At 36.4% G+C, this 65,407-nt stretch overlaps 5 protein-coding genes and 1 pseudogene across 6 annotated transcripts; 2 read left to right on the top strand and 4 right to left on the bottom strand.

Moving 5' to 3' along the window:
* Nucleotides 1-4,730: 4,730 nt before the first annotated feature.
* Nucleotides 4,731-6,489, bottom strand: LOC103443590 (UDP-glycosyltransferase 92A1-like). Its single transcript, XM_008382465.4, has one exon. The coding sequence runs from the start codon at nt 6,329-6,331 to the stop codon at nt 4,808-4,810; it is 1,524 nt and encodes a 507-aa protein (XP_008380687.1). The 5' UTR covers nt 6,332-6,489; the 3' UTR covers nt 4,731-4,807.
* Nucleotides 6,490-11,289: 4,800 nt separating this feature from the next.
* LOC103443688 (UDP-glycosyltransferase 92A1-like) lies at nt 11,290-14,444 on the bottom strand (annotated as a pseudogene).
* An 8,811-nt stretch (nt 14,445-23,255) lies between these two features.
* LOC103443591 (pirin-like protein) lies at nt 23,256-28,344 on the top strand. Its single transcript, XM_008382466.4, has 6 exons — nt 23,256-23,666; nt 23,838-23,887; nt 23,984-24,051; nt 24,142-24,204; nt 24,423-24,526; nt 27,460-28,344. Exons 1-6 carry the CDS (start codon nt 23,449-23,451, stop codon nt 27,932-27,934), a joined length of 978 nt encoding a protein of 325 aa, XP_008380688.1. The 5' UTR covers nt 23,256-23,448; the 3' UTR covers nt 27,935-28,344.
* Nucleotides 28,345-30,266: 1,922 nt separating this feature from the next.
* On the bottom strand, nt 30,267-34,096 carry LOC103443592 (ras-related protein RABA5e). The gene is made up of 2 exons (XM_008382467.3): nt 33,453-34,096; nt 30,267-30,948 (listed from the first exon to the last, which is right to left on the bottom strand). Exons 1-2 carry the CDS (start codon nt 33,790-33,792, stop codon nt 30,626-30,628), a joined length of 663 nt encoding a protein of 220 aa, XP_008380689.1. The 5' UTR covers nt 33,793-34,096; the 3' UTR covers nt 30,267-30,625.
* Nucleotides 34,097-34,722: 626 nt separating this feature from the next.
* Nucleotides 34,723-36,979, top strand: LOC103443595 (small ribosomal subunit protein uS7-like). 2 transcript variants are annotated; one of them, XM_008382469.4, is made up of 5 exons: nt 34,723-34,863; nt 35,382-35,484; nt 36,010-36,281; nt 36,401-36,604; nt 36,705-36,979. In XM_008382469.4, exons 2-5 carry the CDS (start codon nt 35,386-35,388, stop codon nt 36,757-36,759), a joined length of 630 nt encoding a protein of 209 aa, XP_008380691.1. In that variant the 5' UTR covers nt 34,723-34,863; nt 35,382-35,385; the 3' UTR covers nt 36,760-36,979. The 2 variants fall into 2 exon arrangements, with proteins under 2 accessions (XP_008380691.1, XP_017190075.1); XM_017334586.3 differs by having other exon boundaries at nt 34,743-34,933.
* Nucleotides 36,980-37,243: 264 nt separating this feature from the next.
* LOC103443594 (transcription factor bHLH128) lies at nt 37,244-42,716 on the bottom strand. Its single transcript, XM_008382468.4, has 6 exons — nt 42,070-42,716; nt 39,312-39,637; nt 39,092-39,223; nt 38,935-39,000; nt 38,157-38,225; nt 37,244-37,614 (listed from the first exon to the last, which is right to left on the bottom strand). The coding sequence occupies exons 1-6, from the start codon at nt 42,500-42,502 to the stop codon at nt 37,558-37,560; spliced, it is 1,083 nt and encodes a 360-aa protein (XP_008380690.1). The 5' UTR covers nt 42,503-42,716; the 3' UTR covers nt 37,244-37,557.
* Between the last annotated feature and the right edge of the window lie 22,691 nt (nt 42,717-65,407).

Genomic DNA, 65,407 nt, shown 5'->3' with positions numbered 1-65,407 from the left:
CGTATGCCACTGAAGCTCAAGGGAAAATTTTATAGGACGGCAATAAGGCCGGCGATGCTGTATGGCACAAAATGTTGGGAGGTGAAGCATCAACACATACACAAAATGGGTGTAGCGGAGATGAGGATGCTTCGTTGGATGTGTGGGCACACGAGAAAGGATAAGATTAGGAATGAGGATATCCGGGGTAAAGTAGGAGTAGCCGAAATTGAAGGAAAGATGAGAGAAAATCGGTTACGGTGGTTTGGACATGTGCAAAGAAGGCCTACTGACGCTCCGATTAGAAGATTTGACTATGGGACAGAGGTTCAGGGCCAAATGGGTAGAGGAAGACCTAGGAAAACTTTGGAAGAGACTCTAAGAAAAGACTTGGAGTACTTGGATCTAACGAAGGACATGACACATGACCGAGCACAATGGCGTTCTAAGATTCATATAGCCGATCCCACTCAGTGACTTGGATTTTCCAAGTCTCCAACCGAGAAGTTTTCCTCACTCGGGAAATTAAGGGAACACTACCTCAACCTACATGCTCCACTCATAAAGCTTCAACATACAAGCTTCAACAAAAGAAAATTCAAAGAACTTAGCGAAGAAGACTTTGGTGTATTTAACACAATACGTTGAAATGAAGGAAATCTTATTTATTGATATCCCCGATAAGTTACAAATATGTACATATACATGAGTCAAAATAAACAAACAAGAGGGAGCCTTCACAAAGGTTGCTTAGGAGAAGTCTCAGCAGTCGGTAGAGCCCCAGAAAGAGAAGGCACCGGAGGGGGATCATTCAGAGCCTCAGTACTGGACAGAACCCTAGAAGGAGGAGGCATCAGAGGTTGATCATTTGGAGCTTCATTACGCGGTACAGCCCCAGAAGACGAAGGCAATAAATGTCTTTGGAACAAACCCACAAATCTCTGATGATCAAGTAAAACCTGACCATCAGATTCCTTCATCTGGTCAAGCTTCCTCTTCATGTTTGAAGCATAGTCATGTGCGAGCCGGTGCAACTGTTTATTCTCATGCTTGAGCCCTCTAATCTCCTATTTGAGACTCATCACTTCAGCCGCCAATGATTCAACTTGGCGGGTTCGAGCAAATAGGTGTTGGGCCATATTAGACACAGAAACTGCACACTGAACACTGAGAGCCAGAGAATCCTTAACAGCTAATTCATCAGACCGTTTGGAAAGTAGTCTGTTATCTTTGGGAGTGAGAAGGTTCCTGGCCACCACCGCAGCGGTCATATCATTCTTCATGACGGAATCCCCAACGGTAAGAGGACTAGTAGGGGAGACGAAGGATGGGCACCATATGTTGTCTGGAGAAGGCGGTGCTGCCTTTTCAACAAGGTTCAAGTCAAAACGACGGTCGGAGGGGCCAGACATTTTCAAAGGTGTTGAAGAGAGAAGAGGTCGGACAAATCAAGATCTTAGAAGTGCAAGAATGGAGCTTCTACTGGTGGAGATTTAAGTGTGCTTTGGAACTTAATGCCAACCCCTATAAAAATCTGCACTCGACGGAGCTTCAGAAATCGAAGAGGCGCCTGCTCAGAAATCGAAGAGGCGTTTGCTTTCTCAAAAGCTGGGCTGTTCAGAGACCACGAGGGTCGATCTCAGAAATCGAAGAGGCGTTTGCTTTCTCAAAAGCTGGGCTGCTCAAAGACCATGAAGGCCGATCTCAGAAATCGAAGAGGCGCTTGCTTTCTCAAAAGCTGAGCTGCTCAGAGACCACGAGGCCGATCTCAGAAATCGAAGAGGCACCTACTTTTCCAACCTTGTTAGCACCTGTCACACGCACACTCAGCTTTGCGGAAATTATGGGCATTCTGTCGAAGACTTCTGGTGAAGTAGAAAGCACATGAATCTTACTGTTCAATCATCCACTTCCCACACGCAACAGTAGCTCATGGGTACCACAGATAACTTTGTCAAAGTTCTCTGCCAAAGTTGAGACACGTGAAGCTTGCAGCTCCCACTACATCGCTCTGACCAAGAAGGGTAAAAGAATAGCAAAGAAACAGCACTAACAAAGTTTAGACACATAAATTTTGAAGGTCTAGCTACCATATTATTACCCACAAGGGTAAAGGAACAGTACCACTGCTGGATAATTGGAAAGTCCCTGTGTGTCAACCTCTGTGCTTCGTGGCAAGGTAGACTAGCAAACATGCCCAACCTTTACTCACATTAGAGAAAACACTCCTAACAAGATTGCTTGCTCCAAAATCGAAGAAGCACCGTCCTCTGAATCTCGAGAGCCAGACTCCCAACATGACTACTTTCTCAAAAATCGAAGAGAGGGTAAAGGAACAGTACCATTGCTGGATAATTGGAAAGTCCCTGTGTGTCAACCTCTATGCTTCATGGCAAGGTAGACTAGCAAACATGCCCAACCTTTACTCACATTCAAGAAAACACTCCCAACAAGATTGCTTTCTAAAAAACCGAAGAGGCATCGTTCTCCGAATCTCGAGAGCCAGATCCCCGATAGGATTGCTTGTTCGAAAATCGAAGAGGCACCGTTTTCCCAACTTCAAGAGCCGGATCTCCTTGGATAAAGTTTGTTTGTAATCTTCACACGCAACATCAGCTTTCCAGATACCATAGACCACTTTTTCAAAGTGCTCTGACAGAGTTAAAACATGTGAAGCTGGCAGCTCCCACTACCGTGCTATGACCAAGCAGGGTAAAGGAATAGCATTACTACTTGTTGTTAGGGAGACTCCTATATATGTCGACCTCCATCCCCAACGGACAGGCAGACCTGCAAAAATGCTCAACCCTTCCTCATATCTGAGAGGGCACTCCCAACGAAGCCTTTCGAAATCTTCAGTTTTCTTTCCCCCCGATAATACCTCTGCAAACAAGCTATACTAGAGCAAGAATATTTCATATCATCAGGGTTAAAAGCAAAAGTATCTCATATCATGCTTTTTCCCTGTCTTTTCCTTTGGCCTTGTTCTTACATGCAAGACAAGGAGAAAGAGAGCAATCAGTCAGCACTTGGAATCAAGATTCCAGCCAGGAACTGACTGCCTGGAACCCCTTACCTGATTACTTACCTAGCATTGCTCTCGAGTACTCATCTTCAACATCTTATGCTTCCAGGGAAAATACCGCATCTGCCTGAGGAACATATAGGGCAAGTGAGAAGGATACAAGGAAGCATGTGGAGACAAGCGTAACAGCACACGTGCCGATACATCCACTACTTTGTCAAAAAGCAAAAGTATCCCATATCAGCAGGGTCGAACGTACTCTAGATTTGATGGACTTGTTTTGACCCTCAAATTCTTCAGTTGGCCTTATACTCTGGAGGAAACCAAAAAACCCTCCAGCTCAGTTCAAGAATAAGCCTGTGGAAAGTTATTTCCTCAAAAGCAAAAGTATCCCATATCATCTCTTCTCATTTTTCTTCTCTTTATCCTTCATGCTGCCTGCAAGATAGGGAGAATGTGAACAATCAGCCGGAGCTCTGATTACTTACCTTGTCTGTCACCTCTTTCAGCAGATCCCCTAGCTCGGCGACTTGGGGGACTCCTACTACATGGTTTGTATCGCACTTGACCAAGCCTGAAACTACAAGTAAGCTTCAAGTGAAATTGATACATTACCTTGTGCATCTCCACCAGTTAAAGATACCACCCCTGGATGGAGGAAGAGTACTTCCAGAGAAGATGCCACATCTACCTATGAGACAGATAAGGCAAGTCAAGACGATACCACACTCCGATACTTAGAAGTTTCGTGATTACGAGATCATTCTCCCACAATATTTCCTAATGTCATTTGTACTAAATCATTCACTTGTACTCACTAAAGGAGAGCTTGAACCTATGTAGTTGTGTAAACCCTTCACAATTAATGAGAACTCCTCTATTCCGTAGAGGTAGCCAATCTGGGTGAACCACGTACATCTTGTGTTTGCTTTCCTATCTCTATCCATTTATATACTTATCCACACTAATGACCGGAGCAATCTAGCGAATATCACAAAAAGCGACCGTTTTCGCTACTTAGGATCTATCTTGCAAGAGAACGGAGAATTAGATGGAGATCTCAACCATAGAATACAAGCTGGATGGATGAAGTGTAAGAGTGCATCTGGCGTGTTGTGTGATCGTCGTAGGCCACTGAAGCTCAAGGGAAAATTTTATAGGACGGCAATAAGGCCAGCGATGTTGTATGGCACAAAATGTTGGGCGGTGAAGCATCAACACGTACACAAAATGGGTGTAGCAGAGATGAGGATGCTTCGTGGGATGTGTGGGCACACAAGAAAGGATAAGATTGGGAATAAGGGTATCCGAGGTAAAGTATGAGTAGCCGAAATTGAAGGAAAGATGAGAGAAAATCGGTTCCGGTGATTTGGACATGTACAAAGAAGGCCTACTGACGCTCCGGTTCGAAGATGTGACTACGGGACAGAGGTTCAGGGCCGAAGGGGTAGAGGAAGACCTAGGAAAACTTTGGAAGAGACTCTAAGAAAAAACTTAGAGTACTTGGATCTAACGGAGGACATGACACAAAACCGAGCGCAATGGCGTTCTAGGATTCATATAGCCGACTCCACTTAGTGGGAAAAGACTTTGTTGTTGTTGTTGTTGGTCCTAGATGCTATTAAAGCTTTAAAAATATCATTGGCATTTTATGTATAGTTCATGTCCATATTTTCCCAGATATAACAAAAGCATAATAACTTTTCAAAGTGGCAAACATTGACCATATAGGAAAGTCACAATGTTATTATTTCAATTTCAATACAGAAACTAGTTAATAAATTACTAGTAACACAATCACCACTAATTAATTTTTGACAAATCTTGTTTCTTTGATAAAAGAGCAGCGACGAAATCCTCCATTGCCTTGACAGATGACCCCTTCTCCTTTCCTTGATCACCATCATCATCTCTAATTGATCTTCTTATCTTCACCTTAATCTCACCAGCATTCTTCCTCATCTCCCCTCCCTTCCCACTCTCATCCATCACCAAATCAATCACCTCCTTCACCTCTTTCCATCCAATATTACTCTGCACACCCCTTGTCAGCTCCACGCTCACACCCATCTCCTCCACCAACATCTTCGAATTATAGGCCTGCTCCGCCGCCAACGGCCACCCAACAATCGGCACGCCCTGGCTCAAGCTCTCCATCACTGAATTCCACCCACAATGGCTCACAAAAAGCCCTATGGATTTGTGTGACAAAATCTCCAACTGGGGTGCCCAGTTGTGCACTAGCAACCCCTGTTTTCGTTTACTCATTCTCTCCTCAAATCCATGAGGCAGCCACTCTGCTCTGAACTCTCCCTTCAGATCAAACCCCACCGGAGGCCTTATCACCCAAACGAAAGGTTTTCCGCTTTCTTCCAACCCAACAGCCAATTCCTTCATTTGGGTTGCACTGATTGTGTTCTGAGAACCAAATGAGATGTAAATTACAGAATTCGGACCTTGCAAGTCAAGCCACTCGAGGCATTTCTCGGCCGAAAAGCCCATTTCTTTTCCGGCGCGCTGCCTCGAGACCTTTAAGTCCAATGTGGATGAGTTTTTGAGTGCATCAGTAGGAATTAGAGGACCAATGCACCAAACAGGAAGCTTCAAGTAATCCCTCAAGATATCCAATCCCAACGGCTCAATTTCCTCCACAGTATTACACAGCCAACCAAAAGATTTTGTAGAACCCGAAATCTGAGGCTGGAAAAATCTTGACCAAGAATCTGTGCCGTCTGCAGCTCTTAGAAACGGATGCAGCTGAGAGATGTGGAACCTGCAGCGTTCCGGGAAGCCGGGGAGGGTGAAGTATTCGTTGCTTGCGGAGCGGTGAGGCAGGTTGAGCCATATTGATGTGTAGGCTGCAGAGCCGTAAGCCCCGCCTGTGGTGAAACTCACATTGACAGTGCCTAAGCTGTTTGCAAGATCAGTAGCCCATCCGAAGAAAACATCGGAGATCAAACAGAGCGGCGGGCGGCCTTCTTTTTCGATGATATCGGAGATAAGGCGGCGGGATGGAGGTTCAAGGGCGACTGAAGCGGCGAAAAGGTTGATGATTTTGGGGAAGGGGAGGTTCTCGGTGGTTTCTGTGTTGGGGGGCAGGTCGTGGTCTGAGCTGCAGAAGGGAAGTTCGGCCAAGTGGATGTTGTTGTGATTGGATGAGGCGGTGGAAATGGTGGATTGGAGGGATTTGATGTTGAGAGGGGTGGTGGCGATGGTGATTGTGAAGTTTGTTAACTCCTGGATTTGCTTTGCAAGTGCTAGGAATGGTATGATATGGCCTTGCGCCATGAACGGCAGCATCACAATATGCTCTCTCTCAAACCCCATATTTTTATCCTGAGGATTTTGTGAGTTATCTGTAATGGTGAGGAGGAGGAGGCAGAAAAAGAATGTATGCTATTTTTCAGAGGTCGGTAAGGGTGAGAGGTTTAGCAATGAGCATATATGTATATATATAAGGTATAAAGTATCGATAATATCGGAAATATCGGTAGTTTAAAAACACAGAAATTTTGATGGAAATATCGGGATATTATCGATATCGATAAAAATTAAATAAAAACTACGGAAAATGTAAGAAAAACTTGAAAATTTTTATTGAAACTTTGCAGGATGTTTATTTAGTCAATTATCTATTAGTTTATCACAAAAAAATTGGAAGGAAATGCATTGCATGATAGATATAACTGATTTAAGTTGATTATATAGTAAGCTAGCAAACATTATGAGGGTAGAAAATATGTAGTAACTAATCAAAAAAGTTTAAACACACCATAATCATTTATATATAATGAATTAGTACAATATTTTACACTTTATACATTGTATGGTAAGATACATGAGTAACTTAGTAAGGTCTAAAATATCGATGATATCGGAAATATCGGTAGTCCAAAAACACGGAAATTTCGATGGAAATATCGAGATATTATGGATATTTTAAACCATGTATATATATATATCATATGAATGGAATGGAATTGAATGGCAGAACCGAATGAATTATATGCTCTCAACAAAAATCCCATTTTATTTTGGTTTTTGGGATTTTTGTTGTTTGGATGTATCATTGGAGATATTTTCCAGTATGATAGGAACAATGGTGTTATATTATGTGTTATTATATAAATTGTAGGATATGTGTGTTAAAAAGTTAATAACTTAAAAAATAAAATTAACCACCACTTATATAAAAATATGTGGAATATTACTCGTGTTCCGATCATAATAAAAAAATTATCGTATCATTGATAATATACATTTTTGTTACATTTTAATCTAACGATGTTTTACGTTAGAATAATACTAGAAATATCGACTATTTTAACTAAATTTGGAATTTATATGACGTAGTTGTTAATTTGATTATTACTTAAGTGTTGATTAATGTGTTTATTTCTTATTGATGACACATCACATGATTTACATATTTAGTCTTAAAAATTGATTTATCTAACATTATTGTTTACACTAAATTAATTATATTTTAGTACGAGTGATATTACTATCTTAGAAAAGGAATTTGAATCTGAGACATGATGTTGAACAACTAAAATAATCTACTACTTGCTGCACTAGATTAATTTGAATAACCAAAAATGCCAAAAATATCATGAATAAAAAATAAAAATCTTATACTTGTTCCATCATGGAACAGATATTCTTATTACATTATTAGTTATTTTCTATTTTTAGTATTCTTGATTAGCAGGTAATTTAATACTTTTATCAAGTAAAATGATATTCTTATTACATTATTAGTTATTTTCTGTTTTTAGAATTCTTGATTATCAGGTAATTTAATACTTTTATCAAGTAAAATGTTAAGGAGGTTGATCCGAAAAATGACTCTCTATGAACTATTTGTTAACTTATATTTTGATGCAATGTGTTATAATGTTGATATGAAAATTAACGTTAAACTGTGAGATAATCTATTAAGAGTCTTATTTTAAAAAAAAATTCTTACTATTCTTGAAAAAATATATTTTTCTTTAATTCATTCATTTACCTTATTTTCGAAGGGAATTTTAACAAATCAATATGCGTTGGTGGGGAACTAAAACAAAAGTTGGGTTATGCAAGCAAAAGCAATACAGACTTGGATTTGATTGACATCTAGTTTGTGCAAAAAAACGGACCGACGTGGAGGAAATGGCATCACAAATATCCTGACATATTGTGATACTGACCGACATTGCCACGTTAGAAGTTGGAAGCCAATGCAGTATGCACCCGACCGACCAGATACATTATTTCCCTAAATAGGTCTGCTGTATAAACAAAAAGAGCAAGGTTGTGAGTCACGTTGAAACTAATTATATATTTTGGTTTGTAGTTCAGTTCTGCTTCAATGTGATGCATGCTCTTCCATTTCTAAGATTGCGTTGCGTACGTCGCAGATAATTGTAGACTTTTAAGTGATAACTTTCGAGAATGAATATTTCATCTTCTATCTTCAACGTCGCAATTTGAAATTAGTTTTCTAATGGTATGTTTACCAAACGGGATAAGAGTGGAGTGAAACAAAATTATAGTTTAGAAATTTACGAGTGTATAAGCATTATAATTAGGGGTGTGTGACTCGTAAAAGCATTATTCATTTTACTTTTCACACATTTTTTTATTTTCAACCGTCGAATCGGATGAAATGAAGAAAATCAACGGACAAAAATTATCAAGAGATGTGTGAGAAGTAAAATGGGATGTGTGGATAGCACACCCCTTATAATTACTAAGGTGCCTTAAAGTGAAAGGTCGATTTTTACGTTGAATAAAGTTCCACTTTAATTCATATAGATTCAATTTTCACAAGTTTAGATATGTAGCTTACACATGTGAACATAATGTGAGGGCATTTGTTCCAAGTTTTAACCCTACCCTCTTAATACTGGTTTGGTACTGAGGTGTTTTTATAAAAAATGGATATCAAAAAAAATTGAGCTGAAAAAGATGTTTGATTAACACTTAAAAACAGCTTATTTTCACAATTTTTGGTGAAAAAAGGCTGAAAACGTGAAGCAGCAAAAATGAGCTTATTCTCACAGTACAACAGAAACAGTTTTTTTTCAAAGCACATCAATACCAAACCAACCATTAGCCATGTGCAGGCTTTTCTTTGTACTTTTAACAAAGAAATATTACAGTAAAGAAAGCCCAAATACAAAATTAAACACAAGACATTAGGTTGGACCCTCCATATAAACAAATGTAAGAGCCCAATACAGACATTGGAGCCCACAACAGAAAAAAAACCAAAACACACAAAAACCCTGACAACTTCAGCAACCTTCCTGCCACAGCCGCCGCAAGAAACCCCGAGCATCAAAGAAGAGACCGAAGCCTCGACAATAGATCTGGAAAGGATGGTGTTGTAGCATCCAACATGGGCCAACAACCGGCGTCATCCTCAATCGATCAAAGGATGGGTCAAATGAGACCCTTGACTAAACCCACCACCGAAGATGTGAAATCCACAAATGTGGTAAGGTCGAAGAACGGCACCAACAGTAAACAGAAACAAGAAGGCATCAAAAGCGATAGTCCCAAATGTAAAAACAACCAATAAAATCATCAAATAGAAGGCAACCCAAAAATTTAAGACCTGCTGTTTGGTTAAGGGAAAAGGAAGATGGTAGGGAAGAAAATGATTGAAATGGACGGATATGTAGGTTGGTGGTGGAAATATGGAAGGTCTGGGGTTGAGGGAAAAGGGGTGCAAGATGGGGACTAGGATGATAAATGAACACATAAAGTAAAAAGAAAATGCCCCGGCCGTCGACTCTTAAAACAGCAATCGGAGGGAGAAACTCTTGAAGAGGGTGGAGAAGACTGAAGAGAGGGTGAGAAATTGAAGCAATTACAACTCTCTCACCCCTAACATCTTTTGAAACAAAACCTATCCCTTTGCAAGCCAAAAATGGTTATAAAAAGAGTTCAACCATCAATCGTCACATCATGGGTTTTACAAAAAATGATTTAAAGCATTAGTTTCTCTAGCATCATCCATAATAAAAAGATGTTATCAACAAACAACAATAACAACAAAGTCTTATGCCATTAAGTGGTGTTAGCCACATGAATTCTAAAATGTCACTGCATTCAATTTTGCACCTTGTTTTTCATTAATTTTTCTGTGTGAATCCTAAATGTTATTAACACTTTAAAAATATCATTCGCATTTGGCTTATTAGTTGAAATGCCCCCTAAAACTGCCATTGAGTCTCAGTTTATCCTCTGAAACTGGTTTTGTCTCACTTTGCCCCCTTAAACTGACATTTTCAACTCTTTTATCTCACTTTAGCCACTTCGTTAATGAACTATTAAATTTAAGGGTATTTTAGACATTTTAGTTTTTACACATTTATTTACCTCTAGCCCCCACACTAAAACAAGTCTCAAATTTATTTTTGACAACTCTAAATCAAACGCATCAATTTTGGGCATTTTTGAAAATAAATTATTCAATCAATAAAAAAATTCTGAGCAACAAAATTATTGTATCAACCAAAATAAGGGTTACATTTTGTTCGTATAATCATTTCATTTGCAAGACATCCATGTATTGGCTCGAAACTTTGTAATTGAAAAATATTCATTACAACAAAATCATTATACCATTAAGCTATCCTATCCAAAATACTTCCCAAACCAAAAAAATCATTTAAAGCAAATTTGCACAGTTTAAACAAAAAAATTTCACATTGTTGAGCACTGATTCCACTAGGCATGAGCTTGTTCAAACTGTGCACATTTGCTTGAAATTACTTTTTTGGTTTGAGAAGTATTTTGGATAGGTCAGCTTAAATGCATAATGATTTTGTTGTAATGAATATTTTTCAGTTGCAAAGTTTCGAGCCAATACATGGATGCTTTACAAATGAAATGACTCTACGAACAAGTGTAAACTTTATTTTGGTTGATAGAATGATTTTGTTGATTGAAATTTTTCTCAAGAATAATTTTTTTTTTTAAATGCTCAAAATCTATACGTTTGAATTAGAGTTGTCAAAAATAAAATTGAGACTTGTTTAGTGTGGGGGCTAAAGGTAAATAAATGTGTAAAAATTGAAATGTCTAAAATACCCTTAAATTTAACAGTCCATTAATGAAAGTGGGTAAAGTGAGACAAAAGAGTTGAAAATGTCATTTTCAGGAGGTAAAGTGAGATAAGACCAGTTTTAGCGGGTAAACTAAAACTCAATAGTAATTTTAGGGGCATTTCGACCAATAGGCTTTGGCATTTTATGTATGGTTCTTTTCCGAGTTTTCATAGATAACAAAAGCAAAATAACTTTCTAGAGTATCAAACATTGATTAACGTCTTTTGAATCAAAACCTATCCATTTGCAAACAATAGGAATTTCTCAATTGAGTTGAAATTACCAGTAACCTAATCACCTCTAATTAACTTTTGATCAATCTTGTTTCTTTGATAAAAGAGCAGCCACAAAATCCTCCATGGCCTTGACAGGAGACCCCTTCTCCTTTCCTTGATCACCATCATTATCTCTAATTGATCTTCTTAATTTCTCCTTAATCTCACCGGCATTTTTCCTCATCCCCCTCCCTTCCCACTCTCATCCATCACCAAATCAATCACCTCCTTCACCTCCTTCCATCCAATGTAACTCTGCACACCCCTTGTCAGCTCCACACTCACACCCATCTCCTCCACCAACATCTACGAATTGTAAGCCTGCTCCGCCGCCAACGGCCACCCCACAATCGGCACGCCCTGGCTCAAGCTCTCCATCACTGAATTCCACCCGCAATGGCTCACAAAAAACCCAGTGGATTTGTATGACAAAATCTCCAACTGGGGTGCCCAGTTGTGCACTAGCAACCCCTGTTTTCGTTTACTCATTCTTTCCTCAAACCCGTCAGGCAGCCACTCTGCTTTGAAGTCTCCCTTCACATCAAACCCCACCGGAGGCCTTATGACCCAAACAAAAGGCTTTCCGATTTCTTCCAACCCAACAGTCAATTCCATCATTTGGGTTGCACTGATTGTGTTCTGAGAACCAAATGAGATGTAAATTACAGAATTCAAACCTTGCGAGTCAAGCCACTCGAGGCATTTCTCGGCGGAAAAGCACAGTTCTTTTCCAGCGCGCTACCTCGAGACCTTTAAGTCCAATGTGGATGAATTTTTGAGTGCCTTAGTAGGAATTAGAGGACCAATGCACCAAACAGGAAGCTTTAAGCTATCCCTCAAGATATCCAATCCCAACGGCTCAATTTCCTCCACAGTATAACACAGCCAACCAAAAGATTTTGTGGAACCCGAAATCTGGGGCTGGAAAAATTTTGACCAAGAATCTGGGCCGTCTGCAGCTCTTATAAACGGATGCAGCTGAGAGATGTGGAACCTGCGGTGTAAAGCCTGTCCCGAAATATTTATTTTGAAAAAAATAATATCGGTGATAGACCTAAACTAAACTCTTGTTTATTTAATTACCATTGATTTCGATTCTTTAATTAAATTCCTTAATCACTCACAAAGTCTATAACTAACATTTATTTATCAAAAATATAAGATTTAATTTTCCAAGTTTATCACCTAATTTCTTTTCTTAAAACAAATTCCCAACAAGAGATTAATTCTCGATTATTTAGGTTGCATCTAACCCTGTTAGACTGCCTACATACTCTTGAGAAGGATCAAGCCTTTCGTAGTTCACATTCATTCTATTCTTCATTTTCCATTATATTCTAGTATCGGCCAAATTCCATTTTACCTTCCACAATCGAATCAAATCAAATGGTTATCAATTATGGATTCAAAACATCAAAATTTGCATGAAAAAAGACAGCATCAACCCACTGGCCATGCGCCACTGCGGGTGGCGGTCAACCACCCCAACTCGCCGGAAAATTTCATTATTTTTTAAAATTCCTAAAACAACTCTTGATTTGATTTGGGTGTTCTTGATTTGATTCCAAAATAACTTCGACGCCCCAACCAATGCATGGGCTTTATTCCAGGCCTCAAGGGAAGTCTAATGGTGGTGGTAATTGGAGGAAAACATTTCATAATTTGAGGAATTTACACACGCACCCGCCATACCCACCTTGGGGGTTTCACTATTTTTAAGGCCAAATTCCATCAAACTTGGGTGGAATGGAAAGAGGGAATGTCTTAGAGTGTTTCCCAGGTGGGTAGGTGGTTTGATTTGCTGGAAAATCGACGGAAAAGCCCCAAGAAGGGCCACACGAGTCGGGTATGAAGGTTATGCTAGTCCCCCCCCCCCCCCTTTTTTTCTTTTCCTTGTTCTCTCTTTTCCCCTCCATTTCCTCTTTCAGATTGGTCCTCCCCCGTTTCTCCTTTCTTCCTTCTCTCCTTTTATATTCTTTACTTTCCATCCCAGCCGTCCATCTCTCCTATTGCTTTCATCCCAACCACACACGTGGCACAACTCTTTGCTCCAGATTTTCTGGAACCTTATAAAATAAAGTAAAATTACCAAATTATCTATGACTTTAAATGTTAATAAATTCTTCGTTATAACTCTGTTTCATGAACGGTTTAAGCCGTGAGAGAGTTCTATATAAAAATTTAAATTGTGACCTCAAAAGGTCTACGGATTTTAAATAATTAATCTCCAAACTCCAAACTTCGTAACTAGTTTAATTTAAAACTAAATTCAAATAAATTAATATAAATTCTCGATTCTTTCCACATATTCATAATTATGAATATCCAATTCATATATTTAAATTTTTTTTCCCAGGTTATTACATTCACCCCCTGTTAAAATAAATCTCATCCCCGAGATTTCAACCATCGAGTTACGAAAAGAAATTAGAACTATTTCCACCATTTCTTTTATGGTGAATAAAATTATAACCTCCGTCTACGATTTTATTCAAGTTGAAAATAAATAAATCAACGAAGAATTCATCTTGATTCTCAAACATTTTCTCAGTTTTCCAACCACATTCTTTGGTAAGGAAAAATACCAGAACTTCTAGCCACATACATCGGCAAAATAAATATCCGAAATCCCAGTCACACTAATTGAAATTTTAAATCATAATAATTGGTAATACCACTTACCATTACTTCGGCAGCACCAATATCAGAGATTCTGATCATAACAACATTGGCAAAAACAATATCTAACCTCAAGTCATAATTCTCGATGGCTAAATAAATACCAGAACATCAAACCACCTCTACCATTGGCTAGATAAATACTAGCATAATAACCATAAATATCATAAGTTCGAGCCATAACTATCTTGGGCCAATTAAATATCAGAATTTCAAGCCATGATCATTAATAGTTGAGTACATATTAAAATTTCAAGCCAAACCATTAGAATTGACAAATCAAATACAAAAATTCTAACCAAAATTATTGGAATTTCCAATCACATCACTAGGTAATGGAAAGAAGTTTAAAACCAAATCCGCCATATCATCAACATTGATCATTACGATATATATATATCGTAAGGAAAATATAAATATAGAGGGGTTCATGCATCATGGGGAATGTTTTCATGCTTCGTGGACGTTTCAAATATCTTCTTTTATTTTAAGCGTACCTGATTAACAGAAAACAAATATAAGCCTTTGAACTCCTCCTACAATCCGTCAATTCCTCAGCTTCTGGGAAGAGCGTGCTGATAACGTGTTGTAGGCTTATTTAATTGAACGATCTTAGGGTTTAGAAAGAGAGAGGGCCGACGACAATTAGAGAGAGGAGAGAGTGATTTAATTGTGAGGTGTATTTGATACGCTCTATTGTGTCTTTATTTATAGTAGTATGATAGGTAAGAATTTTTCCCTTTAGGATTACAACATTTAATAGGTAAGCAACTCATATTAGGAATATAAGATACATTCTCATATCTACTATGATTTACACAATCACATTCCGTTTTTAGTAGTCTGAATTATCAGATAATTTAATTTTTATCAATTAAATTGTTTCTTCAATCATTCTTGTTCAATTTTCGTACTATTTATTACGTAACACTATGTTTGGATGAAGAAATTTAAGATTACTAAGGAATTTTAAAATGACGGAAATTGAAATGACAAGATTTTATTTTCTAGAATTTGTAAATTTTCTTGTTTGGTTAATCTAAAAGAACATTGAAATTGAATACTAAATTTGTTATTTTTAAACTCTAAATCATAGAAATTGGGAAATTACACCTATTTACATGGAATTTGAACTTGGGAATTGGAGGTCCAAATCCCAAGTTTTTTTTCCACGCGGAAATTCTAAATTTCTATGTTTATGAATCCAAACAAGGGAATTAGTGCATGTCAATTTATAAATTCTGACTTTTACCAAAATTATAAGTTTATTTCCTTCATCCAAAAATAGTGTAAGGGAAACTCAAAATCATCATTCTATGTTGGGGAATTAAGAGAAATGATAGGAACATTAATTTTAAACAAAATTTACAAATTAAAAAATGTGCTACTAATAAAAAATTAACACGCTTATCAATGTTTAAACAATAATTTAATCATCATGTCATATTAATTAATTTACAAATTTTATACAAAAGTATAACTTGCCTAGCATTACTCGAATTAAAACCAAAATTTGGTTATGCAAGCAATAGCAATACAGACTTGGATTTGATTGGTTTCTAGTTTGTGACATGGAGGAAATGCGGCCACAGATGCCAACTCCGTATTGATTGAGGATACTCTTCGGATCTTCTTTGTGAGGATTACAGGAATCATTAAATCATGCTCATTCATCGTATATCGTACAGTCAGTTTTTATCAGGTACTGTTCATGTTTAATTTTAAATAAAAATATTTAAAATGATTTTTGACCGCACGATGTACGATGAACTAATATAATTTGAGAATCTCCAGAATTCTCACAAAGAGAATCAGGAGAGAGGATCCTCATTCCTCTGTATCCTGACATACATTTTATTTCTTCCTCTTGCTATTTTCCTTATGGTATGTAGTTCAGTTTTGCATCAATGTGATGCATGCTTTTCCATTTCTAAGGTTGCGTTGTAGATGACTGGAATTATAAGTAGTGACTTTCGAAAATGAATACTTCGTCATCTACTTTTAACGTCACGATTTGAAATTAGTTCTTTAATGACATGTTTATTAAACGGGGATAAGAGTAGAGAGAAACAGAATTGCACGTCTACGAAAGCATTTTAACGTTTATAACATTTGAAGTACCAGAAATTTGATGGGGCTCACCTAATGTTTGGAATCGAACTCTAAACTTACATGAAATTGAATTATTTAGATGGAAGTGGTATTTGAATTCTAGATAGCAAAACTCTATACGAAATCAAACATTTTTTTTTTAAGAAAATATCTATGCACCTTTACAATAATCCTAAAGCATCCTTCCACCTTCATTTCTCCCTCTGCCGTGCGATTTCACTGGCAAATACCAACACGGCACCACCCACCTTCATGAAAACATCAAGACACCAAAATCACTTCGACTCATCCACCGACTCGATCTCGTCGGTTGGCGACGACCAAATTAAATATTAATAAAATAAAAGAGAGAGGAATTTATGGGGCTCTGAGAGAAAGAGAGAGAAAAATAAGGAGAAAGATTGGCTGCTGAAAAAATCAGCAGCAACTTCTGCTGCTAGCAAATTATGGATGAACACGTATTCAAGTAATTAATTTTATAATCACAACTTAGACACATGTTTATCCGTGATCCGCTAACAGCAAGAGCTACTGCTGATTTTTCAGCAGCCAAACTCTGTTCGAAAAATATTGCCGCCTAGTGGTGATAGGTGAGGTTGTGGCTATGGGGGAAGGGGTGGGGGGAAGATAGAGAATGGGCCAGGAAAGCGGTGGTCACGGAGTGGATTTTTTATTTTTATATTTTTGTCAAATGTTATATTGGTTCGATAAGGGAGTCGAATCATAGCAGCAGTGCGAAGTCAACATCCCTCTTTATCATTGTAATAAAGAGTCACTTAAAAAGTAGATTAGTACCACTGATTTTATTCTCTTCACAAAAAAAATGAAAAGAACTTGAAGCCTTATCAAAAAATTTTGACAGTTAAAAGAATAAAAAAATTACTAAGGATATAAAAAAAAAAGTTTTAATGAAAAGCCCGCGGTATTGTTCACTTTAACGAAAAATTACATTTTTACACTAAAAAGTCAAACATGGTACTATTCACTTTACACTTTATTTTGTCTTATCGTTAAAACTTAAAGTTTTCAAGTCATTTTCATTAGTTTTCCTTAAAAAAATTAGCACATAAAATATAATACTTAGAACATGAGCATTCTAACAATGACATTAGTTTTCATTCAGATTCATACATGAGCATTCTAACAATGACATTAGTTTTCATTCAGATTCATAACGTAAGCAATTTATATGGATTGATACTATTATACTCCGGTTCCAGACAGTTTTAGTAAACATCTTCAATGGAAATGTGATTCTAACTCTATTTCCTTCCAATTTCTTCTTAATTCAATTCATCTCAATCTGATTACGGATTAGTAAACGAGCCATAAATGTCTTGAATCTAGTAAGTTTCCCCTCAAAAAGCTAGGGTGGTGCTATCCAACACCCATTTTTTCCTCCATACTCCCTCTCAATTTCTTGCCACTAGATCAAATAACTTGAAGAAGATCAATGGATAAAATTTAGCAAGAATGTGTGGAAGGCAAAAAGTGGTGTATGAATAGCCAATGGAGGATCCCGGATTTGAACCTTGGGAGTCTCGATGTTAAAAGTCCAAGTTTTTTAAACAGAAACAGAGCGCAAAGAGCGCAAGAAAAATTTTAGTCACTGAGGTATTTCGTCGAACATTTGGTGTGTTGTCGTCAGTCAAATCATGTTGCGCACATGTCAACATATATTAACATATGTTGAAGCAATATAATGAGTGATATCAAGAGAATTTGTCAATTCTTGTTGATGAAACCTGTCAAGATATGTCTACAATGTATTATATCAAACACTTGATAGATATAAAATGGATCAGTACCAAATATTCGAATGGTCTTTCGAAAGAACTTCACATGTATATTTCCCAAACTCCAAGTAATTTAGAGACCAGCTCGATTCCCCACCTGTAAATAGCACCACCCAAAAACTAATATCTATACCTATAGAAGAAAGAGATGAACTTTCAACCTGTCAGTTGACAAACAAAACGAGTGACGCTCCATGTAAAATAATGATTCCATTGGAAGCTGGGGGTGTTGAATGATATCCGCCATGTCCGGAACGAGGTTTTGTCCAAGCACCCCGAGTTGCATCACTTGAAATGTAATTGGCGGAGCCTTGAATTGAGGATTGTCCATCAACAAATTGAGTAGATTTAGCCCAACCTAATGTACAATGGGCCATCGGACTTCGATAAAGGTGATTGTTTAGACGAGCCTACAAACCCATAAGGTCACATCCTTTTTATTTTTATTTTTTTTCCAAGCTACACCGTCTCATTGTTTAGCATTGAAGGGTATTATGGGACCATGAATTTTAGGACCACCAGATTGAGCTGGTTTGATTGAGCGTGATATCACATAAGCTTCGGAACGAACCTCACGGTCCAGAGCGAATTGACGGCAATGGATTGTCGGAGCAAAGTCATTTTGATATGTCTGAGAATGTGTCAATGGATGGGCATAGTAGTCTTTATCGCTGGCCAGAAAAGAGGTAGCATCGTCATTTTCAAACTATGTCATGTTTTGCTTTATGTTGCTATTAAATTTATACAAAGAGTTAGAACGATTGCTCACGTAATGCTAGTGGATAAACACAAAAAACTCAGTAAAAACTACATTGGGCATCTTGGAAAAAAAAGGGGCAATTTGCTGGAATAGGCACGTTTTGACATATTGTTGCACTTTTGATCACTCTTTCAAAAGGCAAATAGTCTGAATGACCAGTTTTTTACATTTGGTTGTAGAAATGATCAATGTTTATTATCGTCATTTTATCATCATTGCGTGGTTGTTAGGTTATCATTGTGTCATCAATATATGATCAATATTTTTTCGTTACATTGATCATTCCTAAAATCAAATGTTAAAAATAGATCATTGATGCTGATTACCCGTTAAAATTTCTATTTATGTTAGGTTAGCAAGACTTAAGAGTGAGTGTTTAAGGAATGAGCATATACACGAATGGAATGGAATCGAATGGAATTGAATGGCAGAATCGTATGAATTATATGCTCTCAAATCCCATTTTAATTTGGTTTCCTTTTGGGATTTTTGTTGTTTGGGTGTATCATTGGTAATTTAATTTTGAACGTTTTAATTTTGAACGTTGATAATAGACATCTTGTGTTATTTTAATTTGGCAATGTTTTACAGTAAATTAATTATTTTTTTTTAATACAGATGATATTATAATATTACTACGTTAACAGGATAGGGTTTGACCTTAAACGTAGTGAACTAAAAAAATAACTTAATTAATATGACAATCCACTACTTGCTACACTAAATTAATTTAAGTTTGAAAGAAAATGACACATATTAGCGGATTGCAAGTGCAATGGGAACACATTTTAAGAATTCAATGAAAATTGTGATACGTTCCCATTAAATACGTTAAAACTTTCTTAAAAGAATAGGATGAAAATCATGAAGTGATAGACATTTGCTTTGAGTATATAGGAAATTTTTGAAGAAAATTGATGACCAAGTGATTGTGCGTGACGACTGGATGAAATGAATCCCCTTGAAACTACATACTATATAAGAAAATTGTAACAATGGTTTATCAATTTTAATCCAATTGGAGCACTGATTCTTTAACTAAAAGTCTCTGACTGTTAATCTCTGAACTTATCAAAATGTTTACTATGATCATTTTCGTCAACTCCCTCAAAACTTTCGTCAAAATGAGTCATGTGGGAAAAACAACTTACAATTGGTTAAAGTTGAAGAACAATTTCTCCAATTAGGTTAAAATTGAACGAAGATTGTTACAATTTATCTCGTTTGGTTTTCTATATTTGCTCTTTTATTCACCCTCACGTGACTCATTTTGACGGAAGTTCTAACGAAATTGAAAGGAAATGACCATAGCTGCATGTTTTGATAAATTAAGGGACCAATGATCACAAATTTTTAGTTTAGAGACTATTATTTGAAGCCTTTGCTACAATTTCTTCCTTGAGTTTGAGTAGGTCAAGGTCAAACTAAATCCCTACTCACACAATCACTTTCACACACCCTTCCTCCCTCCCTCCCTCCCTCCCTCATGGTGACTAGGGGTTGACTGATATCTTTACCTCTACTGAAGATCAACGAAAAAAGGTTTAACAAAGTATGTAAGAAGTAAAAATAAACGTGTGAATGGTATTACCAAAAAATATTATCTCAACCTTGACAGAAGCAAGAAATAAACTTTTTACATGTCGGTTGACAGACAACGAGTGACGCTTCAGGTAAAATACTAATGTACAATGGGCCATGGGGTTTCGATAAGGGTGACTGTTTAGCTGAGCTTACAAACTCATATGGTAACACCTTTTTTTTTTTTCAAGCTACAGAGACTCATTGTTTAGCATTGAAGGGTATTATGGGACCGTGAATTTCGGACCACCGGGTCGATCTGGTCGGAATGACGGTGATATCGCATAAGCTCCGGAATGAATCTCACGGACTAGAACGAGTTAACGGCAACGGACTGTCGGAGCAAGTCATTTTGATATGTTCAAGATTGTGTCAATGGATGGGCATAGTAATTTTTAAGGAAAACTAATGAAAATGGCTTGAAAACTTTGAGTTTTAATGATAAGGACAAAATAAAAGGTAAAGTGAATAGTACCATGATTGATTTTTTAGTGTAAAAATGTGGTTTTTCGTTAAAATGAACAATACCGGGTGTTTTTCGTTAAAGTTTTCTAATTTTTATTGGCGACTAGAAAAGAGGTAGCATCGTCAATGCCAAACTATGTTATGTTTTACTTTAAGATGCTAGTAAATTTATCTAAAGAGTTAGAATGATTGCTCTCGCAATTCTGATGAATAAAAAAAAGAAAGAATAAAGACTACTTTTCACCCCTAAATTTGAGTACAAAAAACTACACTGGGCATCTTGAGAAAAAATAAGGGCAACTACCTGGAATAGACACGTTTTGTCATATTGTTACATTTTTTTTATCACACTCCATAAAACGGCAAATAACCTGAAGGATCAGTTTTTGATATTTGATTGCAGAAATTATCAGTATTTATTATGTCATTATTATATCATTGTTGTGTGGTTGTTATGTCATCATTGGGTCATCAATGTCTGATCAATATGTCGTCATTACTAAAAACTGATCATTCTTGCTAATTGCCCATTAAGAGCTCGTTTAAATGTGCTTTTAAAATAACTAAAACCACTTTTAAAGAAAAATGTTTTTGGGTTCTAAAAGTACTTAAAGTGCTTCATGCAAGAAGCATTATACTATAAGAAGTACTTTAAATGCTTTTCCAAACATTTTCATAAAAAACACTTCCAGCCATTTAAAAAACATTTCCAAACTCCCTAACATTGCTATTTTTGAGAGGTTGGTAATAGCGAGAGTTTAAGGAATGAGCATATATATGAATGGAATCGAATGGAATTGAGTGGCATATTCATATTATATGCTCCCATTTTTTTATGAAACCATGTTAATTTGTTTTCCTTTTGGAATTTTTTTAGTTTAGATGTATGTACTTTAATTTTGAATGTTGATTATAAACATCTTGTATTATTTTAATTTGGCAATGTTTGACACTAAATTAATTATTTTGTAGTACAGACGATATTACTACGTCAATCCAAACTATAGAAGATGACATCGTTTGAACCCGAATAATGAATTGAAAAAAATGACACATAATAGCAAATGTGAGGGAGTGACAAGTGTGAAACGCATGCATCACACAAACACATCCATAAACCATTGGACAGAAAGGGATCTTTCAACGATCTGAATCTCAAACTAAGTGGATTAGGTGGAAAATGATCCGGAAATGATCCCTTTTCCATTGGACAATGGGATAGCAAATGCAATGGGAACACATTAAAGAATTAATTGAAAGTTGTGATATGTTCCCATTAAATACGTTAAAACTTTCTTAAAAAGTAGGATGAAAATCAAGAATTGATAGAGATTTGCGGTGAGTTCCTTGGAGGGTTTTGAAGAAAATTGATGACCAAACGATTGTGCGGTGATGACGACTGCATGAATCCCTTTGAATTCTACATATTATATAAGATCAGAAAATTATAGCAATGATCTCTCAATTATAATTTACTTCGAACAATATATCTTCAATTAAAAATCTGTAACTATTGGTTCCTTAATTAATCAAAATGAGCAGTTATGGTCATTTTTGTCAATTCCATCAGAACTTTTGGCTAAATGAATGATGTTGGAAGAATCATTATTACAATTGAGTTACAATTAAGGGACCATTACTCCAATTAGGTTAAAGTCGAGTGACTATTGCTACAAAGTTTTCGCATTTGGTTTTTCATATCGGGTTCTTTGTTCAGCCTCAAGTGTGTGGTATGTGAAACATTTTGAAAAAAGTTTAACGAAGTTGACTAAAAGGAATATAATTGCGCGTTTTGATAAATTAAGAGATGAATGGTCACAAATTTTTAATTTCGAGACCACTGCTGAGTTAAAATTGAGAGATATTTTGCTGCAATTTCATCATTGAGATTGAGTAGGTCAAAGTCAAACCAAACCCATACTCACATACACACACACCCCCACCCTCCAAACCTCATGGTGACAAGGGCTTGACATCACCAATCATCAGTGGTCCAAGGAGGCTGAGTGGGTCCAACTCTATGTTTCCCCACGCCTCCTCCAATTTCCTAATGTAAATGTACGGCAGACCCAGTCAGTCACCCACGGCCAACGCAAAAAACTAGAACCCCATTTTTATTCACAGAAAAGTTTTAAAAAAACGTCTTAGAAACTCAATTCCCTAATGTACGCCGTCTTATATAGCTATATACTGTTATTAATTTACGTGTTAAAATAAAATACATTTCTATATCTTATGTAGTTCCATACTGTTATTAATTCAACTATTAAAGTAAAATTGATTGCATAATTGATATTCTTATTTACTTAAAAACTTCGGAAATTATTTATGACAACCTTTTTTGGTGACAAAGAAAAATCATCACGATAACAAAAAAACTTAACACATGAAATATCTCATATAAAATGTGCACGTAACACAATCAACATAACCAACACGGTGGACAACATTCAATTCAATTTCATCGTTTAGATACGAATTCTTACCCGTTGTGCTGGTGTTCCCCAATAAAATTCTCCATTTTTTAATATTTGATTTTTTTCCATTTCCAAATCGGCTGGTTTGTCCGGCCTCCCACCATTCTTAATGCCGTTATATATTAAATCAATCATATCATGGAAGTTAATAAGACACGCATCCAGCTCTCAACTTCTCCATATAAAAAGCAACGCTCATGAAAGCTATTTTCACAGCACCACACACCACCTCACTATTCCGCATAGCCACCAACCGCTTCAAAATCCCAGTCCCTTCCTTCATCCGAAGCACCATGTCTGATTCCGATCACCAATCCCTCCCTCCTTTTTCCTCCCCAAGAATGGTCGTCAAGAAGGTCCTCGCCAAGACCCAGCACGAAGGCGATGGTGCTGTTGCCAGGAGAGCCATTGGAAGGTAACCATCTCAAATTCTACCAGTTTTTCAATTTTTTTATTTTTTTTATCCTTTTTGGCTTTTGAATCTTTGATTTTTACACTTTTTTTTGGGATTTCATTACATGGTTTCTTGTGTTCTTGAGTTTTTGAAAACTGGGTTCTTATTTGTTCGTGGGTTTTGATTTTTTAGCCGCGAGTTGAGGAACCTGGATCCTTTTCTGATGCTGGATCACTTTTCAGGTACTGTTTTTTCATTATTTTAATTCCTTTTTATTTTATTTTATGGATGATATGAATTCTGTGCTGACATTGTTGTTTGCTTTGTGATGTTTGCAGTGTCCCCTCCTGCTGGATTTCCTGACCACCCACACAGAGGTTTCGAGACTGTCACATACATGTTACAGGTCAATCTTTTTCCCTAACGTTTTTGGATTATGGATTTCAGATTGCAGTAAGAACTTGAAGTTACAAGTTTTGGTTTGTTTGGATTTCAGGGAGCAATCACTCACCAAGACTTTGCAGGGCACAGGGGTACAATCCGGACTGGGGATGTGCAGGTATATATTGATTTGTTAATAATATTAGAGTCGTCAAATTTGTTCACGTATATATTCACCGAATTATGTGTCAATATCGTTGTTGTTGTTACTCGGTCAAAATAAATGATCAAGCGTCGAGGCGTTATTTGGTGAATAAATTTGACGACGGTGGTAGAAATGTTTGTGATTGGACATTCATTAAGCATTTTGTTGGATGTGTGAATTTTTGGGGACAGTGGATGACGGCAGGCAGGGGAATAGTTCATTCAGAAATGCCTGAAGGAGAAGGACCCAACACTGGTTTGCAGCTTTGGATCAATTTAGCCCAGAAGGACAAAATGTACGTATTTTTTCTCATTCCACTGCTTAATTTAGGATAATGTTATTTACACACCTCTTTTATCTCCCACACATCCTTAATAATTTATGTTTATTGATCTTCTTCAATTCGATCATAGTTGAAAATTAAAACATGTGTGTGAGAAGTAAAAATAGGTGTGTGAATAGCACCGCCTCATAATTTATTTTTGTGCATCAATCAGTTGTCAATACTTAGTATTTATATCTATGCACTATGTTGTGAGTTGAATCCTCACCGATCTTTACCCCCTACCAACTAACAATTTAACACGACAATTTGTCAAAAAAAAAAAAATTTCAATACTTACATTTTAGTCCCTTTTTGCTGACCCGTAATTGTTTATATAATCATCCAACTACTAAAACTATTTTTGACCGGACCATTTCAAAAAACAAAAACATAAATAGCAGCCATGGCCACCGAGAAGAGGTTGCCAATTTGCCATGCATGACCGTTCTCTTAGAGGCTAGCGCATGGCCGGCGTAAATGCCAACGACAACATTGCGCAAGCATTTCGAGGACAAGTTCATCTCATAAAGAATAGTTTGGAACTGAAATCATAGATATTTAGAGTAATATACATGAATAACTTAGGTTTACAAAATTTGATTTCGACCAATAAATAATTTTACCCTCGTTTAAAAGTGTTTTTAAAATGATTAAAAATATTTTTAATGAAATTGATTGCTTTGTAGAAGAAACATCATGCATTTGCTTCTTGAAAAAAAATGCTTAAAGTACTTTTTTTTAGAATTCACTTAAATTTGTTCGACTGGTTTTAAAAATATTTTTCACTAGAAACGACTTTAGTTATTTTAAAAATACTTTCATTATAGATTAAAAACACAAAAGGTTGATTGACTCAATGTGAATGTTGTAATTTTATTTATTTATTTATTTTTGTGTATAAACGGGATCTATTTGGACTTTTTGTAGTCTGACAAAATCTTCATAGAATATTAGTGACGAAAGTTCCTAAAATTGTTTTATAAATTATTTCACACCGGCATGAGTTGACCATTATTTATATGAAAACTAACCAAAAGTTTTTTTTTAAAGTTGTAGTGCCGAATATGTGTGGCTGACTCACCAAAGCCTTTTTTAATTAACTTTTTACTGAAAAACAGTTGACCCCACAATGCTCAAATACATACACATGTGGTCTCGTTGGAACCCCACCAACAATTTAAAAAAAAAAGTACTAAATAATTAGCAAAGAAATTAGGATTTTTTTTATTCCATGCCATGGGGAACTGATACGAGAATTTAATATTTTATACATTTCTGTTTATTTTTTTACTGTTATTTTTTTTAATCTTTTACACATTCTTATTTATATATTTTTTTATTTTATAGATTCGTGATATATCTATTTGCATGTCATTCTAATGAAAATTAGCCGAATTTATACCACTTATTAATAGAATCTCCTTTGTCAACAAAAAATAAACGAAAATATTATTATACCCTTTCATGCAATTTTTATTTATTTTTGAGGTAACTCTTTCATGCATAATTAAAACAAAATATTAGATAAGAAAAATATGGGCATTAAAGTAATTTTAACAAAAATAATTTTTTTTTCCTTCTCTCATTCACATGTCATTAAAGCATAGCATATCTCTAATTTAAAAAGGCTTTTTTTATTAGCACCCCACATAATGTTGAATACACCCCACATTAAAATTTAATGTTAAATGACTTGTATGCCTTAATATGCAATGACTATTTCGACCTCGTAAAATTATAAAAAATTTAAAATAATTCTAAATACACCCCAAATAACACATCCCAATATTATTTATCTTCTTCAACTCTCAAAACCATTCACTCTCCATTGTACGTAGAACAAAACCCTAATCAATAAAACTACAAAGACGTTTTCACAAAACCCTAATCAATAAAACTACAAAGACGTTTTCTGAAAAAATTATTCATAAGAGAATCTTAATCCAAAACCAAATACACTTACATTGATAATTGATATTCAATCAATTAATCCCAACTTTTGTCCCCATTTTCATATTCCTACTTGGGCAGTTTCCATCTTTCTGAACCTAATTCCTTCAGTCAAATCAATCTTCCATACCAAATCAAGTAGCCCTTTAATTAGTCTTATGAGTTGGTTGTTCGGCTCAGAGAAGCAATACAAAGGCCCTCATTTGCAAGTCTTGTTTTAAGGATATATGGTTTCCACATATTTTCGAGGAGAGCTCGGAAAGGTTGTCCCTTTCTTTTGCATACACATCTTTTAGGTTTCGCAACATTGTCCTGCTTATCCTAGGTTGAAGTCCGAACAAAAAGAAATCGAGGAACTGAAGCATTGGCCTTTCCTTTAAATGTTGTGACCTCAAGTTTTTAATCAAAGCAATGTTACTCTTTAATCAACATTTGGTGTGGCGTGGCGTGGAAGAAAAAGAAGAATAATTGTGGCTGATTCTTGCTGGAGAAGGGGGAGGGCTAATTTTTTCTTTTTCTTTTTTAAGATATGAAGAGTGTGGGGTATATGTAGAAAATGTGGGGTGTATGTTGTGGTGTGGGGTGTGAGGGTATTATGGAAAAGTAAGTGGGGTGTATTAAGATTAATTGTAATTAAAAAAGCAAATGTGGGGAGTATTAAGTTTGTAGGGTGCATTCAACAATATGTAGGGTGTTGATAAAATAAGCCTTTAAAAAAATTAAAAATTAAAAAAAAAAACCGCATTTTCTCACTTCTCTCTCTAACATTTCTTCCCACTTCTCTCTCTTCCATATTATAGTTTTTTTTTTTAATTTTTATATTTACGCATGCATGGTATATGAGCTCCATCTAGTAATTATAATTATTTTGATTTACTGCGAGTAATTACAAAATTATTTTTCAAAAACTTTATAGTTCTCTATATTCACTATGAAAATATTCTTGCTTGCAGGATTGAGCCAAGATACCAAGAACTCCTAAGCAAGGACATAACTAGGGCAGAGAAAGACGGGGTCGACGTCCGAGTTGTCGCCGGAGAAGCATTGGGAGTCAGCTCCCCAGTTTACACCAGAACACCAGCAATGTTTCTAGATTTCGTCTTAAAACCGAGAGCTCAACTTCATCACTGCATACCGGAAGCCTGGACTTCATTTGTGTACGTAATCGAAGGAGAAGGGGTGTTTGGATCAACTCATTCGTCAGCTCATCACGTCTTGGTTTTGGGTCCGGGAGACGGCCTAAGCGTGTGCAACAAGTCATCGGAGCCGTTGCGGTTTTTGTTGGCGGCAGGGCAACCCTTAAATGAACCAGTGGTTTCGCATGGCCCTTTTGTGATGAACACACAGGAGGAAATCTACCAAACTATTCAGGACTATCACCATGGCATGAATGGGTTTGAAATGGCCAAGACTTGGAGATCTCAATGAGTGGGAAGTGACTGATTTTCGCACTCATCTTTCTCCTCCGGTACTCCTCTTTTCTTCTTTTCGTTAGTTAAATTGGATAAATCGACGGAAAAAAAGTAAAAAGAGAAGTGCTGGAGGAGAAACTAAAAATAGAAGAATAAGATAAAGGAGTTGTCCTTATCATCAGTCAATTGTCTCCATATGTATTCCATCCATATTAGCAAATCTAGTAGGAAGTGAAAAGAAAACAAAAGATTTTACAGAAATTGGGCAAAAGCTTCTAGAAGAATCTTGAGTTTATATTGGTTTACCCACTTCTTGTATGATGGGTCTACTTGTCTTTTCATTTACTTTTCTTTCAGTAAGATTTTTCTTTTCCTTTTTCTCTTTTGTAATGAGTTTTTATGGTAATTATGTTTTGAATTTGATTATATTATGTTCGGTAGTGCTATTCATACACCTCTTTTTATTTCTCACAGATCTTCTGTTAATTTATGTCGTTTGATATTCTTCAATTCATATTCCAGCTTACGGTTGGAACTAAAAAGAGTGTCTCCAAAATAAAAAAAAAGTGCATAGATAACACTGCCTTGTATTTTTTCTATTGGGGTTGTATGGTGGTGGGAAATAGTTGTGTGGTAGGGTTGGCTTTTACCTTGTGAGTTGGGTTCTCAACCATATCTCTAACACCCCAAATTGATCCTCCACCAACCATGTGATTGCTAGAACAACCACTTCTCACCCACAATTGAGTTGAATATTTTGTGGCAAAGGTTGATTTTGTTCTAGAACTAAAATCTTTGGGGTGATGCCACCATTGGGATATCAACTTAGTGGCATAGTTGGGAGTTGAGGTTAGGCAAGCACCCAACTCCCATGATCCATCCCATTACTCAATCTAAGGTGTGAATTTGCGGCCATTGATTCCGCAAATAAATAGAAAAGTCTTCTTTTGCACAATTTGGTCTACCATTAGTGTTCGTAAACAGTAACATAAAAATAAAGTAACAAACATTGTTCGCATCCTCACAGATAAGGAGTTTCACCTGATTTTTGAACTGGTCGTATCAGAATCAAAGAGTTCTAATGCCAACAAGAGTGTCTTCCAACTCAACTTGTACCTCTAGTCGATGAAGTCAATCACATATATTGAATTGACTTAGAACTTGTTTGGAAGTGTTTTTAAAATAGCTGAAAGCGATTTTGGTAAAAATATAACCAATGATTAATAAAAATCAAGTGGGTCTTGAAAAAACACTTTTAGTATTTCCTAAAAAAAAGCACATATCTGGTGCTTATTCCAAAAAGCATTTGAAACTCAAAATCAATTTTACCAAAAACATTTTTAATCATTTTAAATGCACTTTCAAACGAACCCATAATAAAAGAAAAAATAAATAAAAATTTTATACGCACACATCAAACTTCAATTAATTAGTAAGAAGGAAATGCTCCATGCATCTAAGGAACTATTTGCAATGAAGTCGACATCAGATGATCAGAATGGTTGCTTACAGACAAGTGCCTGGGTCTACTTAAAAATCACATACAACTGGCAAATAGGGACATTCAAATAATGTAGCTACCAACTGAACCAGCTCACCATGCATCACCACCTCACACAAGAAATTGGCTGGCTACTCTTACGTAGAGGTGAAGTTTTGAGTTTTCTAGGACCATCTCCGAAAGGGCTAAATATAGCCCCATTTAGATTTTTAGTCTCGAAAAAAATTATTTTTAAATAAACAGTGTCAGGTCATACTTATATGTCATTTTCAACCAAATGGGCTAAACATAGTCCCCTCAATAATTTATTAGTTTTAAGTTTATATTTCATATTTATTGGTTAATTTAATTAAACTACCGTTTGATATTTTCAAATTCAGCCATTGAATTTAAATTAATTATTGCATCTGAAGAACTAAGCCAAAAAAAAAAGGTAAGAGAGGAACTACATTTGGCAACCTGGTATCCCTTCAACCAAATAATGGCCTTGTGAACTTCATAGAATTATAACTCAACTATCGGTTGGAGATGAGTTTTTAGAAAAATCAAGCTTTTTTTTTTTTTTTTGAACTTTTGGACCTTTAGTCATCTCCATTGGAGATGACCTACGCCACCGGGTTAGCCCGGTGGTGAAAGTGGGTAGATTAACAGTCAAGATTGTGCTAAGTCCATGATTCGAAATCCTCCAATGTAACCAAAACAAAGGAAAGAAGTTTTGAGTTTCCATTTCTTCAAATGACTACACATTCACATACAAAACTTCTATACCAAATATTCAGGTCCTAGAGACAAACTCACAAAAGAATGTCTGCTCAATTTTTTTCTTTGATAAATGCACACGTCGCGATTCAAAATAACATCGTTCCATGTTTTTCTCCACTGCACTGTAAAATCACATAAAATTCATCGAGTTGCTGAACATAATATACTTACCAGAACAAATTACATCACACCAAAGAAAACGGGTGCCGGTCTTCATTTTATAGAAGTTACATGGCTTCCATCCGGAGTACAAATTCAACTTGTTTACATGAATTAAAAAGATAAGAATTTACTTGTATGATATCGACTTGTTCGGAAACCTTTAAGTAGGTACCAAATACCAAACAAACCAATTAACGAACCAAATTCAATAACCAACCTTGGAAATGCCCTCGAGTGCTCGTCCTATGCATTTTTGTGTTCTTTTTGGAGATATAAACCATATCAACCGGAACAGCAAGAAAAATAGCCCTGGGTTTTCTTTGATCCGTCTGCTCCATTATTAACGAGGCTGACCCTGTTCACAGATAACTCTGCTTTGTACGTATCAGAGTTCAAGACCTTCCGGCTGACATTGTTATATATTTCTTGAATCACAAGCTCAAAAGCCTTTATAACATTTGTTGAGTCCAGGGCAGATGTCTCCATGAAGAATAACCCCTCTGCTTCAGCAAGGCTTCTACCATCCTCAACACTCACAGCCCTGATATCCTCTAAATCACATTTGTTCCCCACTAGCATCATTGCCAGAGTTGTATCGGAATGAGCTGCACCAATGATTAATCAAGCTCAAAAATAAGAACTTAGTAGTAAAGCAAGAAATGGAGGTTACAACGACCAAAAGTAATCAGAGATAAGAGAAGAGTTGTTGTGTCTTAAATTCAAATAATATAACAAGGATACATTCTGTACATACATTCGGTAAGACAAATGAAATAATAATATACAGAATCCATTGCAATCCCAAGCTAGCTTAGTCATGAAAAGGGCCATGAAAGAGAGAGCTAACAAGAAAACTCAGTTTAGAAGTTCATTCGAAGCTAATATGATATAGAGAGATACAAATAAATATATTACACAAAAGCAGGTATTTTCATGAAAAGAATAGACTACTTTCACTATATAGAACTGATGATTGCAAACTTATTAAGCAAGACTCTTCCATAACTTCGTTTTTCAACTTCTCGAGCTTCTTGGAATTTAATTCTTGGAAGAAAATTCAATCCAAGATAGTCCCATAAAGGATATGGATTTGTCCATGCTTCAGAGACATGCCAATGCGTTCTCCTTCTACGATAGAAAATCTTGATGGTCAAGTTTTTAAGCGCTTTTGCTCCTATGTGATTTGTTTGGTTGGTCCATTTAGGATAGAATTAAATTTTTAGGCATTTAGTTTTCTCTAGAAGTTGTTGTCTAAATTTTTTAAGAGACATTCCTTTTAGTGTAATGAAACGTGATTCGGGGAGTATTTTGAGCTGAATGCAATTTTACTTAGGCAAAGTTTTTTGGACACAATGTGCAACGTTATCAACTTTGTAGTCTCAAGGTTAATATACAGAGGAGAAAAAGAAAAAGGCCTACTCACAACTTGTGATGAAGGCTAACTTAAACAAACTTGGTGATCATGGCAAAAAGGAACTTTTATAAATGCAACAAAATAAATAGCATGATCATTACCATCATGAAGATGTAATACCAAGAAAAAACCCATAAGAGGAGTTGCTAACACAAGAAGCCATGAATAGAATCTATCAATATTCATACGGAAAAATGATAAAAAAAATAAAGGATTGGGATTGTGTAAGCTAAACATCTAATGCATTCACTATTAGAAGTAATTAAAAAAATTTCATTGTGTTGTATTTTTTCTTACAAGAACAAAATAATTACAACCACAGTTGACATGCAATCCACAAACACAATAAAATAGTAGTGACTAACTATTGACATTGTATTTCACTATTAGAAAAGGTAAAAATTTTGGTAAATAAACACTAATTGTACATTTTGAATTTTTCAGAGAAAAATTAAGGTACGGATATGGACCTCCTAAAGAATGAATTTTTCGAGAATAGTGTGGAGACTACAAGTGTTGCTAGCCTAATTTCAAACATATAACAAGATAAACTAACAAGGCATAAACTTCATGCGGTACTAAATACCAAGAACACTTGGTTAACTAGATGGTCGGCTAGGAAAGCATGTCCCCCCACATAAAAATTCCAATGAGGAGTTGTAAGGACCCCCTTACACTGATTGATTGCTCTTTCGCAAATAGATTCGGATGGCCAAAGCTCTTAGATTCAGCAAACAAACAAACATGTATCACTTGGGCCCTCATATCTCAGACACTAAAAACAATCAATCATTATCTGTCAAACACCTCCTCAGTAGATTATAGCGGCGATTCATGCATCTTAGATCATAACTTCAACCAATACTTCTTGAATATATATAATTTTTTAGCTGTCTAGAAACTTGAAGATTCCTTTATTACCCCTAATACTCTGTATAGAAGCTAACACGCCATATTACATACATTCGACCACAAAGTGTTTCACGCAAAACAACCAAACCATCAAGTTATCTGAATCTTCTCAACTACCCAATAGACGCACCTCAGGCCTAGATTTGCAATGAGGATCCTCCTTGGATCCTCTTTGTGACGATCCCAGGGATCCTCCAATCACATCCGTTTATCATATATCGTGCAGTCAATTTTTATCAGGTACTGTTTATATTCAATTTTAAATAAAAAAATTTATGATGATTTCTGACTGCATGATGTACGATGAACGGATGTGATTTGAGGATCCTGGGATCCTCACAAAGAGGTTCCGGCAAGGATCCTCATTCCTCGATTTGACACAATAGACTTATATAAATCATTGGCTACCGGAACGTATTCAAAAGTTTACATATATTAGTCAATAACTCAATATAAGCAGAATTTTCTTTCAATTTTATAACAATTTACACATCCACCCCCAAAAAACAAAAGATTTTGAAAAAAATAATTAGCTTTCTTCTGAATGAAGTTTTCAAACAGAGAACTCTTAATCATAATATAAGATCTAAATCCATATCCATCACATCCAGCAAAATCCAACCAAAACTCACATTCACCAAAAACAAATACAACCCACAAATCCAACAACCACAATTATCGCAATTACTTTAGCAATTTCGCTTCAAGATGAAAACACCATAACCAAAAGCAAAAGCAGAAAAGAAGAAAACTTTGTCTGAATAGACAGTGTAAGTAGCTTACTCTTGAGCTCATCGAGCCAGCGGCCAACACTCTCGAAAGTGGTCTTGCGGGTGATATCATAGACAATGAGAGCTCCGACGGCGCCACGGTAGTAAGCAGAGGTGACGGCCCTGAAGCGTTCCTGTCCGGCGGTGTCCCAAATCTGAGCTTTGACCTCTTTGCCGTCGATTTCCATGCTCTGGGTCTGAAACTCCACGCCTATCGTCGCCTTGGAGTGGGCATTGAACTCGTTCCGCGCGTAGCGGGAGAGCAAGTTGGATTTCCCCACCGCCGAGTCGCCGATTATGACGATCTTGAAGAGGTACTCCTCCCCTGACCCCTCCTCGTCTGAAGACGACATCTCGCTCGCCCCTTCTCCCTGGTTCTTGCTTGCTTCTTCTTCTTTCTGTTAATCCAGCACAGAAATTTGAGCACGCAGTTTGAGAATGGAAGGAGTGGGAGGGAGGAAGCGAGTTTTTACAGAAAAATGGCGGTCTGTCGGATTTTGGAGGAGAGAGAGAAAGGGGGAGGAGAAAGAGAGAGAGAGGAGTGATGGTGTTGTAATTGCGCTGGCAGGAGGCAGACGGACATACTGCGCAAGTAGTGCCTTCGTCGTAGGTTTTTGGGCATCTTTTTTTTCTTGTTTTATTTTTTATTTATTATATTTCTAATTCATTCTTTTATTGCGGTTTTACGAATAGACTTGACATCTTCAATTAAATATTTTAAAAAAATAAATTCTGTTTAAGAAATGGGTATTTTTGGAGGGACAATGATTGTATGCCATTCATTTTCGATGCCCTTCTGTTTTGTGTGGTTACGATTAAGTTATATTAACATTTTATATTATTATTTTTATAGATATAATAAGATAAAAATAAATAATAATATAAAATGTTGACGTGACTTAACCGTGACCACATAAACATGAGAGCACTGGGAGGGCACCGAAAGTGAAGGGCAGACAATCCTTGTCCTTTTTTGAGTTGGTCAGGCCTCTACTGGATGAGCTTACCAAAAGTAATATTATTCATACTATGTTTTTATATTGTATTTTTATATTATTTTAGGTGATATTTAATGCAGACAGTCATATCATTTGAATTAATCAAAATTTTCAATTTAGTTTATTATTTAATAAATTAATAATTAAGAAAAATTATTTAATTAAATGATGATTGTGGTATACGAAAAATCTTTCTTCTTCGTTCTCTTGGATTATGCAAATTTTTCAAATAACGTGGTTGTCTACATCAGATGCCTCCTCACTCAAAATTTTGAATCCACACCAAACAGGCCCAAGCCCAACCTAAAACCCAAACCCTAGCTGATTAAAGAAGCTCTTCCTCGCCTTCTCCAAAAGCTCCCTGTCTGCCGTTCCCTCGTCTCCGGTTCAAGCTCTCCCGCTCTCGTCTGAAACTCCATCCTTCGGGTCAGTGTTCACCGCTCTCCGCCGCTTCCCGCCGTTGATTTCCTATCTTTCGCATCTCAGCATTTTACCTGTTGCGTACTGTCGAAAACACATTTTATAGTTTTCTTCTTAATTCTTTGTTTTGTTGTTGTTGTTTTTTATTTATTTATTAAGAATTAAGCTCGATTTTTTCGTTGGGTATGTCAATCGAATTAAGAAATTTAAGAATTTGTATCCTTTTCTCCTTTCATTTCATTTTTTTTTGCTATTTTATTTAATATTTTCCTCAATTTTATAACTTGATTTGTAGGAATATATGGTGTTAGGTCTCAGTCCTTAATTTTAATTTATTTTAATATTACAACATTTGAGCATTGTGAAATAATGTCCAATTTTGATCACCAGAATTTTTTTTATATTTTTGTAGCTTGATTTTTAGTGGCAGTTATTAGGAATTAGTAACATATTTGTGTTGGTTCTTGCAGAACTAAACCCTGTAATGCTCTAAATTTTGTAGCTTTTCTATTGTGTTTATGCAGAATCATGGCTGCCGCTGCCGTAGCTGCTCCTGCTGTGGTCGAACCAACGCAGCCTCACTATGACGTGAAGCTGTTCAACCGCTGGAGCTTCGATGATGTTCAGGTTTATGGATTTTAATCTTTAATTTATTTAATTCTGCTGTTTTGAGTGCGGTAAAATAGTTTGTCTAGACTGTATGCTTCAACGTGTATGCTTAGCGCTGCGATAGGTTTTAGGGTAAACTGATTCTTAATTAGTGGTGACAGACGTGCATTTCTTTGTTGGTTAGTTGTATATAGCGTAATGTATTGCGAATCAACGTCAATATGTGTATTGGGATTTGCCTTTTAATATTTGTAAGTAAGAAGGCTGTTTATAGAACTTTTTTCTAATGTGTTTATCGAAATTATGTAGATAAAATAACTGTTTTCTTCATATTTTTGTTAATTTCATACATCTGTTACATCATTTCCTTGCTATTGAATGCAGTTCTGTCTCAAATTGACTTTAGTTTATTTAGATATGCTGTCTTTTGGTGCGAAAAACTTGATAACATTATTATTTCATGTTTTCAAATGTGTGGACTAATTTGTTAACATCTACGTCCTGTGTATACTTGAAATGTAATGTATAATTTGCAATATATAGGTCAGTGACATTTCACTGGCGGACTATGTTGGAGTGGTACCTGCCAGGCATGCAACTTACGTACCTCACACTGCTGGGAGATACTCAGTGAAGCGATTCAGGAAAGCTCAGTGCCCTATCGTGGAGAGGCTTACAAACTCACTCATGATGCACGGAAGAAACAATGGAAAGAAACTCATGGCTGTCAGGATTATTAGGCATGCAATGGAAATTATCCATTTGCTGACTGATCTGAACCCAGTCCAAGTTATTGTTGATGCTGTTGTTAACAGGTACGTAGACATGAATATGTTTAAATATCGTTTTCCCGGTTAATTCCTTAAATTGATCAAGCAATTTTCGTTTTCTTCTATTGTATGTCTTATTTGTATGTCTTGTTGTTTCTGATCAGTGGTCCACGTGAAGATGCAACCCGTATTGGATCTGCTGGAGTTGTTAGGCGTCAAGCTGTGGATATCTCACCTTTGAGACGTGTGAATCAGGCTATCTATCTCCTCACAACTGGTGCTCGTGAGTCTGCTTTCAGAAACGTCAAAACTATTGCGGAATGTTTGGCTGATGAACTTATCAACGCTGCCAAAGGTTCCTCTAACAGGTACTCGTTTCTTTCCCTCTATGTTATGTAGTCTGTTTCCATTTCTTTCCCGTGATTTTATCGTTTCTATTCTGACAATTGGTGCTGTTTTTCTGCGCAGTTATGCAATCAAGAAGAAGGATGAGATCGAAAGAGTTGCAAAGGCCAACCGTTAAGGGGATGCAAGAAACCGTGATGCAACGGGGAAATTGGTTTCTGGGTTTTGTTTAGAAGATGCCGGATTACTCTTTCTTTTGCCTGTGCCATTTTTGTTTCGAGTATTAGATATGGTTTGAATGTTTCCAGAGGACCGGCTTTTATGTTTAAATTTGGAAAGAGCATTTTTCTCTTGTCAAGCAGGGACATTAACTTATCAAATCTTTCTGTGTGCTTGAATTTCCAGTCTCTCATTAGTGAAAAGGCAAGCGAGGCGTTAAAAACCACTTGAAGTGCTTTTTGCAAGAAGTACTTTAAGTGCTTTGGAACTAAATAACATTTTTTTCTTTCTAAAAGCACTTTTAGTCATTTTAAAACTACTTCCAAACAAGCCTTACTCTATCTGAGCGGTTGCAGCAACAAATCCGCAATTGGAATTGGTTTTCGGCACCCCGCCGATAAAATCAAAACTTTACAGAAAATGAAAACCAAGAAACTGATAAATGAACTGCAAAATAAACAATATTCATTCAACGAAAGAAACAAAGACGATTTCTTGATGAGTTAGGAAACAATGCAGATTCATCGTATATACAAAATATTTCGAAAAACACGTGGAGATTTGAACCACTGCAAAACATGAAAGGACAGTTTCCGTCCCAAACGTTTGAACGATCAAGTTCTCTGCTCATAAATATGAAGTCTAACCTGCAAGTAATACAACAAAGTTAGTCTATCTTCGGTTGGTCCTACCTTCTTTGGACACCCTTAGAGTTTGGACCTCTGCGGTCGCTTGCTTGCTTCATCATCATTCGGGATCATTTCGCAGTTGGTTTGCAGCCGCAAGTGCAATTATCGAGATCATTATGAAGATCCTGTGAATAGCGGAAAATGAAAACAAATCTTGTAAGATGAAATTTGAGGAAGAAGCAGTAAATTGTTATAATCGTATACATTCAGCCGTGAAAGTTAAACAATAAATGGTCATTCATCTTTTTTGCTCAATTTTAGACAAAATCTATCCAGGAAGGTGCAATCTAGCAACTAATTACCCTCATTCGGCAGAGCTTAATAAAACAGTTTTCGGTACAATTTAAAGGGAAAATAAATAAGAAAGAGGGTGTTAAAATTTTCCATAGTTTTACGATTTCTGAACTAAGAGCTGAAAGTATAATCTGAAACATTCTTTTGAAATTCCGGACTCAATAACATCGTTATTCAATGTATGTAAATCACAATCGTAAAACAAAAGGTAAAGAACAATTGCAGTGCATGCGACAGTTCTGGAGTGAGCGTATTGTTGAGATTGACCAATAACCATTTGAAAAACCAAAAGCACATTCATGTCGTGTATGTAAAAAGTTTGCACATGCAATAAGTATTAAGTATTGAAGTTACGGATTCACACTTCACAAACCTGGATTTGATTTTGAAGGCCTTTGATATGTTGCACAGCCAAATCCAACATGTCCGCATAGCTTGTTTGCTGAAATGAAATTGGGAGAAATGTTTATAGCTTGTTCATAGGTTTTGTAATCGCGCATCATAAAAGTTTGTAGTCAATGCTCAGTACAGCAATGTGCGTATGAACATGAAGGCTGGAGAATACACGGGTCTCCTAAACGAAAAGGTTGAATAATAGAGTTACTCGTGCATCAAATGTTAAAGCAAAATGGTTGGCACACATGGCAATTCCGTTGGGAGCTATCTTAGGATTAAACGTCATAGGATGCCTTCATATTCACGTTAAATAAACATTTACAAAACTATGTATCTGAAACGAGCAGATAAAGAAAACTAGTTTACAGTTTTTTCTACTTCTAAGTTTGATGAGGAGCATTTAAAAGGCTTTCCAAGCCTATTTGGGATTATGTTTTATTTGTCCTGTTTGAATGTTATGTTTCATTGAGTTTGTACCTAATCTTTTGTTTAGGTAGTCACCTGACGGCGAGTTTTCAAGGATAGGAGGTCGAAAAGTAAATAGTTTTTTAAGTAATCAAGGGATAGGATGTTATAAATACCATCTTAAAGAGACTTTGTGTACAGTTTTACGTAGGTTTTCCCCCCATTATGCATCTATACAAGTTCTTTAAGGAAAAGATACACTAACTAAAAACGCTTCTGGTTCAAGTCAAAATGCAGATATTTTCAGTAAAATTCAGTAATACAGGTTTAAAAAAGCCATCGATTACTACCTTATCCATGTTAGGAACAAGGTCTTGTAGTTTCTTTAACTTCCCACTTATTCTAGTTCTTCTCTCCTGTATAAACGAAATTTACAAGTCAGGAGGACATATTTAAATAAACATAAACAACATACCCGAACATAATCTTTAGGGATGAGTTGCTAACCCTCTCTGCAATGCTTCTGGGATGAGTTGCACAGCCACGCTTAGCACGGATTTTGCAAGGAACAGAATCTTCAGGGATGTGCAGTAGCTTCTCTACTGTTGCCATTTCTAAAGATGTCTGGGGAAGGCTAAACTGAAATGGACAACGAAACAAGTATTAAACAGAAAAATTGCGACTCTAAGAACCATGCACGTGAAATGGATTTTGAATTTTAAGGTACCTGAGATTCTAAAGCATTGAGGCAGTTAAATATGTCCCCATCCATGTTTTTAGCTCGTTTACTTGGTGGAGCTGAAAAGACAATCGAATTGGTATTATCCCAGGATTCCATCCCAAAGCTAGTGGCGGGATAAGAATGCATGGCACTATGGTGGCCGTTGTCAGAGCTAACACCTTCACCAGCAATTTCACTTACTTCAGAGATTTGAGAAAGAGAATCTTGCCCAGTGAAGCTCAACTGCGACTTTAATCTTGTTACTCCGTGACCACCATTATTGCCCCCTTGTGATCTATAGCTTCCAGTTCCTCTTGTAACTGAGAATCCTCCTGTTCATGTCGCAATGAAAGATGATTTGTAAACCTTTGATGATAATCATCATCTAGGTCATGATCCATGACCATGAAGAATACGACCACGACTTGCGTTGAACTAATATGCTTAGGAAGTTCGATTCTAGACTGGGATGATCACAACGTAATTGAGACTTCAAAGGATATATACGAGGCATATCATTTTTCACTGATATTGGCACTTTGTCGACTAATGCCACACGAATTCACACAAAAGACGTGATAATCCTCGTGCCATTAGTTGACATACGGCCATCCACGGTAACAAAATTCAAATGACTCAACAATATAAATCCATGAATGTGACTAGGTGTAGTGTGGAAACTAGCCTACTAGAATCATGCAACAAAGATTAATGAGTAAAGAACCATGCTAATTCTGCATAATGTCATCACGCCCCTATGTTCCGCTTAGAAAATGCGATTATAAGACAGGATGGGTTGTCCTAGTGGATATATATTAGGGTTTTCCTTTTCAACTCATCGCATTACGAGTTCAAACCCCCCTCCCATTAGTCTAGCACTCTAGCTTAGAGTAGTAATCTCATTTACACCGTTGCCAATTTAAGACATTAGCGTTTCAGTATGATCACGCTTGTCTTTTTTTAGTAACTTTCCTCATGTTGTACTAGATTAGTCACTAAAACCTTGTATTTGTTTGAGTGGCAATTGCTGTAATTAATAGATGGTTTTTAGCTAAACTTTAACCTTAGGTTGCTTAACACTTTAAATTTTGGCCTAACCCACCAAACAAAATGTCAATGGAGTTAAAAACTGTAGGCAAAAATGGTTTTTAGCTAAACTTTAACCCTAGGTTGCTTAACACTTTAAATTTTGGCCTAACCCACCAAACAAAATGTCAATGGAGTTAAAAACTGTAGGCAAAGAGTTACAACTTGCTAGGGGTGAGATGAGATCTAAGGCCATCTCCAATCGTTTAGCTATATTTAGCCACCAATTCTAAATAGCACACTAAAAATATAATTTTTTAAGAAATAGTGCAAAGCTATAACTTTCCATCTCCAATGGTGCGGAGGCTATATTTTATTTCTCTCAATATTTCTTTTACTTTTTAGTATATCGGAAAAATATTATGGTACAACATTACACATCAACTACTATATGTTGTTTAAAGTAATTAAACTACTATTTATACATATTTATATATAATTTTTGGAACACACTGTTTTAAAAGAAGGTGTGTATCGGAAATATCTATCTTTAAAGACAAATATTACGAATATTTTTTGGTTTAAAAATCTGTTTTTTACGTCTCTAAAATAAAAAAAAAAATTGATCTGTGCCTTTGGATTTAAACAACCACGTCATCTTGCTGACAAAGAAGCGGGTGCTTCATAAAAATGCAACCCGCAACACATGATTGTTGCTATGTGTTGTCCTGGACCCCTTTTCGACTTCATGGGGGCCATGAACAGGGGTCGCTCATTCCTACCAAAGGGGCCAAATGTAGCAAGCACGTGGATTGTCTATCCTCTCATTTCCATACTCTTCTTATTTTCTATGATCATGGTTAAGTCACGTCAATATTTTATATTGATTTTTTTATAAAAATAATAAAACAAAAAGTAATAGGAATATAAAATGTTAACGTGGTTTAATCGTGACCACAAACAACAGGAGAGGATGAGAATAGTATGGAAATGAGGAAATGAGGAAATGAGAGGGCAGACAGTCCACCCCCAAAAATTGGCCCTGAATCTTTTTGGCACTCCATTGGAGATGGCCCAGCTAACCCTAAAAAATGAACTTCTAATTAAAACAAATTAAAAAACATTAATTAAATAACTTACATTACGATAGGTTATTCGCCATTGTAAAATATGCATTGTCCTTTTAACGAGATCCAGCTGTAAACATGATTGATTGGAGAAGAGCCAAAGCAAATGCAGAGCGTTTCTAAATATATAAAGTTTAGAGTGCACGATGATTTTTTTAAAGTGTCACGAACATAACTTACGCAAATTAAAATGATAACAAACAAAAACAACACATGCAATGATAACAAACAACCAAAGAAAACAAGAAAAACAATAGCAAGTTGACGAATTATCATCCTAAAATAATAAAAAAGACACGTAACCAACCCATGCTTACACGTGATTGGTCGATTGGTCTTGGTGCGGGTCAATAAAATACCGAAAATCCCCTCCTTTCCCGTTGGTTGATTAATAAGTAATATATTGGATAAGGATTAAGCAATATTATTATCGTAATTTAAACGAACTCCGCGGGCATTTCAGTCTATTAGTTAAATAGTCAACGTCACTTCCCAGGTCCCAGAACCAGTTGAAATCTCAAAAGTACCCTACGCACACGAACACGCCCATCTCAATCACCAAGGATAGTACCGTCATTGTACAAAGGAAAGAAAAAGTGGAAAGGGCGTACCATTATTCTCAGGGGCGGTGAGATGGCTGAAGAAGCCAGCTGGAGAGCTTCGCTGGCGAACCAGAGCCGCCGACGACGTCGAAGAACAAGAAGAAGAGTTGGAAGATCCAATCTCGTTCAGACCGTGCGATTGGAGCAATGGCTTGGTGGTGCTGGTGTCCCTGTGGCTGCCGTTGGATGAGTTGACTTTGAAGCTGGACTCGGAGCCAGTGAGGGAGGGAGAGTCGCCGCCACCGTCTCCGGAGAAGTAGTGGCCTCGTAGGTGCTGCGGTCGGAGGGATGAGAATTCGCGGTCGGCGGCGGCTCCCATGACGGAGTCCACGGCTGAGTTTAGGAGGGATCCCGGGGCGGAGCCGTAGCGGGTCAGGCCCGTTGTGCTTGGTCTCGGGGCCATGGGCTTTTGAGGCGAGGAGGATGAGTTTGTGGGATACATTTATATGTATACGGCGGCGGCGGCGGCGGCGGCGGCGGGGGCAGCAGCAGCAGCAGCAGTTCACTTCTGGTGTCTGAGATTTTAGAGAGAGAAAGAGAAGAGAGAGAGAGAGAGAGAGAGAAGGGAAGTCGGTCTTTTTAGGAAAGGAGTGAGGGGGAGGAAGGATGGCTAGTTGTGGAAAAGTCTAAGAGAGGTGCTTACATCAACCGCAGGTGACAGTAACCGATTAACGTCACCCTTCTAATCTGAAAACAGTGTCAGTGGTAAACTTAAAGTACACGTGCGCCCAACTTTTTTTTTGCCCTATGTTTTTAAGTGGTGACGTAACTTGTACTCGTTAATTATCGTTAAATATGTTTAAATTTTAAAATTTAGGTATTAAATAACTTGTCTCGTTGTAATTATTAAGGTGATAAAATCATTCAGGTACTTAGTATTATGTTTTATTTGTATTTTTTTCACTTGTAAGTGAGATTCGATAGGGTTGGAAAAATTTCCTTGAAATCTCAAACCAAACCAAAAAAATGTCGATCCCATACCAAAAAATTTCCAAAACGATAATACCCCAAAATTTTTGGGATCCATACCAAACAGATCTCTAACCTTTCGGTACAGAAATCGAAATTACATATTCAAAGGTTCAGGATCCCGAACCAAACCATATATATATATATATATGTATGTTTATACATATTTATTTTGGTTGCATACATGTTGGATGTTGAATTTAAGTAGTTTGATAGCAGACTATATTAGAAATAGAAGTATGAAATTAAGTTGTTTGGAACTTTGGAACGTCAATGAAGTGGTACTTCAATTGGTATGAGGTAAAAATCATAAATTTCAATCGATATGAAATTGGGCAACAAAATTTAGGCCAAAAGCCCAAATTTTAGCCCACATCCTAAAAGCCCAAAACTCAATATCCAGTCTCGATCCATCTAGATATATCGAAAATATTTCAGGAATCCCGAAATTCTTCTCTCGAAAATTTTCAATTTGGGATTCAGGATCCCATACCTAACCTCCCCTAGATTTCGATACCAAAGTGTTATGGTTAACACATTGCGGGATTTTGTTCAAATATATACTCTCTTTCACAGTGTGTGAGCGTGATGTCTATATATAAGAATCAAGCACATGGAGTTTGAATCGTATTACAATATTGTCACAGTGGTGTAAGTTTGTTAGGGACGAAGTTTATATGATAATTTTGGGGCTCATCTTATTTCTTTTTTCTTTATTTTATGATTGGTTACCTCTTTTCTCTTTGTTGTCATTTGTTGTATAAATATTACCCTCATAAGTTCAATACACTAAACTGAACAATAAGAATATCACTCTCATAGCACTTTTCCCGCATACTGTAAGAGTTTAAATTTTATTTTACTAGTTTCACATTCAATTTTTGGGCCTACTTTGGAAGGCTAAGGCCTTGGTGTAAATATGAGCTGATCTGATTTGGCCCAAGATTTCGTAGTTGGGCCTGAAATTAGAATCGAAAACATTTGCGACTAAAATTAAATGAAAAATAGAAGATTGGCCCAAATTAGTCCAAGCCCTGATCTTCCAAGGACTTCGGAGTTGAGAAAAGTTTGGAATGATAAGAATCCTGCACTGCAGAAACCAACAATGGCGGAGCTAGGAATTATTTGATGGGTGGGCTAAACTAAAATTATTACTAGGAGATTAAATGGTTAAATTTGTTTTGTTACTTACATAAAGTTACACAATAACAAGCCTGAAAGTAATAATTTAAAGTATGAAATTTAACTATGAATAAAGCAAGTTTCAACTAGATTTAACAACGAAAACATTTGAAGTTGCAACTTATAGTAGAAAGAAACATACATCATCAATCTTATCATAACAACTTCACAAATAAAAGAAAAAGTACATATTCAAGTTGTGCCCCTCGATCCTTAATGGAATTGAAATCCTTTGTTATTTCTTCTAAATCAATCTTTTCGGCAAGCGCTTTTTCAATGTACACAACCATTGAATCTGCTAGAAATTCACTCTCCATCTCCATAATCAAACTATTAGAAAAAATATATTAAACTTGAAATTGAATTTTTAAAGTACGAACTCTTAAAATTAAAGCTATAAACAAATAAAATAATCAAGACATAAGAATAAAGTGATAAAAAAAACTTACCTATTGATGAGAAAAATCAATAAACTTTCTCACTTGTATGTTTGGTTTTTGTGAACTGCAGATGAGACAGGATGAAGGTTTTCTAAAAAGTGAAAAAGAATCACTGTTGTACCACAAAAGTAAAACATAATAATAATAAACTACTCCTAGGAAACCTAAAATAATAAAATATTAAATCTACTTTTTAAAACCGGATGACTACTCATAGGAAACCTAAACTAATCACTATAGACTACTCCCTAAAAACTAATCAAATAAAAATATTTATTGGGACGTGTGTGTCAATGTGTATGATTTGAAATATAATAATAATAAATTTTGATATTGATTAAAGTAAATAATTTATTTAATATTTATTAACTCTTACTTTTTCTAAAAATAGTCATATTTTTCAAAACATTTACTTACTGGGTGGGCTATAACAATTAAAAATAATAAAATAGTCTAAATTATTAGTATTTTTAACCTTAAACAATTAAAACTCTCCCTATGCTAGAGCCCACCCTAGCCTTGTTACTGCCCCCGCCGTAGGAAACCAAAAAGAAAAATAGAAAGAAATGGTTACGCTGGAAAGTCAAAATTCTCACATCGTATTGTGAAGAAAGGTGAAACACATTGAACTGTATATGCACGCTGTATTTTGAAGAAAAGTTTGGCACAAACTTCAGTTTTGTTTTAGAGCATCTTTAATGGAGTAGCAAGCGAATAACCAAATTCTATTTGATCAGCCTTATAGGCAAAATCAAGCTTCAACGGAGGAGTTGAGATCCTCTTCAAATCTCACTGTTCAGAGCTCAAGAACCAAGAAATCCGAAAAGTCAATATGTAACTTGAAACAATTGAGTATATAATTTATCACTTCAGCCATTATAGTACAGTTGTTTGTTTCGTTTGCTACAAAGTTGGAGTTGCTGGTATGATTCACGTTTGGGTTCTGTACGAGATATGGAGAATCGAGTGGCATGATTGACAAACTCGTGCTTAGCCAAGACTGGAATGGACGTGATGGTTTCTGGTGTAAGGAGTAGCCAATCTAAGGGATATTCTCTTGACATGTGTCATAAGATTAGGCAATTAGTTAAGGGTTTGTTATATCTGTTAGCTTAGTCTATAAGCTACCTTAGTTACACATATATATACTACAATGTAAATGTACTGAGTAATGAGTAAAAAGATTAATACAAACAAGATTACTTATCTCTTTCTAAATTCTCTATTTCTCTCTCTCCCTGTCTCTGCATTCATCTTCTCTACTACAACAGATCATTCTTTCTTAACATGGTATCAATCGCCATTTAAGCTTCATCAACTCTCTCACCGGTACAAGCGTATAGACTTGACGGTTCTTCGATCTTGGAATTTTTGCTTCCGCTATTACTTCAATCTTCTCGTGCTATGTTCTTGTTCTTCGATCGCAGGTTCTTTCTTTCTGCTTTAGGGTTCTGCATCTCTAATTTTGGGATACTTTCTTCGTTGCAAGTTGTGCACACCAACTATTTGTGTTTTGTTCTATGTACATCACTTTCTTGAAGATTCAACAATGGTGACCGCCAATCAGTTACAGATATTGCAATCTCCTATTACTTCTCTAATTTCATCGGTCTCAACCTCTGTAACCATGAAATTGGATGATACCAATTACTTGACTTGGCATTTCCAAATGCAACTTTTACTGGAAGGTCATGGAATTATGGGGTTTGTCGATGGTTCAACACCATGTCCATCTCGGTTTCTTACTCTAAATTCTGGTGATACCGAACTCTCTCCTAGACAACAGTCTGATCAGTCTTGTGCTTGCAAGGAATCTGATGAATATATGGTTTGGAGGATGCATGATAGAGCATTGATGCAGCTTATCACAGTTACTCTATCACCACCAGCCATTTCCTGTGCCATTGGAAGCACAAGTGCTCAGGATTTGTGGACTCGTCTCAGGGAGCAATTTTCTACTGTTACTCGGACAAGCATATTTAAGATGAAATCTAAGTTGCAAACTATCAAGAAAGGTACTGATTCCATTAATGTGTATCTTCAACGAATCAAAGAAGCTAGAGATTATTTGTCTGCTGCTGGTGTCTATTTTGAAGATGATGATATTGTGATCCTTACATTTAATGGTCTACCATCCGAGTATAATACAATCAGGTCTGTGATAAGGGGGCGTGAATCTGTTATTTTTTTGAAAGATCTTCGGTCACAATTGCTTGCTGAAGAAGTGATGATTGAGACTCTTCATCCTACTCCAATGCTTAATGCATTAGTGGCTCATTCACCTAATTTTACTCAGAGACCTTCCAATGTTCAGTCTCAGGCGCAATCTGGTCGGCCATACACTTCCCATAACTCCAACTCTGGTTACAAATCTTTCACCAATAAGAACAAGGGCAAATTTAATTCGAATAACAGGTTCAATCACTCAAAGCAAGTTTTCAATAATGGTAATCCTGGTTCTGGAATCCTTGGTGCTGCTCCACAGTTTGGCCATCCTCCTGTCATCCCTTGTCAAATTTGTGGGAAAACAAATCATTTGGCTGATACTTGTCGATTCAGAAATGTATCTCAAATGTGTCAAATTTGTGGCAAGAACAATCACATGGCTGCTACTTGCAGATTCAGAGATGCATCTCAATCTCATGGTTGTCAAATATGTAGGAATCCAAATCATAGTGCTGAGTTCTGTTTTCAGAAAGGATCCTCTCCAATGATTATAATGTATGTCAACAATGCTTCTGGGAATTCAATATCAACTCCATTGCCCTCTGCCCCACCTCCACAAGTTTGGATTACTGATACGGGTGCTACAAATCATATGACCACCGATTTGAATAATCTTTCTCTTACTACATCATATCCATCTCATGAGACTATTCACACAGCCAATGGTGAAGGTTTATCCATCTCTCATGTTGGCTCTTCCACTCTTCAAACTCCACTGCAGTCATTTCAATTAAAATCTGTTCTCTATGTTCCGAAGTTGACACAAAATTTGCTATCTGTCCATCGCATATGTTTGGATAATAATTGCTGATTAATTTTTGATGCTTTTTGTTTTTGGATTCAGGACAAAACCACATGGAAGATTTTGTACAAAGGGCAGTGCCGTAATGGGTTATATCCGATCATTTCTCCAACAGATCCAGTTTCAACACAAAAGGCTTATGTGGCTGCATATCTTGGACATCAAGTTACATCAAGACTTTGGCATCACCGATTAGGTCATCCCTCTAATACCATTGTATCTCAGATTCTTAGAAAATCTAATGTCTCTCATACCCCTGATTCTTTACCTATTGTTTGTTCTCCATGTCTCGAAGGCAAATTTAGTAAACTTCCATTTCCCGTGTCTTCATCCAAATCTGCAAAACCTTTTGAGATAATACATAGTGATGTTTGGGGCCCGACTCCTTGTATTTCTATTGAAGGCTTCAAATACTATGTTACTTTCATAGATGAGTGTACTAGGTTTTGTTGGATTTTCCCAATATGCAATAAAAGTGAAGTTGGCACTACTTTTGTCTCTTTCTATCACTTTGTTGTCAACCAATTTAATGCTTTTATTAAAATGTTTCAGAGTGATGGTGGGGGGGGGAATATATAGGCAAATCCTTTCAATTTTTTTGGTAGACAAAGGCATTATTCACCACATGTCTTGTCCACATACCCCAGAGCAAAACAGGCTTGTCGAGAGGAAACATAAACACATCATTGAGATGTCCATTACCTTATTACGAACAGCTTCTTTACCACCTTCATTTTGGTCTTATGCTTGTCAAGCTTCGGTCTATCTCATTAATAGGATGCTTTCTTCAACTTTGGAAAATAAATCACCTTTTGAGGTCTTGTTTAATTCCATTCCTGAGATTAATCATCTTAGAGTATTTGGTTGTTCATGCTATCTTTTGCTTAGACCTTATAATCATACTAAACTGCAACCTCGAACTTCCAAATGTATTTTCTTGGGGTATGCTTCAAAGTATAAGGGCTATATCTGTTTTGAGGTTCAGAAAATAAGAGTGTTTATATCTCATCATGTTCTATTTGATGAGACAGAATTTCCATACATCACTCTGGTTTCTCAATGCTCCAAAGTATCTACTCCATTGCCCATAGGTTTGACATCCACACCTGTGTTCACCCCAAATCTTAATAATGTTCTTATCACACCTCAGTCTAACTTTGTGCCTACTATACCATCAGTCTCTCATACACCAAGCCTAGCCTCTGTGCCTCTATCAACCGATGTTAGTTCTACAGATTTGCATGCTCACAGTTCTGCAACGTTACATGATTCAAGCTCCAGTTTATCTACGGACACTCCACCCATTACTGGCACTGCACATCAATCTTCTCATTCCCTACCTGTGGTTCCTGAATTTCAGGGAGACCAACTTCAAGTGGTTTTGTCCATACCACCATTAAACAATCATCCTATGCAGACTCGGTCCAAGAATGGTATTTCTAAAAAGATTGCTCTACTAGCTTCTGTTCATGAAAGTAGGGGTACTGATCTTACCCAAGTTGAACCTACCACATATAAATCAGCACTCAAATCTCCAGTATGGTTGGCTGCAATGCAAGATGAGTTGAGTGCTCTTCATACACAAGGAACCTGGTCTCTTGTACCTCTTCCTCCTCACAAAAACTTGGTAGGCTACAAGTGGGTGTTCAAGATTAAAAAGAATGCAGATGGTTCTATAGGGAGGTATAAGGCTCGTTTGGTTACAAAGGGGTTCAATCAAGAGGAAGCTATAGACTATGGCGAGACATTTAGTCCCGTGGTTAAACCAACCACTGTGAGGTTAGTGCTTACTTTGGCTGCTCATTTTAATTGGGGTATTCGACAACTTGATGTGAAAAACGCTTTTCTGCATGGTGTTTTACAAGAGGAAGTCTATATGGCTCAACCTCCTGGTTTTCTTGATTCCACTCATAGTGACTATGTTTGTAAGTTACATAAGTCCCTATATGGTCTCAAGCAAGCCCTAAGGGCTTGGAATGACATATTCACTAGTTTCTTGCCGACTTTGGGTTTTCAATCCACCTATAGTGATTCCTCTTTATTTGTTAAAGCTGTGAATGGTACCATTGTGATTCTCCTCTTATATGTGGATGACATTATCATCACGAGGAATGCATCTCAAGCAATATTAGATGTTATACATGCTCTTACTCAAGAGTTTGATATCAAGGACCTCGGACCATTGCATTACTTCCTTGGTATTTAGGTTTTGCATAAGAAGGATGGTTTATTCCTCTCTCAGGACAAATATGTTACTGATTTGCTTATTAAGTCTGGAATGGAGTTGTCTAAACCGTGTGCTACTCTTTGCCTACCTTACAATAGGTTGTTGAAGGATGATGGGAAGCCTTAGAATAATCCAGCTTTATATAGAAGCCGCGTAAGAGCACTCCAATACCTCACTTTTACTCGACCTGATAATGCATTCGTTGTGTATCAGGTTTGTCAGTTCATGCAGTGTCTTATGGAAGCTCACTTTGTGGCAGTTAAACGAATTCTGAGGTATCTCAAGGCTACTAAAGGGTGCGGCCTTCATTACATCAAAGGAGGATTGGATTTACAAGCATTCAGTGATGCTGATTGGGTAGGAGATCCCAATGACAGGAGATCCACGACAGGGCTAGTTGTTTTTCTTGGCTCAAACCCCATCTCATAGTCCTTCAAGAAACAAAATACTGTCTCTCGCTCTTCTACTGAAGCTGAATATCGCGCACTGTCTACAACGGCTGCTAAGATTGATTAGATTAAACAATTGTTACAGTTTTTGCAAGTTCCTGTTTCTGGACCACCTACTCTCTATACTGTGATAATCTTTCAGCCATTGCTCTTACGTGTAATCCTGTCCAACATCAGCGCACAAAACATATTGAAATTGATGTTCATTTTGTGCGGGAACGGGTGGCAAAACAGGTGTTGTTGGTCCAATTTGTTTCTTCACTTGAGCAGTTTGCTGACATATTCACTTAAGGCTTGTCTGCACCTTTGTTCAAGACTCATTGTGACAATCTCAGACTCAGTTTAACTATCCCTGAGTTTGAGGGGAGATGTAAGGAGTAGTCAATCTAAGGGATATTCTCTTGACATGTATCATAAGATTAGGCAATTAGTTAAGGGTTTGTTATATCTGTTAGCTTAGTCTGTAAGTTACCTTAGTTACACATATATATACTACAATTAAATGTACTGAGTAATGAGTAAAAAGATTAATACAAACAAGATTACTTCTCTCTCTCTAAATTCTCTCTTTCTCTCTCTCCCTGTCTCTGCATTCATCTTCTCTACTACAACAGATCATTCTTGCTTAACATCTGGTTAAGGACAACCGTATGGCAAGGACGATGATGGGACAGTAGGACTGACGTGATGGTCTCACTTTAAAGCGTGTGTCATGTGTAGCCACCTTTAAAATAGTTCAAAGGCTGGCAATCGAGAGAGATACTTGGTTCCACAAAATTGTGGAGGAGTCTTTCTTTAAAATAGTTCGTTGTCGAAGAACATAATTTTGTGGTTATGATTAAAATCGATTATATTATAAATACTATATAAAAATTGTTTTTGTAAAAAAAAAAATTAAAACTGTTATTTAGTGATGCAAGGAAGTAGAAATAGATACGAATATAGAAGAGATCCAAACTCCCTGCGGCCTTTGGTGTCACACCAAGGATGTATTCGAATCACACCAATAGAGAATTTAGGAAATTTCTGCATCACACCGGCCTTCAACCTCTCACCAAGGGTGCCTAGGAATCACTCCGAAATTGTGCTTCACACACAAGCAGGAAAACCAGAATTTATTTTCACTTAACACTTCTTAAAGGCTTACAAAGTATTTTAAAGACTAATTTATGGCCCTGCATTTATATTGTAGCATAGAGAGACTCAAACACAAAGAACTTGCATACTAAACTACATTATTACATAAGAAAGTAAAAAGACAAATTTATCGAATTGTTAACTTGGCTCCTCCGTCATTTAATCAATTAAGTATAACAAATAGATAGACAGTTCGTAATACTTATACCAATTTCGACCATTTGTTTTAAACAGTTCTATAACTAAACGATCTCATGTGTTACTAAGTTTTTGTAGAGATAGTATTCCATAGTAATTTATAATATGAACGGTTTTTATCTTAAGCATGAAGTTCCGTAAATCAGCTACAAACTGTGTTTGTGTATGAATTCTTTCACAATTTTGTGGAGCCAAGTAACTCTAGCCATTTTATAAAAGAAAAAACTGTAAAGGAAAGATTCTTCAAATTGGAAAGCGAAAATAAAATAGTTTATTAATTTGCATGAGTGAGTTTTTCTTCAGTTGTTGAACAATCGATCAATTAAAGTTTTATTCTATGCAAACAATTCAAGGACTATTAGCATTTTGAAACTTCATGATCCAATTCGAAAAGAGTAATGTTAAGGAGATTAAATTTCTAAATTAAATTTTGAAAACCAAATATTGTGAATGATAATTATTAGATTATTACTTAAGTGTTGATTAACGTATTTACTTAATATTGGTAACAAATCATTTGTTTGTAAATTTGATTTAAAAATTTAGTTTTCCTAACATTATCCTTTCAAAAATCACCCCAAGCTAAACGCAATGTAGTTAGCCTTAAATTAAAAAAGTGATATGAAGAATGTTGACATGAGTCAATGTACCACAGAGATAATAAACTTCTATGACAATGATAAATTCCATAAATGCAGAACTTGGGGTAAAACTTGAATCATGCCTTATGCAAGGTTCTAAAAGACGTTAGGCGCTAGTCGGGATGGTGGGCTAGGGCTTAGCGCCTAGGCGGCTAGGTAGGGCTGGCGCCTATGATGGTGTTTAAGCGGACTAGGTGGATTTAAAGTAAATCTATTATATTTCGTGTAAATAAGTGTATGTTTATACTTAAAATATGTATAATTTCATCATTAACTACACAGCAGAATGACATATATATTATGAAGTATTGAAATATAATGAAAACATGAGGAACAAACATATAATGTGTGTTCATTTAAGTATTTAACAAGTCCCTTACAATTTATTAAAAAAATAAAATGCAAAATAAAAGCTATTTGTTTTCTGTTTAAGTGAGTTGCAACCTAGGCGAGCGTTTAGGCGAGTCTTGGCGGGCTAGGGAAGTGCTTAGGCGGTTTAGGCAGACGCCATAGCAGGTTTAAGCCCACTTTCTTAATTTTTAAACACCTAGACATTAATCGAAACAGTAATCAGTCGCCTAACGCCTAGACGGAGATTTTTAAAAGAGTGGCCTTAAGACCTCAGTCTTCTGCTTAACTTTCGCCAAACATCTTATGGAAAATTTCGCAGTCAAATTAAATAGTAAATTGAAGATTAGTGAAAGAAAAGACATTGTTACTATACATAGTAGAACTTCATGATATGATTTAATTCTCTTTCGCAATCTTTGAGATTTGACAATGCCATCTTTTGAAGATTCCCAAGGCCTTTATCGGCCAAACAAATGACACACGAGAGATTTTTAGTCTATTGAAAACATAACACGATACATTACATGGTAGAGAAATGCTAAGAAAACGCTTTTAAAGTGAAATTTTTTATTAATTTTTTGTCACCTCATAATTTAACGTCAATTCACTACAATAAAAAAATATTATATAAAAAACTTAAGGTATCATAAAATATATGAAGACTGTCATCCTTGAAAAAAAATCTCCAAAAACATTTCTATTCACGATGGATACGAATCTGAGTCACTCAGGGGGCCACACAAGCATGCCTTGCCAGTATGCCACCCGGTGTACAGCTACACTCAATGTTCTCCGTGTGCACGTACATATGATTTGAAAAATAATTGTAGGGTTTGATAACCTGTTTTAGAAGATTCTATTCTAATTTTTGAAAAACATCTCTTTTAGAATAAAACTCTACTCTTTGGATATAATTGTAATGTTTGGAAATTAATTAAGTTGTAATAATTGTTGAGTTTTTTGTGCAGGTAGGTTATATTTTGATTCCCGTAAACAATAAAAAAATGTTATTTACCACTTATAATTATTATTAGGTTTTCATAATTAGAAAAGTCATATATTATCATTTATTCTTATTTGTGTGTGAATTTGTCTATATATATGGATATGAATATTATGTACTTACTAGATTTAGAAAATCATCTAGGTTAAAATCTAAGAAAAATCTTATTTAAGCCCCTATACTTTTTGTGCTTGAAACATAAAAAAAAAGTGTATGGGAGAAAGAATTGATGAAAAAGGGTGGTGAAAGGGAAGGTAAAAAAACTAAAGAAGTAAAAAAAACTAAAGAAGAATGAATGGAAACAAATATTGAAAGTGAAACAACTTAAAATAGTTTTTGATTTAGGGTTTTAGTTTTCATTTTATGTGTCTTTCATTCTATATTTTTTCTGCATCTCTCCCACTATCCCATACTCCTCTCTTCTCTATCCTTCATTGTTCCATATATTTTGGCTCCATGCCCTTTAAAGGAAGGGATTCTCATTTTTTTTCTTCTAAAAATGCGGATTAGTTGCGGGACCCATTTCAAATGGAACTTCAACGATTCAAACCATCAATTTCTTAATTGCAAGGAAGAACTCCATAGAAATCAAGAAACATGAAGACTACGGAAGCTTAAAGAAGAAGAAAATTGAAGAATCTCTCAATATATTTCTTTAACTGTTTTTGTTATACAACCGACTTAACCAAAATACAAGAGGAAATGAACTATTTATACTATTCTATATGTGCACATGTTCTGCACATGTACAATTATGACATGGCATATTATTTACTTATCCAATACCCCTTCCCCCCAATCTTAGCTTGGATAACCAAGCTTAAGATTGAAATAGTGACAAAGAAAATTTGGACCATGAAGACCTTTGGTGAGCACATCTGTAATATGAGCTTTAGTACACATATATTCAACAAATAAGTCGCCTTTCTGAACTCGTTCACGGACAAAGTGAAAATTTGTTTCCAAGTGCGTGATTCGAGAGTGTTGAACCAGATCTAAGCTCAAAGTTATTGCAGATTGATTATCACAATACACAACCAGAGTAAAGGATAAAAATTCATGTAAATCTTTGAGAATGAGACGGATCCAAGCAATATCAGTTGTAGTATGTGCTAAGGCTCGATATTCAGCCTCTGTCGAACTCTGAGACACAGAGAACTGCTTTTTAGATTGCCAAGAAATAGGATTAGAGCCAAGATACACAACATAACCAGTGATAAATCTCCGAGTGTTCAAATCTGCAACCCAATCTGAATCACTATATGCAGTCACATACACAGAACTCCTAGAAGTATATGTCAAGCCACACTGAATAGTCCCTTGCAAATATCGAATTATTCTTTTGACCATGGCAAAGTGAATATCCGTATGAGCATTCATATATTGACATACAATATTCACAGCAAAGGCAATGTCTGGACGTGTAAATGTAAGGTACTGTAAAGCCCTAACCAAACTTTGATATATAGTAGGATTAGGGAGTAAGGTACCTTCAGTAGAAATAACCTGATTATGAGGCTTACAGAGTGTGGAGCACGGCTTACAAGCATACATGCTAGCCTTGTGAATTAGATTAGTCACATATTTGGCTTGATTGATAAACAGATCCCCATTTGTCTTATAAGTAACCTGTAGACCAAGGAAATAAGCTAACTTGCCCATATCCGTAAGATCAAAAACTTCACTGAGAGCTATGATCATAGATTGTATTAACTGGGAATCAGAGCCTGTAATTATGATGTCATCTACCTAGAGAAGTAAAATGACCACATGAGCTCCTTCAGTTTTAACAAATAGACTAGAATCTGACATAGAAGCTTCAAATCCAACAGCCTGCAAATAACTACTAAATTTGGCATTCCAAGCTCGGGGAGCTTATTTTAAACCATAAAGAAACTTAACTAATTTGTGTACGTGAGTAGGAAACTGAGGATTGACAAAGCCTTGGGGTTGCTACATATAAACTTCTTCCTGCAATTCCCGTGAAGAAAGGCATTCTTCACATCAAGTTGTCGAAGATCCCAATGATGTGTAGGAGTTAGTGCTAAGATTAAATGAACCGTAGTATGCCGAACCACATGATTGAATGTTTTTGTATATTCTAGCCCATTTTCTTGGTTAAACCCATGAGCAACCAATCGTGCTTTATATCGAGAAACAGAACCATCATTATTCCGTTTGATTTTATACACCTACTTGCTACCAATGACATTCTTATCACAAGAATTAGGAATAAATGTCCAGGTACCTTGTGCTTGAAGAGCATCAAACTCATCTTGCATTGCCCTTTGCCACTGGGGAATATGAGATGCTTGTTTGAAAGTTGATAGTTCAGAAGCATCCAGAATGTCAGCAACAAAGTTGAAACCCCCTGAGAAATGATCAACATCCTTAAGAGTCAAAGATTTCACTTCTGGGAATATAGTTGTTAAGGCCGAGTAGTCTTTTCTGGTTATTATACCAGTTCTTAACCTTGTTTGAATACCCTGTGAAATAGATGCATTACCTGTGCTGGGAGAACTAGAAGAACTAAGAGAAGGTAACACAACTTGTAAAAGAAGGGAGTTATGGACAAGTAACATAGGGCTGGAAAGAGTAGCATGTGTAGTGGAGTCATGTGCATTTTCCAAATAACTTGAAGAAACATGATGCTGTGATGTAGAACCAAATGATTGAGTGACTGAAACCCTCGGTGAAACATTGCTGGAATCAACACTAGAAGAATGATCCATTGGAGATGGTAACTGTACAATTATAGGACTTGCAGTACTACTTTGACCAGAAGACATGGAAGAAGTATCATCTGTAGTGGTTGAACCAACATGTCTATAGGGAAATATAGTTTCATCATGAATGACATGATGAGAAATAATAACTTTTCCAGTTGATATATTGTAGCAGATAACACCTTTATAACCTTGTGGATATCATAAGAAAACACATTAGGTTGATTAAGGCTGCAACTTTTTAGTATTGTAGGGCCTAAGATAGGGATAGATGGCAGAACGAAAAACTTTGAGATTAGCTATATCCGGTTTCTTGCCAAACAACTTCCTAAAAGGTGAAACCATATTAAGACCCTTACAAGGCATCTTATTAATAAAAAAAAGCAACATGATTGACTACATAAGACCAAAACTTGTGAGGTAACTTGGCCACATATAGCAGTGTAATAGCTATTTCAATAAGATGTTGATGTTTCCGCTCAGCTAATCCATTCTGCTGAGGTGTGTAAGGACAAGAGATCAAATGTAATATACCATATGTTGCCAAAAATTATTTGAAAGCATGACTAATAAATTCTCCACCACCATCAGATTGTAACACTTTAACTCTAGTATGAAATTGATTCTCAATATATGCACAGAATTTGACAAAGGAACAAAAAACTTCTGATTTATTCATGATAGGAAAAATCCATACAAACCAAGTAGCTTCATCTATAAAAGACATATAATATCAAAACCCTTCAACTGAAACAATTGGAGAAGGGCCCATACATCAATGTGTACTTTGTAAAAGGGAATATCTACTGTATAAATCTTATCAGAAAAAGGAAGTTTACTCATTTTCCCATCTAGACAATGAAAACAAAGTTTGATAGTTTCATCAGAAGTAATATCTACATTTGATTCTCTAAGCATAATTTTCAATATGTCATTAGAATGATGACCACAACGCTGATGCTGTTACATCCCACATCGTCCAGGGGTGTAGATCCTGTAAACCTTATATGTATATTCCCATCTCTACCTAGCACGAGGCCTTTTAGGAGCTCACTGGCTTAGAGTTTCGTAGGAACTCCGAAGTTAAGCGAGGTCGCACGAGAGCAATCCTATGATGGGTGACCTACTGGCAAGTTTTCGTGTGAGTTCCCAGAAACAAAATCGTGAGGGCGTGGTCGGGGTCCAAAACGGACAATATCGTGCTATGGTGGAGTCGAGCCTGAGATGTGGTGAGGGCCCAGGCCGGGATGTGACAATTTGGTATCAGACCCAATCCCTGGCTAGATGTGTGCTGACGAAGACTTTGGGCCCCTAAGGGGGTGGATTGTTATATCTCACATTGCCTAGGGGTGCGGATCCTGTAAGCCTTATATGTATATTTCTATCTCTACCTAGCACGAGGCCTTTTGGGAGCTCACTGGCTTCGGGTTCTGTAGAAACTTGGAAGTTAAGCAAGTTCGCGCAAGAGCAATCCCATGATGGGTGACCCATTGGGAAGTTCTCGTGTGAGTTCCCAGAAACAAAACCGTGAGGGCATGATCGGGGCCTAAAGCGGATAATATCGTGCTACGGCAAAGTTGAGCCTGGGATGTGATAAATGCCATAAGAAGGATGTCACAGATTGTCCCAAATAAGCAGAGCCTACACCTTGATCCATTAAAGTAGGAAAAATATGCACAGGTACTCGAAACAACTTATGATTGCTACTCTTTATGTGGTGGAGGATCGCCCCTAATGCCTTGTCTTGCACAAAAAACTGAATATCATCACAGATAAACCAACTATGATTGTCTTTGCACACATTTTTAATAAACAATAGATTCACAGTCAACATTGGCACATGTAAAATGTTCTTAAGATGTAAAATATTAGAAGGAGTTTGCAAAGTGCCATGACCAATATTTTGAACTTTCAAACGTTCAGCATTTCCCACTATTATCTTCTCAGATCCTGCATATGATGTAGATTGAGTAAGGATTGTCAAATCAGGTGTCATGTGGTGAAAAGCATGAGTATCAAGAATCTAGCAATCTCCATTTGTAATCGTAGCAGAAGGTTGTGCATTCATAGCTAGAACACCAGGTGGAGATGACATAGATGGAGAGCTAAACTATGGAGACTGATTGAAATGCACAAACGGAGGAGACTGACTGTTATGCACAAACTGAGAAGATTGATTGTTATTCATAAACTAATAATGAGGAGATACCAATCCCATATTAGCTTGAGAAGACATAGGAAAACCTTGATATGCATAGTTGGCAGAAAATGAATGAGGAGGTTGAGCTCCTTGATAGGCATATTTGCCTCTATCCCTGCAGTTTAAGGCATTATGACCACGCTTGCCACAAATTTAACACTCTTGTACAGACTGTCCACCATCATTTCTATAAAGACAAGTAACTATAATATGACCTTTACGAGAACATCTTTGACACTCGGGGACAAGGTCAAACCTGTTAGAAGTATTGCCCAACCATGATTGCCAATTTTGACCAGATCTGGAATTATTGAACCTTGGTTTATAGCCTCCATTACCTCGAGGTCTATAGTTATTCATACCAAACATTCTGCCATTCTGATTCAAGTTAGAAAAACTATTCGACTGAAACTGATTACCAAATGGAGGATAACTTGTCTGAGAAGAAGAACTACCAGATGAGCCATAACCAAGGTTAGGAGAGAACCGAGGAGGTGAAAGATAACTCGAAGAGCCTGAAGATCCCCCAATATTATCATTAGAAGAATTAGCATTCACAAATATAGCAGACATCCCCTGAACCAAAGAATTCATTATGGCTTCAATCCTCTTCTCTACACCAATTAATTAAGCTCGAAATTCCTTAAGGGTAATGGGTGACTCTTTGGCAAAAATAACAGTTCTAATTGTATCATAATCAGAAGGTAGACCTATGAGTGTAGCAATAATAAAATCATTATCTAACATTTTCTCTCCAACAGCCTGTAATTAATCTTCAAGTGCTTTCAACCTTAGCAGATACTTATCAATAGTATCCCTTTTTTTTTGCATAGTATGTAGTTCAACTTTTAGATGATTGACACTAGCTTTAGAAACAAACATATATCGATCATGTAAGGCAATCCAAGCCTCATGAGATGTCTTACAGCTGACCAAATGCTCAATTGCATCATCATTGAGGGTAGCAATCAACAAGCTTAACAATGTCATATCAATCTTAACCCAGTCCTTATACGCAACATTAACCTCAATGGTAACTCCTAATTCAGGGGTGAGAACAAACTTAGGAGGACATAGAGAATCACCCGTGAAATGATCAAGAAGATCATATCCACGCAAAACAAAACTAAACTGAAAACTCCAATTAAGAAAATTATCATCATTCAATTTGATAGTAAGCATACCCAGCAAACCTTCAATTTTCACTTGATTAACCATGACTAGAAAAGCAAATTCACTGTAATATCAACAGATGTAACAAACACCAAAAGACAATGGAAGAACCCAGAAAAACCCAGATGAAATTTAAGTCGGTGGAAAGAACCCATATGAAAAATTTACAGAATTAACGTCGAACACAGAATCAAGAGCAACCAATCACTATACAATTTCAAGAATCACAAACAAACTTCATCACTTGGCATCGGCCTTCAATCAATTCAATTAACGCAAGAAAACCCAAAATTCACAACAAATTGGCATCTGCCTTTCATCAACTCAACATATAAATCATCAATTCAACTGAAACTATGGCATCGGCCTTCAATTATACAAAGGTTCAAAGAAAAAAAAAAAATCTAGATCTAAGCAAAATTCTTAAGAATTTGTGAAAGCTACAGAAACAATATCACCTTATCACCAATCAAAGCAGTGAAATCCAGAAACCAAACTCATTGTTCAAGCAAGACTGGCTCTTGATACCATCTTAACTGCAAGGAAGAACTCCATTGAAATCAAGAAATATGCAGACTAAGGAAACTTAAAGAAGAAGAAAACTGAAGAATACTCAATACATTTCTTTAACTGTTTTTGTTATACAACCGACTTAACCAAAATACAAAGAGGAAATGAACTATTTATACTATTCTATATGTGCACATGTTCTGCACATGTACAATGATGACCTGGCATATTATTTACTTATCCAATACAATTTTGTAAGTCTTGATTTTATAGATTATTTATGCAAAAATTCAATTCAATCCGAAACCATTTGCACATTTAATTGTCATGATGAAATTTCAATATTTTTTAGAACATAGTATTAGTGAATTTCTTCAAACTCAATTAAATGCTTCAAATATTTTCGACTTATATTTTGCAATGATAATCTATGAGATGCAACTTTAAAAATAAACGGGTCGGATTGTTGAAGTTTGATATGGTGTGACACCACAACTAATCCCCATTTTAGAACAAAATGGAGATCCCTTATATTAAAGAATCTATTCTCTCTATATTTAACAGAAAAATAAAAAACTAAAAACCAAAATTCAAATGATTATCAAACCAGAACATAATTTACAATAAACAAATATGACAAACACTTTACCTAACCCTTTAAAGAGTTTCATTCATCTGATAATTTAAAATCGTGCTTGTCTCAGAGGAAGATTCTCATGATGAGCAACTAATTGTGATAATTAGTCATATTTAGCTGCGAGAGATGGATAAGCATGGTGGACTATTTTACAAAGAATTTAAAAAGTTGTGCAGAAGACTGAAGACTGAAGAAAGAAGGATCATGTGTTTCTTGCCCTAGTTTTCCCATCTCGCGCCAAGTCTTTACAAATCTCTAGCTCCGCCTAAACGCCAGCCTTCAATTAAATTAAATTTACCTTTTGGCTTAGACTTTAGGAAGCAAATTAACCCCTTGGCCCCGACAGTATCCTTGTCCTTAATGGAAGACTTGATACAGATTCCTAATAATTTAGTTGTCTCTCACCAAACCAATATCTGATCTGCTCGAATTTTATATAATCACACTTGCTTGCAGTATGGCTACGTACCCCCTCCACCATGCAGACTTAAGAAAGAAGGATCATGTGTTTCTTGCCCTAGTTTTCCCTTTCTCGCGTCATGTCTTTGCAAACCCGCGTCTCCGCCAAACGACAGCCTTTCATTAAATTAAATTTACCTTTATTTTTTATTTCTTATTTTTAATATTGAGCAATGTTCACTTCAAGAATATTGAGCAATGTTCACTTCTTTTCCTAAGTATTAATTAATGAGGGAAGAGAGATGGTTTAAACTCAGGACGCAATGAATTGAAGAGGAAGGCTCTAACCACTAAAAAAATTCACAACTTACAAAGAGAGAGTTTGAACAAAATAAATCAGCGATTCTAGAAAAGAGAAAGGAAATGAAGAATATTAAAAGTGGTTTTTATTCTGTTTTTTTGGTTGGATAAACTCAAGAAGCCATCAGCAATGCCACTTTGTTGATATCAGTTTCTAAGTTGCATCAGTTGCAGACTCAAGAAGCCATCCCTATAGCCTCCTATAACGCAATGATGGCAACCTAACAAACAATTGGAAAGTGGAAAGAATTGAACTATAAAAGTGAACTTTTCTAAGAAGCAATTGCAACCAAGGTGATAATTGAGACAAGAAATAGTGATTGTTGCTTAATATTGTTAGTGTAACAGGATCTCGTTCCACCTTTTCATGGAGCAGGATACATGGATACATAATGCTCTCATGTGAACTGTTTTGTGATGTATGAACTTTATAACACCCTTCAATTGTGAAGCTAAAAACAAAACAAAACACTGAACTCTAAACAATCACTATCTATATGATCAATACATCGGTCTATCCAGGTCCATGAACAGTGAAACGGAATCCCCTTTTGAACATCATGTGTGTTTGTATGTGTATATATTTGAAAATCAAAGAGCTTTTTCACTGATCCATCTACTGAATATTAAAGGGTTTAGGTGTTCATTTATTTGTTGATTATATCATTTGATTGTTCTTGTCACGGAAAAATTACAAGTAGTTCCACTTGATAAATTTAATTAGGGTAATTCTCAATTTACTACCAAAAGTATGTGATTTTGATTTTCAAACTTTCAAACATTAACTATTGGGTAAAAGACTGTTTATTACCCTCATGTTTTGTGGTTTTCAACATTTAGAACATCAAGTTTTTTTCGTCTCAGATTCATACCTAAAGTGTAAATTTTGGGACAGTCTCACACATCCGTTAGTCAAACTGTTAAATCTGCTGTTAATTGTGACGTGGCGCCCATGTGGACAACGACTGGGTGCCACGTGTCATCCACGTTTTTTTTCCTTCCTCCTTCTTTCTTCTTCCTTCTTCTTCCTTCTCCTCTCATTCTTCTTTTTCTTCCTCCGAATCTGGGGAAGTTTTTTTTTTTTTTCTTCTTCTTCCTCCTTTCTCCTTCTTCTTCTTTCTTCTTTCTTCTTCTTCTTCTTCTTCTTCTTCCTCCGACTGCAACTTTTTTTTTTCTTCCTCCTTCTCTTTCTTCCTTCTTCTTCCTTCTTCTTCTTCCTCCGAATCTGGGGAAGATGAAGGTTTATTTATTTATTTTTTTATTTTTATTTTTTTTTAGGAAGATGAAGAAGGAAGAAGAAAGAAGGAGAAGAAGGGGAAGGAAGAATGAGGAAGAAGAAGAAGGAAGAAAAAAAAAAGTTGCAGTCGGAGGAAGAAGGAGGAAGAAGAAGAAAGAAAAAAAAAACCTTCATCTTCCCCAGATTCGGAGGAAGAAGAAGGAAGAAGAAGTAAGAAGGGGAAGGAAGAAGGAGGAAGGAAGAAGGAGAAGAAGGAGAAGAAGGAGGAAGGAAGAAAAGAAAAAAAAAACTTTCATCTTCCCCAGATTTGGAGGAAGAAGAAGAAGGAAGAAGGAGAAGAAGGGGAAGGAAGAAGGAGAAGAAGGAGGAAGAAAAAAAAAATTGCAGTCGGAAGAAGAAGAAGAAGAAGAAGAAAGAAGAAGAAGGAGGAAGTAGAAGAAAGGAAAAAAAAAAAAAAAAAAAAAACTTCCCCAGATTCGGAGGAAGAAAAAGAAGAAAGAGAAGAAGAAGGAATATGAAGGAAGAAGGAGAAGAAGGAGAAGGAAGAAGGGACAAGAAGGAAGAAAAAAAAAGTTGCAGAAAAAGGAAGAAGGCGAAAGAAGAAAAAAAAAACGTGGATGACACGTGACGTTCAGTCATTGTTCATATGGGCGCTACGTCACAATTAACGGCAGATTTAATAGTTTGACTAACGGATGCATGAGACTGTCTCAAAATTTACATTTTAGGTATGAATCTGAGACGAAACAAACTTGATGTACTAAAAGTTGAAAACCACAAAACATGAGGGTAGTAAACAGTCTTTTACCCTTAACTATTTTTTCGTCCTAGTCATGTAGACAATTTCATTTAAGGACCTTCTTCGAATGGTCTACTTTCAATAAAAAGTGCTAATAATATACAATTTAAACAGGAAAATGGAAATGTTGTTATCGATTAAATACTGGAGACAAGATTTCTAGATTTATTAATGTTCCAGATATCTGACTTATGTGTACTTTACATACCGATCGAAGACATTTCTCATCATTTAATACGTGTTCTGTTTTTTGCTGCACAATTGTCGAATTGTACCAGTATTGGAATTATACTAAACCTCCAGATTAATCTTATTTGGGTGGTCTGGTTACAACTAAAATATGTCATAGTCGGAGGAGATTAAAATATTTTAATCCATATTTTGCTGCCAAAATTACAAATTCCTTGGCGAAATACACTCTCTTAAATACGATTAAGCTTGTATCTGGGTATGTAAAGTTGTTTCCAGGCTTAATTCTTTTCTTTATTAATTGCGTCCTCATTATTTTCCCATTTGCACACAAATAAACCGAGCAAAATAATGCTCAAACTTGGAAGAAGTATCCATACCAAATTGAAGAACAAGCTAATAGAGTTCAGTTGAGCTGGAACCAAGTTCGATTGAGTTTTTTGAGTTGAGCAATTGCATTAGTAAATTAAATAGTTAGTTGTTTGGCGGAAGGGGAATCAATGGAGATCAAACCCAAACCAAGGTGCAGAGGCATACTTATTTTCCGCCATTGTGATAAAGCATCATCTTCGGTTCCATTGATAGATTTTGTTTGTACCATACTTGACCAATCCCGAAACTACTGAGCACCGGTCAACGTTATACTGTCAAGGACTCAGAAGAGTTTCCCTCCAACCAGGAGGTCAATCACAGCGCGACACGTGTCGACATCAGAAGTCAATCATAGCACGACACGTGTCAACATAAGAAGCCAATCACAACACGACACATGTCAATGTCAGAATGAAACTAGAAACTCTCTTTTATAAATAGAGATCATTCTCCCACAATATTTCCTAATGTTATTTGTACTAAATCATTCACTAGTACTCACTAAATGAGAGTTTGAACCTATGTACTTGTGTAAACCCTTTACAATTAATGAGAACTCCTCTACTCCTTGGACGTAGCCAATTTGGGTGAACCACGGATATCTTGTGTTTGCTTTCCTGTCCCTATCCATTTACATACTTATCCACACTAGTGACCCAAGCAATCTAGCGAAGGACACAAACTTAACACTTTATGTTGTACCAAAGTCCTCACTGATTTTGTGCATCAACATTTGGCGCTGTCTGTGGGAACGACACTTATTCCCACTCTCTTCAGCTTTGTTAAGCTGGTTTCCACCATTCATACACTCTCTTTTGACTAGGCATCCCTTTCTGACATGGGGAGCGAAGGAAGTCACAGCACACAGAATGACACCCCTCTTACACCTGGTGCGAAGCAATGAAAGAAGGAACAAAAGAAGTTTGCTCTTCAGGCTAAAGTCGATAACCTAGAGGCTCAGAACAACAATATAGTGATGAAAAATGAGATCCTCCAAGAGCAGTATGAGAAGGTCTTCGACATGCTCCACGAGGCTAGATATGCTAAAATACACGAGCTCATCACCTCTGTGGAAGTCAACCATCAACTGGGTGCCCCTCAACACGGAGGGTCATTTGCC

This window comes from Malus domestica, chromosome 04 (assembly GCF_042453785.1).
Source record: "Malus domestica chromosome 04, GDT2T_hap1".
Classification (NCBI taxonomy): domain Eukaryota; kingdom Viridiplantae; phylum Streptophyta; class Magnoliopsida; order Rosales; family Rosaceae; genus Malus; species Malus domestica.
This window is presented reverse-complemented; position numbering and strand designations above follow the sequence as displayed.

What these genes read in the sequence shown, in the direction of transcription:
- LOC103443594 (XM_008382468.4), bottom strand. Translation starts at nt 42,502, where the DNA reads ATGTATCCCACAAACTCATCCTCCTCGCCTCAAAAGCCCATGGCCCCG. An exon ending in TCAATGCTTTAGAATCTCAG is followed by an intron (nt 39,224 to 39,311) that starts GTACCTTAAAAT and finishes TGTCCATTTCAG; the next exon opens with TTTAGCCTTCCCCAGACATC. An exon ending in GCCTTCAAAATCAAATCCAG is followed by an intron (nt 37,615 to 38,156) that starts GTTTGTGAAGTG and finishes CGCTATTCACAG; the next exon opens with GATCTTCATAATGATCTCGA.
- LOC103443591 (XM_008382466.4), top strand. Translation starts at nt 23,449, where the DNA reads ATGAAAGCTATTTTCACAGCACCACACACCACCTCACTATTCCGCATA. An exon ending in GCCAGGAGAGCCATTGGAAG is followed by an intron (nt 23,667 to 23,837) that starts GTAACCATCTCA and finishes TTGATTTTTTAG; the next exon opens with CCGCGAGTTGAGGAACCTGG. An exon ending in CTGTCACATACATGTTACAG is followed by an intron (nt 24,052 to 24,141) that starts GTCAATCTTTTT and finishes TTTGGATTTCAG; the next exon opens with GGAGCAATCACTCACCAAGA.
- LOC103443590 (XM_008382465.4), bottom strand. Translation starts at nt 6,331, where the DNA reads ATGGGGTTTGAGAGAGAGCATATTGTGATGCTGCCGTTCATGGCGCAA.
- LOC103443595 (XM_008382469.4), top strand. Translation starts at nt 35,386, where the DNA reads ATGGCTGCCGCTGCCGTAGCTGCTCCTGCTGTGGTCGAACCAACGCAG. An exon ending in GTTGATGCTGTTGTTAACAG is followed by an intron (nt 36,282 to 36,400) that starts GTACGTAGACAT and finishes GTTTCTGATCAG; the next exon opens with TGGTCCACGTGAAGATGCAA. An exon ending in GCCAAAGGTTCCTCTAACAG is followed by an intron (nt 36,605 to 36,704) that starts GTACTCGTTTCT and finishes TTTTCTGCGCAG; the next exon opens with TTATGCAATCAAGAAGAAGG.
- LOC103443592 (XM_008382467.3), bottom strand. Translation starts at nt 33,792, where the DNA reads ATGTCGTCTTCAGACGAGGAGGGGTCAGGGGAGGAGTACCTCTTCAAG. An exon ending in CTGGCTCGATGAGCTCAAGA is followed by an intron (nt 30,949 to 33,452) that starts GTAAGCTACTTA and finishes TCATTGGTGCAG; the next exon opens with CTCATTCCGATACAACTCTG.